Raw genomic sequence first — 70,931 nt, 5'->3', positions numbered from 1 at the left:
CTGCAGCATCCCAGAGTCATCCGATCCCCTTTTGTGACCTTCTAACAAAAACTCAATGGGGAAGCCCAATTCACTTAACAACCGTGTGATTAAAACTGCAGTGATTCACTTAACAACCGTGGCAAGAAAGGCAGCAAAATGGGGCCAAACTCACTCATACCAACCACCCTGCTTAGCAATGGAAATTCTGGGCTCAAATGTGGTCAAAAGTCAAGGATTACTATACTAGATTCCCACCCACAACAGAAAGGACACATCACGTTAACCTATGTCAAATAAATACAGGTAGTCCTCGACTTACGACTACAATTGAGCCCAACTTTTTTGTTGTTGAGTGAGACATTTGTTAAATGACTTTTGCCCCATTTTACAACTTTTCTTGCTATAGTTATTAAGTGAATTACTGCAGTTGATACGTTAGTAACCTGGCCTTTCAGTGAATCTGGCTAACCCATTGACTTTGCTAGTCAGAAGGTCACAAAGGGGCACCGCGTGTCCTTGGGACACAACAGCGGTCTTAAGTATGAACCAGTCACCAAGCATCTGAATTTTAATCCCATGATCATGGGCATGCTTCAAAGGTCGTAACTGGGAAAAATGGTCCTGAGTCACTTTTTTCAGTGCCGTTGTAACTTTAAAGAGTCCCTAAATGAACTGCTGTAAGTCGAGGACTACCAGTAACCACACACGCATGACACCCCCCCCCAAAAAAAAATCTCATTTGGAGTCCTTTCTATCTGCGGGGGGCAGAGAAGGTGGGGCAAAAAAGGTCCTCCCGGAGTCTCCATTTTGGGGGGGCAGGGCAGCCACCCGTCACATATCCATCCCCCACCTCTGGGGGAGGGGCGGTCTGAGAGGAGAAGCACCTCCCCATTCCGCCATCATCATCATCAATAATTATCATTATTATATTATTGTTAGTTATTATTGCAATTATGAAGGCTTATGAAGGCTGTTTACCTCAACACTATTGTTACAATATTATTGTTGTTGCAATTATGAAGGCTTATGAAGGCTGTTTACCTCAACACTATTGTTATTGTTGCAATTATGAAGACTTATGAAGGCTGTTTACCTCATTATTATTACTCTTTATCATTATTATTGCAATTATGAAGGCTTATGAAGGCTGTTTACCTCAACACTATTGTTACAATATTGTTATTATTGTTGTTGCAATTATGAAGGCTGTTTACCTCAATATTGTTACATTATTATTGTTATTGTTGTTACTATTATTATTATTATTATTATTATTATTATTATTATTATTATTATTATTATTATTGTCGCAGTTATAAAGGCTTATGAAGGCTGTTTACCTCAACATTATTACTACTATTATCATTATTGCAATTATGAAGGCTTATGAAGGCTGTTTGTTTACCTCAAGCCGCCCTGAGTCTTCGGAGAAGGGCGGGATATAAATGGAATAAAAATAAAAATAAATAAATAAATGTTACATTATTATTATTGTTATTATTATTGTCGCAATTATGAAGGCTTATGAAGGCTGTTTACCTCAACATTATTACTCTTATCGTTATTATCGCAATTATGAAGGCTGTTTACCTCAACACTATATTATTATTATCATTATCATCATTGTTACTGTTATTATTATTACCATCATCATCATCATCGCAATTATGAAGGCTTAGGACGGTTATTTACCTCAACACTTTGCTCGTCCATGACTGGAAACCGCCTCCCTCGAGGTGGGGGTCCCTTCGGGGTCGCTCCTTCTCCTCAGTTTCCTCTCCTGAGGAGAAACGATCAGCGTCTGAAGGCACCGGGGGGGGGGGGAGAAAAAAAAAGAGAGGGGGTCGAGCTTTTTATCCCTCCCCCCTCCCCGTTCTCAAAGGCTTCTCATCCCGCAGACTCCCCCGCCCCAGTCCCGGCCATTTCTCCCCCTTCCCGTGAGGAGAAACAGGGAAACCGAGTCATCAACGGCCCCGCCGGCTCGCGCCTTGCAGCTGTGGGGACGTGGGAGGGGAGCAGGAGGAGGGGGGGGGAAAGAAGCCCCTCTGCCGCCTTACTGCGCCTGCGCGGTCACGCTCGCCAACCGAGAACCGAAGGTGCCGCATTAAGTCGGCCGCGCGGTAGAGCGACCCGGTGCGCCTGCGCTGAACCGAGCGCCCGTTCGGATTTGCCGGAGCGCTTCGTTTCCCTCCGGATTTGTCGGAGGAGAAGGGAGCAATGTTGCGCATGCGTTAACTGTCGGGGGGGGGGGGGAAATAGTTTCGAGAACAGGTGAGCGGGAACAGGTTGCAACAGGTTGTGTTACTCTGCAACAGTGCTTTCCAAACTGGACAATTATCCATCAGGTTAGAGCTGGAAGGGACCTTAGAGGTCTTCTAGTCCAACCCCCTGCTCGAGCAGGAGACCCTATGCCAGGGGTCTGCAAACCTTGAGAACTTTTAAGACTTGTGGACTTCAGCTCCCAGAATTCCTCAGCCAGTGTGCCAGGCTGAGGAATTCTGGGAGCTGAAGTCCACAAGTCTAAAAGTTGTCTAGGTTGCAGACCCCTGCCCTATACCATTTCAATCAATCAGAATACAGCTGGAAGGGACCTTGGGGGGGTCTTCTATTCCAACCCCCCCCCCCTCAAGCAGGAGATCCTATACAATTTCAGACAGGTGGTGGTCCAATCTCAATCAATCAATCGATCAGAATAGAGCTGGGACCTTGGAGATCTTCTAATCCAACCCCTTGCTCGAACCATTTCGATCAATCAGAACAGCTGGAAGAGACCTTAAGAGGTCTTCTAGTCCAACCCCCTGCTCAAACAGGAGACCCTATACCATTTCAGTCAATCAGAACAGCTGGAAGGGACCTTGGAGATATTCTAGTTAGTAGTTCAAACCCTGCTCAGACAGGAGACCCCATACTATTTCAGACAGGTGTCTGTCTGGTCTTTTCTTAAAAACTTCCAGTGATGAAGCACCAACAAATTTTAGAGACAAGCTGTTCCACTAGTTAATTGTCCTCATTGTTAGGAAGTTTCTCCTTAATTCCAGGTTGCTTCTCTCCTTGATTAGTTTCCATCCTATCAAGGTTTAATGATTTAACAGCTAAACAGCTTATGTAAAGATGTAATGTAATGTAATTTTTTATAAAGCAGTACTAATACGTGATTTTGAGTCTGTGCCTCTGTTTATAAAACCAAGGATTGTATGAGCTTTTTTGGCTGCTGCCGCACATGGCTGGCTCACGGTTAAGGGATTGGCCACTAGGACTTCAAGGTTCCTCTCACTGTTTTTGAGCCAGGTTTCACCCAATCTGTACTTGTCCCATTGGTTTTTCCTGCCTAAATAGAGTTGAGATTCCAGCTGGCTGAGGGATTCTGGGAGTTGAAGTCCACCCATCTTCAAGTTGCCAAGTTGGAAAAAAACTGCTCTGTACCACAAAAAAATAAAAAAATCAGGAGGAAGCTGGTAGCAAAATAATCTCAGGTGTAAATCCCCAAATCAGGTATGAGGCTGGATGGATGGCTCTGCCTCCTTCCTGGAGGGATGACCTGTTTTGATTGTGGTTGTTGAATAAGTCAGTAAGGTGGCTCTTTTTAGAAGCACAGTTAGTCCTCAATGTACGATCACGAAGAGAACCCAAAATTTCCGTCGCTAAGTGAGACACTTGTGAAGAGAATTTTGCCCCATTGTACGATCTTGCTTGCCAGAGTTGCTAAGAGAATCCCTGCAGCTGTTAGTCACACGGTTGTTAAGTGAATCTGGTTCCTGTGTTGACTTTGCTTATCAGAAGGTCACCACAACCGTCATAAATATGAGGCAGTTGCCAAGTGTCTGAACTTCGATCAGGTGACTATGGGGATGCTGCAATGGTCATATGTGTGGAAAATGGACATCAGTTATATTTTTCAGTGCCATTGTAACTTCCAATAGTCACTAAATGAATTGTAGTGAGGACTACCTGTCTCCTGGTCCAGGAAGAAATTGGACTAGAAGATCTCCAAGATCCCTTCCAACTCTGTTATTCTGTTAAATCTTGTAAATCTTAGGGGACCGGAGGCTAAAACATATAAGGAACGGTTGCTGGAATTGGGGATGTCTAGTTTAATGAAGAGAAGGACTGTGGGGGGGGGTGTGACACAATAGCAGCCTTCCAGTATCTCAGGGGCTACCCCAAAGAAGAGGGAGTCAAGCTACTCTCCAAAGCGCCTGAAAGCAGGACAAGAAGCAACGGATGGAAACTTATCAAGGAGAGAAGCAACTTAGAACTAAGGAGAAACTTCCTGACAGTGTGGACAATTAACCAGTGGAACAGCCTGACCCCAGATGTTGTGGGTGCTTCATCACTGGAGGTTTTTAAGAAGAGATTGACTTTGTCTGAAATGGTATAGGTTCTTCCTGCCTGAGCGGGGGGGGGGGGGGTGTTGGACTAGATGACCTCCAAAGTCCCTTCCAACATTATTGTTGTTGTTATAACTTCAAACAGTCACTAAATGACTGTTAAGTCGAGGGTGAGCTGTATTCTTAAGCTGAGCTAAAGCGACTGCATTATGGCTTGTGTTGTTGCAATAGGTGTCCCCCAACGGGCATTCAAATTATGGGAGTGGGGTTCGCTCTCTATAGACAAGTGTCTTGCCTTGTCAGTGTTAGTGGGAGAGTTGTTTTCTGTTTGGGGGGGGTTCCTTAATTAGCCTGTTGTTGACTGTTGGTCTGAGCTGGTAGTTCCTTGATTAGTGTATTGCACTGACCGAGCAAGGCACTTGTATATAGAGAGCAAATCCCACTCCCTTCTAGCACTGATGATGTTTTGTTTTTTTTAAATCCCATTTATATCCCACCCTTCTCTGAAGACTCAGGGCGGCTTACAATCTAAGCACAAATCAATGTGCTTAGCAATAGCCTTCATTCTATGTATATGCCTGCTTAAGCGGCATTATTACAAAGTCAGCTTATTGCCCCCAACAATCTGGGTCCTCATTTTACCTACCTCAGAAGGATGGAAGGCTGAGTCAACCTTGAGCCTGGTGGGACTCGAACCTGCACTAATTGCAGGCAGCTGGTGTTACTTAAGGAGGCATTAGCCCACTGCTCCACCAAGGCTAGATGGGTAATGAAGCGTCTTCAAGAAAGCAACCAAGCTCAGAGAGCACCAAGGACCCCACAGTCCTCCTCCTTCTCATCCTTCACTCCTTCTCCTCCTCTCCTCAACCCCCCACTCCCATCTAGCACTGATGATGTTCCCTAGTTGGGTCATGAAACATCTGCAAGAAAACATCCAAGCTTAGAGAGCACCAAGGACCCCACAGTTCTCCTCCTCCTTTACTTCCTCCTCCTCTTCACTCCCTCTTCTCCTCCTCTCCTCAAACCCCCACTCCCTTCCAGCACTGATGATGTTACCTAGTTGGGTAATGAAGCATCTGTAAGAAAGCAACCAAACTCAGAACAGCAAGGACCCCCACACTTCAACCCTGAGCTACATATATTCTATCAGATGAATGTCAACAAGATGGATGGACTGTTATGACAATAAGTTCTTCACAGGAAGAATTGAAAGACCAGGATGGGAACAGACTGGCTTGAAGAAAATCTAAGTACCTACTTGATGGCATATAATGAGTCAATTAAATCAATCAATCAATCAGTCAATGGCATATGCTTAGGAACATGTCAAAAATCCTGTTTTTGCACAAAGGGAAATCTTTGTTTTTATCTTAAGATATCCCATCTATTCCTCTAGCACAGGGGTAGGCAACCTCGGCTCTTTTATGACTCATGGACTTCAAGTCCCAGAATTCCTGAGCCAGCTATCCTATGCTGGCTCAGGAATTCTGGGAGTTGAAGTCCATGAGACATAAAAGAGCCGAGGTTGCCTACCCCTCCTCTAGCACTACTACCTTACCCAGTTTAAGAAATATTTTAACACAGTATGTTTAAAATATGTTAAATATGCTAACATATGTTAAATATGTTTTTCCCTTTTTTTAAAAAAGGACCCTCTCCTTAATAATTATTCCATATCTTAAATGTTGATCAATAGTCTCTCTTATTGCTCAGTGTAATTTTTCCCCAGAATGAACATATGGAGAATTGGGCTATGTTCACCGTTGCTTTGGCTAAACCAGGGGTCTTCAAGCTTGGCCCTTTGATGACTTGTGGACTTCAACTCCCAGAATTCCTCAGCCAGGCACGCTGGCTGAGGAATTCTGGGAGTTGAAATTCACAAGTCATCAAAGGGCCAAGTTTGAAGACCCCAGCTTGTGGACTTCAACTCCCAGAATTCTTCAGCAAGGTACGCTGGCTGAGGAATTCTGGGAGTTGAAGTCCACAAGTCATAAAAGGGCCAAGTTTGAAGACCCCTGGGCTAAACATTTAGATTGTATACAGGTAGGCCTTGACTTAAAAACAGTTTGTTTAGTGACTGTTCGAAGTTACAACAGCGCAGCATCTCCCTGGTGATGTGGTCAAAATTCAGACACTTGGCAACTCTCTCGTACTTATGACAATTGCAGTGTCCTGGGTTCATGTGATCACGTTTTGCGACCTCACAAGCAAAGCCAATCAGGAAGCCGGATTTGTTTAACAACTGCAGTGATCCCCTTTACAACGGTAGCAAGGCAGGTCGCAAAATGGGGCAAAACTCAACCAATGTCTCACTTAGCAACAGAAATTTGGGCCTCAACTGTGGTGGTTAAACCAAGGGCTACCTGTACATTTTTCATTTAGCTTCAATGTTTGGATTTTATTTTTTTATAAGTTTTTTATTCATTTTTTCTATACATACGATAGTAATTTTTCAACCAACGCACTGAGTTTACATCTGCTAATACATATTTAATTCCTAATCCTTCCTTCTTTCCTCTAACCATTGGTAAAGTAAGTCCCAAGTTTGATAATATTCTGTTTCTGTCAGGGCCCACCCCAAACCACGTCTTAGGAAGACAAAATTCTTGGAGTCAAATCTATTCCAAAAAGAATCTTTACTATGACATGCTTGGTTGTAGGAATACGAGACAGGACTTAATATTATTCCACGAAGTAAACCCTTATAAAGAGTTCCCGGTTTAACCCCCTTTAACCCTATTTGGTCAGTCCCCCATCCTTTATCTCGTATCATCCATCTCGTGGGAAAAAGGAACTTAGGACCTTTCATGTTTATTGCTCTCTTCCGTGACACAAGCCAGATGCTAGCCCCCCCCCCTTTTGTTTCCCCAGTTCAAAAGGCTTCTCCTTTCCTTTGAAATGCCTAATACTGGTTCAATACACATCCATTCTCTTCTCTTCGGGAGATGGCAGAATCCATGGAATAATGTTTGAAACATTCCATTTATGAATATGATATAAATGGATTCTGACAGTTTCTTCCTTTTTCTTTCAACCTCATAGTCAATCTGTCCATCTCCGCGCATTCTAGTATTTTAATTATTTCTTCATCTGATGGTATTCCTTCATTTTCCCAGGGTTGCGCAAATATAATTCTTGCCGCTGTTGTGACGTGCAAAATCAAGTATAAGCTTTGTTTATTAGTCTTTTCTGGCATTATACCTAATAAAAAAAGTTCAGGTTTAAAATCAACACGTTCTCCTAACATCTTTTCTAGCCAGGTGTGTATCTTTTTCCAGTAATTCTTTGCTTTATCACATATCCACCAAACATGGTAATACGTGCCTGACTTGTGTTTACATTTCCAACATCTATCTGACATATTTTTCAACATTTTTGCTAATCTTGCTGCTGGCAAGTGCTATCTATAGAACATTTTATACAAGTTTTCTTTCTAGGAAGCCGACATTGTCAGTTTATACTTTCTTTCCCATACGTTTTGCCATTTTTCCAATTCTATGTTATATCCAAAAATTTTCGCCCATCTTTTCATTGTTTCTTTCACTTGTTCGCTTTCCATTCAATGTTTGGATTTTAACATACCGCTAACACAAATGAGTCCCAGAACTGAAATATTTTATTCCCCCTCCATTGAACAGCATTTTTTTCTTCTTAAATGCCTTGATTTTTGCTATGAATACAAACAGTTTTTTTAATGTTAGAATGATACCATACCTTCCCAAGGCGCTGAGATAGATCCAATGGTAGTTTTGGCTCAAAGGCACCCAGGTGAATTTAGCCTGATGCTTCCTTGAGCAGGGAAATATAATAAGTGATGCTTTTTTCCCTTCTCTGTGTTTGCAGCTTGGTTGTTCAGAGTTACCAGAAGCTCCCAGCAACAAACTCTGAGCATGTTCTCGCCCGCAAGCCAAGGTTTTCCCGTGCTTTTAAGGAGGAAGGATTTTGCAAAACTTCACTTACCTTTCTGGTGTGGACTTAAGTGGGATTCTTTGGGACTGACCTGAGCGTACATTGAGATCTGTGATGGTATTTTAGCCTTTCCCAGTGTTTGGCCAAGTTGTATGCATATTTCTTGAAGCGTAAGCTACACGGGGCTTGAACGATTCAACCTAGAAATTATGGTTCTCTTAATAGGATCTCCCAGACCTTTAGAGAGGTGATGTATTTAGGGTCTGTATCCTGCCTTTTATTATTTCTTAACAAATATCTCGAGGTGGCGGACGTACATAATGCAGGCAGTCCTCCACTTACAACAGTTCATTTAGAGACCGAAGTTACAATGGCACTGAAAAAAAAGTGACTTAGGACCGTTTTTCACACTGAAAAACCGTTGCAGCCTCCCCATGGTCGTGTGAAACTTAGCAACAAAAATGTTGGGCTCCGTTGTGGTCATAAGTCAAGGACCCATCTGTACTACTCCTTCCTTTCCCCGCCCCCCACTTACAACCTTATGAGGTGGCTTGGGCTGAGAGAGAGGGGGAGAGAGTGGGAGGGAGGGAGAGAGGAAGGGAGAAGAGAGGGATAGGGAGATGGAGAGTGGGAAAGGGAGATAGAGGGAGAATAGAATAGAGAATAGAACAAAACAGAATAGAATAGAATAGAACTAGAGAATATAGAAAATAGAACAGAACAGAACTGAGTATCATGCAGGCACTAGCCCTGCCCCATTTGCAGCACGTGCATGCTCATGGCCCCATGCGTGCACACACGCATGTAAAATGCTTCCCTCTCCCTTTTCTTCCAGTCCACCAATCGACAATGCTTGGTGACCTCTGCTCTACCACCTCTACTCGAGCTTGCTAGTCGGCCGTTTCGTCTCCTTTGTGCTGGGCGGGGCTCCTGCTCCGGGTGGCAGTGGCAGCCTGATGGACCTGCTGCTGGCGGTGGCACGCGTGCCAACAGAGGGCAATGAGTGCCGCCTCTGGCACGCGTGCCATAGGTTCGCCACCACTGACCTACACCATCTCAGACAGGTGAATGTCCAGTCTCTTCTTAAAAATCTCCAGTGATGGAGCGCCCACGATTTCTGGTGGCAAGCTGTTCCACTGGTCGATTGTCCTCACCATTAGGAAGTTTCTCCTTAATTCCAGGTTGCTTCTCTCCTTGATTAGTTTCCCACAGACTGGCTCAAACTCACCCAGCTGGCTTTGCTCTCCCTTTGACTGCATTCTTTTAAGCGCTGATCCTGGCGCTTCTACTGAGCCCCGACAGCCCTGCAGCTCCAGCCGTCTCTCGCTCAGGCTTGTGCGGTGCTGCCAGCGGTTCAGCTCATTCCCCTCCCCCGCTACCACAAATCTTAAAGTGGCAAAGTTTGAAGACCCCTGTTCTACGTGAAACAATAGTTCCAGTATTGTGCCTTTGGGAGCCCTGGTGGTTAGAATGCAGTATTGCAGATTAATTCTGCCTACTGCCAGCAGCTCGATTCTCACCAGCTCAAGGTTAACTCATCTTTCCATCCTTCCGAGATTGCTAAAACGAGGACCGCAAAGCACTGTGGAGCGGTATATAAGTGCTATGGCTATGGCTATGGCTATAACTATAACATGAATGCAAAGGAATGTGGAGTTTGCATCCTGTTCATATACATCAGGGGGTGTCAAATTGCCGGCCCGCTGGCCATTTGCATCATGCAGGGGCCGCGCCCACCCCAGCTCCAGCAATGCAAAAAAAGGTGTGATACGTTGCAACCTGTCCCGTGACTCAGCGGGTTTTGACAGCCGTGATATACATTGTTGAGTGAAAAAAAACTGGATATGCAGATAGAGGTAGTCCTTGACTTCTGACAATTGAGCCCCAAATTTATGTTCCCAAGTGAGACCGTTGCTGAGTTTTGCTCCATTTTACAGCTTTTCTTCCCACGCTCGTTACGTGAATCACTCCAGTTTGGACGTTAGTCAGTAACCTGGTTGTTAAGTAAATCTGGCTTCCCCACTAACTTTGCTACTCAGAAGATTGCGTGACCCCCTCCTGGGATACTGCACCCATCATAAATATGAGTCCGTTGCTAAGCGTCTGAATTTTGATCACGTGACCACAGGGATGCTGCCGCGGTCCTAAGTGTGAAAAAAGTCGTAAGTCGCTTTTATTTTATAATTTCAAATGGTTGTAAATCAAGAACTGCCTGCTCCACATTGATGCCTAGAAATGATGAGGATTATGATGATGATGATGACGATGATGATGATGATGGAAGTGATCTTGGAGTTCATCTATCTAGTCTGGATATCTATCTATCTATCTAGTCTGGATAGTGGACGTGGCAGTGCCTGGAGACAGCAGAACAGACTAGAAAGAACTGGAGAAGATAACAAAATACAAAGACCTACAAATAGAAATAGAACGACTGTGGCAAAGGCAAGCAAGGGTGGCACCAATAGTAATAGGCGCCTTGGGTGCAATCCCAAAACAACTGGAGCACCGCTTGAACACCATCATCGGCATTGACAAATTCGCCATGAGTCAATTGCAAAAGGCGGCCTTGCTAGGAACCGCTTTCATCCTGCGACAAGATTTGTAATACCATCAAACATCCATATCTGCCTATCCCAGGACCTTGGTAAGGACTCGATAGGTAGACAAAAATGCCAAATCCACGGAACATCTGGCTGACTGTGCAATGATTATTATTATTATTTTTAATAATAATAATAATAATAATAATAATAATGATGATGATGATGATGATGATGATGATGGAAGGGACCTTGGAGTTCATCTAGTCCAACCTCCTGCTCAGGCAGGAAACCCTACACCACTTCAGACAAATGGCTGTCCAGTCTCTGCTTAAAAACTTCCAGTGTTGGAGCATTCACCGCTTCTGGAGGCAGGTTGTTCCACCGATTAATTGTTCTAACTGTCAGGAAATTTCTCCTCAGTTCTAGGTTGCTTCTCTCCTTGATTACTTTCCATCCGTTGCTTCTTGATCTGCCTTCAGGTGCTTTGGAGAATAGCTTGACTCCCTCTTTTGGGGGGCAGTCCCTGAGAGATTGGAAGGCTGCTATCTTGTCCCCCCTCATCCTTCTCTTCATTAAAGTACGGTAGACATACCCAATTCCAGCAACTGTTCTTCGTATGTTTTAGCCTCCAGTCCTCTGATCATCTTTGTTGCTCTTCTCCGTACTCTTTCTAGAGCCTCAACATCTTTTTGACAGTGTGGTGACCAAAACTGGATGTAGTAAATAATCTCATGCTGAAGATTAAAGGTTGGACACCCATGATTTAGATCTTAAATATGCAGATGATCCCATCATTATTGCAGTGTAATTGTCTGGTTGAAGAAGGGAAGATCTCTAGACGGTTGTGCTAGATTAGATAACACTGCACAATTGGCTGTAACAAAACTGGAGTATATTTTTTTCTTAAAAGTAAGGCTAACTTGAGTTGAGTACAGGCAATAATTACACGGACTGGATATATCATTTAATGTATCCAGGTGTGCTGTTACGAAGTCTAGCCAGATTTCAGCAGCAAAGTGCTTTTTCCCCCCAGATCAGAGGAGATGCATTTACCAGCTGTTCAAATCTTTTGAGGCAAAAGCTCTCGCCCCGTTATGAAAAGTTCCAGTTTGGGTTTCAGGTTTTTTTTATCACCAAAAAAAAAAAAAGAGTTCAACTGAGATTTCCGCAGACATTTTTCGCAGCATTTTAAAAAAAATTGTGCTACAATACACATTCCCACAATACGGCTTTTCAGCCATTTGTTTTTTTTGGTCCGGCACATTTTATTTGAAGCTGGAACGTTTTGGTTTCTCTTATAGTCATTTCAAAACTTCATAGGTGAAGTTCACTGAGGTTCTTCTTAAAAGTAAGGAGAACCTAAGAACTTCAGGGAATGGGGTTTTGAAGCTGCTGAACGGCAACAAGGCTATCAGAACGTTAAGGGGTCCAGTAACATAACTGTGAAATAACTACAAGGACTTCCACCTTCATGTTACCAAAACCTGAACAGGGAATGTGCCTTTACGAATTATGAAGCAATGGGTGGAAAGTCATCCAAGGAGAGAAGCAACCTAGAAGTAAGGAATTTCCTGACAGTGAGAACAATTAACCAGTGGAACTCCTTGCCTCCAGAAGCGGTGGATGCTCCAACACTGGAGGTTTTTAAGAAGAGATTGGACAGCCATTTGTCTGAAATGGTATAGGGTTTCCTGCCTGAGCAGGGCGTTGGACTAGATGACCTCCAAGGTCCCTTCCAACCCTGTTATTCTGAATCTGGAGAAGGAGAGAAAATAATGCACGTCTTGCTCTTTGCAAGCTTGTAGAAATAAGAAAAGTTTACTGCGACACGTAGTCCTTGACTTACAACCCTTCATTTAGTGATGGTTCAAAATTACCGGGGCACTGAGAAAAGAAAAAAGTGACTTACAACCAGGCCCCTTTTGATCGTCACAGCGACCCGTTGGTCACATGATCAAAGTTCAGGCAGCGGGAAATCGACATGTATTTAGAACTAGTCACAGCATCCCGGACTCACGTGATCCCCTTTTGCAACCTTCTGACAAGCAAAGTCAGTGGGGAAGCCGGATTGAACAACCGTGTTGCTAACTTAACAACTGCAGTTGCTTCATTTAACAACTGTGGCAGGAAAGGTGGTAAAAGGAGGGCAAAACTCACTTAGCAAATGTCTCACTTAACAACATAAATGTTGGGCTCAATTGTGGTTGTAAGTCCTAGTGGACAATAGGAGCCAGCTGTGTGCTGCAGCTGCCAAAAAAGCCAACAAGGTGCTAGGCTGCATTAATAGAGGGATAGAATCAAGATCACGTGAAGTGCTAATACCACTTTACAAGGCCTTGGTAAGGCCACACTTGGAATCCTGCATCCAGTTTTGGTCACCACGATGTAAAAAAGATGTTGAGACTCTAGAAAGGGCACAGAGAAGGGCAACAAAGATGATCAGAGGACCGGGGACTAAAACATAAGGAACTTTTGCTGGAATTGGATCTGTCTAGTTTAATGAAGAGAAGGGCGAGGGGGGACAGGATAGCAGTCTTCCAATCTCTCAGGGGCTGCCCCAAAGAAGAGGGAGTCAAGCTATTCTCCAAAGCACCTGAAGGCAGGACAAGAAACAACAGATGGAAACTAATCAAGGAGAGAAGCAACCTAGAACTAAGGAGAAACATCCTGACAATTAGAACAATTAATCAGTGGAACAACCTGCCTCCAGAAACTGTCTTGCTAAGCAATGAAATTTTGGACTCAATTGATGGTCGTAAGTCGAGAACTACCTATATTATTCTTGAAGCATCGTGGTAGTTAAATGAAATTCTTAATAAAAATTTTTTAGAAAGAATATAGAATATTATCCGCAAGCAAGCAAGGCAGTTTTGACGCAAAGCATTACTTTGTATGTGCAACTTAGGAAAAAGGTCCTGAGCTTATTAATTTTCCGGGGGGAAAGTTATACTTTGAGTGATTGTTTTGTACATGTATTTTTTTGATTCAGTCTTTTTATCAGTTGAGGAATTATGGATTATTGTTACCTCTTTCATTGGTGCTGTACAGCCTCTGGCTAAGCAAAATAAAATCACCACCATTTTTTAAATTTTATTTTATTTCTCCAGAATGTTTAGGTTGGTCAGAAAATCATTTTACAGTTGCAAGAAAAAGTATGTGAACCCTTTGGGATTACGTGGAGTTTTGCATGAATTGGCCATAAAATGCGCTCTAAACGTCATGTAAGTCACAATAGAAAAACACAGTCTGCTTAAAATAATACTACACAAACATTAGCTGTTGAACATAACATGTAAACATTCACAGTGCAGGGTGGAAAAAGTATGTGAACCCCTCCTAATGACTTCTCCAAGAGCTAATTGGAGCCAGGAGTGAGCCAACCCTGACTCCAATCAGTGTGATGATATTGGATGTGTTGCTGACAGCTGTCCTGCCCTTTAAAAACACACACCTGTTTTGGGTTTACTGGCCTCAAGAAGCACTGTCTGATGTGAACCATGCCTCGCAGAAAAGAGCTCTCAGAAGACCTACGATCAAGAATTGTTGACTTGCATGAAGCTGGAAAGGGTTACAAAAGTATCTCCAAAAGCCTTGATGTTCATGTGTCCATGGTAAAGCAGACCGTCTACAAATGGAGAAAGTTTAGCACTGTTGCTACTCTCCCTAGGCGTGGTCGTCCTGTAAAAATGACTGCAAGAGCACAGCGCAGTGAGGTAAAGAAGAATCCTAGAGTGTCAGCTAAAGACCTACAGAAATCTCTGGCACATGCGAGCATTTTTGTTGACACATCTACAATAAGGAAAACATTAAACAAGAATAGAGGACATGGGAGGACACCACGGAGGAAGCCATTGCTGTCCAAAAAAAATATTGCAGCACGTTTGAAGTTTGCAAAAGAGCACCTGGATGTTCCACAGCACTACTGGCAAAATATACCGTGGACAGATGAAACCAAAATTGAGTTGTTTGGGAAAAACACACAACACTATGTGTGGAGAAAAAAAGGCACAGCACACCAACATCAAAACCTCATCCCCACTGTAAAACATGGCGGAGGGAGCATCATGGTTTGGGGCTGCTTTGCTGCCTCAGGGCCTGGATGGATTGTTGTCATTGATGGGAAAATGAATTCCAGAGTTTATCAGGACATTTTGCAGGAAAACGTACGACCATCTCTCCGCCAACTGAAGCTCCGCAGAGGATGGGTGATGCAACAGGACAATGACCCAAAGCATACAAGTAATTCAACAAAACAATGGCTTCAACAGAACAGAATACGCCTTCTGGAGTGGCCCAGTCAGAGTCCTGACCTCAACCCGATTGAAATGCTGCGGCATGACCTTAAGAGAGCGATTCACACCAGACATCCCAAGAATATTGCTACCCTGAAACAGTTTTGTGCAGAGGAGTGGTCCAAAATTACTCCAGATCGTTGTGCAGGTCTGATCTGCAACTACAGGAAACGTTTGGTTGAGGTTATTGCTGCCAAAGGAGGGTCAACCAGTTATTAAGTCCAAAGGTTCACATACTTTTTCCACCCTGAACTGTGAATGTTTCCATCTTCTGTTCAATTAAAACATGACAACAGCTAATGTTTGTGTAGCATTATTTTAAGCAGACTGTGTTTTTCTATTGTTGTGACTTACATGACGTTTAGAGCGCATTTTGTGGCCAATTCATGCAAAACTCCACGTAATCCCAAAGGGTTCACATACTTTTTCTTGCAACTGTAATTGCTCAAAGCTAACCTGAGTTAACGTGCAAATACTAACTAGAAGGGCAGGCTTGCTTGCACCAATAATACGAACGATTAAAACCTGCCCTTTGGGCAGAGGCATTCAGATCAGGTAACTGGCTGATCATTTTGTAAACTTTCTCACATTTTAATAAAGATACAAGATCAACACCGGCGCATAATTTTAAAACAGCATTGTTCACACACTGATATCTAATGGTATCTTGGCAACCTACGTACCAAACACAGGCACACTGTCCAAGTGGTTATATATATATATATATATATATATATATATACATGAAAAGGTATATGGCCTTGTTCATCATCTCCCACTGGGAAGTTGCTTTCTGGAATGTTCAGCAAGGAATCGGTGGATTTAATGTTCTTTTGGGCAATTCTATAGAAAAAGAACAGAGACTGTTTTAAGCAAACAACCCCCCCGTTTTCTCGCAAAAAGTAGCCTACTTTAATTTATAAGCACAATGGAGAAGTAATACAGGCAGTCCTCAACTTGCAATCAGCAACTTGAGCCCAAATCTGTATGTTGCTGAGTGAGGCGTTGCGAAGTGGCATTTTTGCCCCATTTCACAACCTTTTTTTTTTGCCACAGCTGTTAAGCGAATCACTGCAGTTGTTAAATCAGTAACACAGCTGGCATCCCCATTGACTTGGCTTGTTGCAAAAGGAGGATTGCGTGACGCTGGGACGCTGCAACGGTCACAAATGCGAGTCCGTTGCCAAGCGTTTGAATTTTGATCACGCGCCCCTGGGGATGCTGCCACAGTTGTGTGACGAACGGTCCTAGGTCACTTTTTTTTAGCACCGTCGTAACTTTGAACGGTCACTAAATGAACTGCCGTAAGTTGAGGACCACCTGTAAAGTGGACATAGAGCCCCACACCACCCCAGCTGAAAGTCTAACTATCTTTATGCCGGAAGTTAAGAGAGAGAAGAAACTAGGATCATTGGCTAATTTAAGACAAAGAGTTTAAAACTTTTTGTTCCAACAAGCGAGCCTGGACTGACTTTGGTTTTAAATTTGGCTTTTATTGGGTTAAATTGTCATTTATTTATTACATCCATTGTTTAATTCTTTTTTAAATTTTGTATTTTATGTTTCTTAATTTTTTATTGTTGTGAGCCGCCCTGAGTCCTTGGGGAGAAGGGCGGCATATAAATTTAATAAATCTAAATCTAAATCTAAATCTAAATCTAAAATCAGGTTGTGAAAAAGCCTTAGTTCTGTTTCAGGAGCAAAAAAAAAAAGCTGTACTTATACATAAGCAACAAACTTATAATGGCCAGGATTTTATTTTTAGCTATTCAGGACCGGACCTAAAAAAGCCAGATTCTTATGTTTAGATTTACCTGTTCTGTCAAACTTTCTCACTTCAGTAGAAAAATGACTAAAAAAACAAATAAGACTTTAAACCAGAATTATTTTTGTTAGGAATAATAGGAGCTGATTAGGAGAAAGATTGCAGATATCTAATACTACACATATTAACGGCAGCGAGAGTTGTACTTGCCCAACGTTGGAAAAAATGAAAACTTACCAACTGAAGAAGTACTAATTAAGAAAATTCTAAAGCGTGCAGAAATGGATAGATTGACTTTAAAGATTAAAGAGGAAAGAAGACTCCGTGCACTTTAGAACATGGGATAATTTCTATCAATGGCTGGAAAAACGAGTCAGAGAGGAAGGAACGCGATATGTAATTTTGAATATATACTAGCAAGAAGAAGACTATTGAGTGATTAATTAACACATTGTTTATGATAATTAACTATATCTATTGCTGTTAGTGAAACACATGTACCCAGACATTATGCTGTTTGCTAAATATTGAAAATGTAATTTGGATAAACCCCAACCCTAACCCTAACCCTAACCCCAACCCCATTTTATTCCTAACCCTTTAAAAACTAATAAAATCTATAAATAATAAAAAAAAACCTTTCTCACTTCAGGAGTCTGGTACATTAAGTGCTGCATGCACGCTGTTCTTCTTCAGACAGAGAAGAGATCTAGAAAAGAAAGAAAATGAGTCGGTTTCATTTATTTTATTTCTACCCTGCCTTTACTGTTTTTATAAATAACTCAAGGCAGCAAACATACAGGACACAATACTCCTCCTTCCTCCTCCCCCCCCCCCAGTAACACCAGTGAGGTGGTTTGGGCTGAGTGTGTGTGATTGACCCAAAATCACCCGGCCGGCTTTCATGCCTAAGGCAGGATTAGAACTGGCAGTCCTCTGGTGGTGGTTGTTGTTGTTAGCTGCTATGGACAACGTTCCTCCAGGCCTTCCTGTCCTCTACCATCTTCTGGAGTCCATTTAAGCTCACGCCTCCTGCTTCAGTGACTCCATCCAGCCACCTCATTCTCTGTCGTCCCCTTCTTCTCTTGCCCTCCACCTTTCCCAGCATGAGGCTCTTCTCCAGTGAGTCTTTCCTTCTCATTAGGTGGCCAAAGGATTTGAGCTTCAACTTCAGGATCTGGCCTTCTAAAGAGCAGTCAGGGTTGATCTCCTCTAGGACTGACCAGTTTGATTGCCTTGCAGTCCAAGGGACTCGCAGGAGTCTTCTCCACCACCGCAGTTCAAAGGCCTCAATTCTTTGGCGCTCAGCCTTTCTTATGGTCCAGCTTTCACTGCCATGCATTGCAACTGGGAAGACCATAGCCTTTACTATACGCACTTTTGTTGACAGGGTGATGTCTCTGCTTTTTAGTACGCTGTCCAGATTTGCCATGACTTTCCTCCCCAGGAGCAAGCGTCTTTTAATTTCTTGGCTGCAGTCCCCACCGCAGCTACTCCTGTTTGCAACCTTCTCATAAGCGAAGTCAATGGGGATGCATGCCAGAGTCACTCGAAAGTTTACTGCGTCACGTAGTCCTTGACTACCCTTCATTTAGTGATGGTTCAAAATTACAGGGGCACTGAGAAATAAATGACTTACAACCAAGTCCCTTTTGACCGTCACAGCATCCCCAATTGTGGTTGTAGGTCCTAGTGGGCAGACACTAAGCTATGAGCCAGCTATGTGCTGCAGCCACCAAAAAAGCCAACACAGTGCTAGGCTGCATTAACAGAGGGACGGAATCAAGATCAGGTGAAGTATTAATACCACTTTACAATGCCTTGGTAAGGCCACACTTGGAATACTGCATCCAGTTTTGGTCCCCATGATGTAAAAAAGATGTCGAGACTCTAGAAAGAGTACAGAGAAGAGCAACAGAGATGATCAGGGGACTGGAGGCTAAAACATACAAGGAACGGTTGCTGGAATTGGGTATGTCTAGTTTAATGAAGAGGAGGACGAGGGGTGACATGATAGCAGTCTTCTAATATCTCAGAGGCTGCCCCAAAGAAGAGGGAGTCAAGCTATTCTCCAAAGCATTTGAAGGCAGGACAAGAAGCAACGGATGGAAACTAACCGAGAGAAGCAACTTAGAACTAAGGAGGAATTTCCAGACAAGTGGGAACAATTAACCAGTGGAACAACCTGCCTCCAGAAGCAGTGAATGCTCCAACACTGGAAGTTTTTTAAGAAGAGATTGGATAACCATTTGTCTGAAATGGTATAGGGTTTCCTGCCTGAGCAGGGGGTTAGGCTAGAAGACCTCCAAGGTCCCTTCCAACAAATTATTGTTGTTGTTGTTATAAAACAAAGTGGTTGATTTCGATGAAACTTTGCAACAAACTGATAGGGGCTTTTAATTCCCAATGCAAGCTGGCTTTTTTCTTATTTTCATATGAACGTTCTTCGATGCTCTGAGGGCCATTTAGTAGAAAAGCAAGATATGCATTTAAGAAGTAAATGGGCAAAACTTTAAAACAGGAGATAATATATCTGCCAATGTTGGCCTTGGATAAATTGTTTCTGCCTTTCCTCACTTGATTCTAAATTGCAATTATAGTTCATAAAGTACAATTACTGTGTTCACACCGGTAAGGCAATTAAATCACGACAGTGAAATGGCTTGCTAAATCATAAATCGTCAATAAGCTGCAACAGCTAAGCCAAACAAGCCAGTTATGTCTTAAAGAGTAATGTGTTTCATTGTCACATTTGATTTGGCTGAGCTTGTATGAACGCAACAATTAACTCGAATGTATGGTTTAGGATACTGCCTTTAGGTTAATTGGATAAGCAGATTACTCAAAGGCAGTGTTAGAGTTGGTAGAATCCCTTGTAATAAAGAACTGCCCTCTGCCATCAAGCTCTTATTTGATACGTGAGGGTCCTTGGCGCTCTCTGAGCTTGGCTGTTTTCTTGCAGACGTTTCGTGACCCAACTAGGTAACATCATCAGTGCTAGAAGGGAGGAGGAGGAGGAGGAGGAGGAGGAGGAGGAGGAGGAGGAGGACTGTGGGGTCCTTGGTGCTCTCTGAGCTGGGTTGTTTTCTTGCAGACGTTTCGTGACCCAACTAGGTAACATCATCAGTGCTAGAAGGGAGGAGGAGGAGGAGGAGGAGGAGGAGGAGGACTGTGGGGTCCTTGGTGCTCTCTGAGCTGGGTTGTTTTCTTGCAGACATTTCATGACACAACTAGGTAACATCATCATTGCTAGAAGGGAGGAGGAGGAGGAAGAGGATGACTGTGGGGTCCTTGGTGCTCTCTGAGCTTGGCTGTTTTCTTGCCGACGTTTTGTGACCCAACTAGGTAACATCATCAGTGCTAGAAGAGAAGGAGGCGGAGGAGGAAGAGGATGACTGTGGGGTCCTGGGTGCTCTCTGAGCTTGGCTGTTTTCTTGCAGACGTTTCGTGACCCAACTAGGTAACATCATCAGTGCTAGAAGGGAGTGGGGTGTGCAGAGGAGAAGAGGAGGAGGAGGAGGATGGTGGGGTCCCTGGTGCTCTCTGAGCTTGGCTGTTTCCTTGCAGACGTTTTGTGATCCCACTAGCTAACATCATCAGGGCTAGAAAGGAGTGGGGTTTGCTCTTGTCTTATATATCATGGTTTGCCCTGTCAGAGTTGTTTTCTTCTTGGAGGCTCCTTGATTAAGCTGTTTTAGACAGACAGACAGACAGACAGACAGACAGACAGAGATGGATCGACTGACAGACGGACAGGTAGGCAGACTTAGCTTCCCTGGTGCTCTCCAAACTTGGCTGTTTTCTTGTAGACGTTTCATGACCCAACTAGGTAACATCATCAGTGCCAGAAGGGAGGGGGGTTTGGTTTCTCTTTGTATACAGTACAAGTGGCTTGCCCTGCCAGTGTTTGTGGGGAGTGCTTGTTAAGGATTGTTGTGCAGTGGTCTCCTTGTGCTACCAAGGAGTTACACAGACAAGGAAGGGTACTGAGAGCAGTAAGAGTCACACAGTAACCACAAGAGTACACTGAGTTGTGAAAGCAAAAAGTACTTTACTTTTGAGGTGGTGTAAAGAACAAAAATGCACGGTCAAAAATAAACAGTCCAGGGTATACACAATAGTAACAGTCCAAGGAGTATTCCAAATACAAAGTCTTCTTACCGGTCCAGAGGTCAATACACAGTTCAGGTTTATCACCAATAGTACAGCAAAACAGTAATAGTAGAGAGAGCAGTGAATTCAGAGAGAGAGAAGCTACGTTCCTAGCTCCCTCTTATGGCCATGAGAACACTTACACACCCATTGGCCAATTAACATCTTAAAGTCACAACATCATGGTTAATATATTTTCAACCCAACATTGTAGGCTATCACCATATGCCTAACAGTGCTCTTGGGGGTTCCTTGATTAAGGCTTTTGTTTATTGTTAGCTTGTTCGTCTGAGCTGGTAGTTCCTTGATTGGGGCATTGTTTTTTTCCCCACTAGATTGTTGGTCTAGTAGTTGGTGTTAACTTCTGCTTATCTGAGTGCTGATTGCTGGCGAGCTGGTCCTTTGCTCTTTTGCTTTCCTTTTTAGCTTGTTGATGTAGATGTGGTTTATCTCTTTGCATCTGTTGATCGCTGATTTGTCTAAGTGCCATTTTTCTGGGACTTTTCTAGTATTTTTGGATTTGGCTTGGTCTAAGTCTAGACCTCAGTTTCCCAGTTGAGCCTATGGTGAAGTCTGATCATGTGCAATTAAGGAGTTTTCATCATGTTTTCTGACTGCTGGTCAGTGTTCATGGGATGCATTCCAATCAAATCAGGTGTTGAGAGTTTGGGAAAAAAAATCAAAAGAAGAGCAACTCAGATGATCCAAGGCCTGGAGACTAAAACATACGAAGAACGGCTGTGGGACTTGGGTTTGGCTAATCTAAAGAAAAGAAGAAATAGGGGTGGCATGATAGCAGTATTCCAGTATTTGAGGGGCTGCCACAAAGAAGAGGGGATCAAATTATTCTCCAAAGCACCAGGGGGCAGGAGAAGAAACAATGGTTGGAAACTCATCAAGGAGAGAAGCAACCTGGAATTAAGGAGAAACTTCCTGACAGTGAGGACAATTAACCAGGGGAACAGCTTGCCTCCAGAAATCGTGGGCGCTCCATCACTGGAGATTTTTAAGAAGACACTGGACAGTCACTTGTCTGAGATGGTGTAGGTTCTCCTGCTTGAGTGGGGGCTGGACTAGAAGACCTCCAAGATCAGATCTGATGCGATCCTATCCTATTCTGTAATTTTATTCTATTCTGTAATTCTATTCTATTCTATTCCGTTCTTTCACTATACTATTCTCTTCTCTTCTCTATTCTATTCTATTCTCTTCTTTCACTATTCTATTCTATTCTATTCTATTCTATTCTATTCTATTCTATTCTATTCTATTCTATTCCTGTTCTGATTCTATTCTATTCTATTCTATTCTATTCTATTCTATTCCTGTTCTGATTCTATTCTATTCTATTCTATTCTATTCTATTCTATTCTATTCTATTCTATTCTATTCTATTCCTGTTCTGATTCTATTCTATTCTATTCTATTCTATTCTATTCTATTCTATTCTATTCTATTCTATTCTATTCTATTCCTGTTCTGATTCTATTCTATTCTATTCTATTCTATTCTATTCTATTCTATTCTATTCTATTCTATTCTATTCTATTCTATTCTATTCTATTCTATTCTATTCTATTCCATTCCATTCCATTCCACTCTAAATAGTAAATGACAGCCTAATCTAAGCATCATCAAACACTCCTACAAACAGAGAGGGAAAGCCACCAATAAAAACAGGGAGTAAACCTCACATTCTCTTCTGGCACTGATGATGTTACCTAGTTGGGTAATGAAACGTCTGCAAGAAAACGAGTTCTAATGGCACCAAGGACCCCACAAGTTCAACCCTGAGCTATTGGCATTCCTTGAGATGTGGTCCTATTTCACCAGACCTCTGGCTGGGTATAAACAATGCTGGCTTGAGGCATGCTGATCCCTAGAAACATTTCCTGGCGATTCAAATGGAGCTTCGTACACTCTGGCAAATATTCCAAAGGAAGAGGAGAAGGTAAAATCTTGAGGGCAGCACGCATTATAGTACCAATCGAGACCAAAGCATTACCTCCGTCCCAGTGTGCTGCTGTACTTCCTGGACCAGCTTCACGGTTTTAGCCAGGGTGGGGCGGATGACACGCATGGACTCTCGCCGCTCCGCAGAAATGTTCTCCAGCTCTTCGCACAAGCTTTTGTAACGGGATTTCATGACGGAGAGCTGCTTTACCAGGACCAGAGGATTTTCCTGTTTTCGGAGCAAGAAATCCGGAAAGACCAAAAGCGTCAAGCATGAAGAAGAGAAGGTCCACAAAAGCCGATTCAGAAGTCAATGTGAGAGAGAAGGTTCCATTCTGGTCCTAAGTCGAGGACTACCTGTCGAATTCTAAACAAGCCACAGTCAACCTGGAAGCCTTTGATGACAACAAATCTTAAGATGAGAATTCAATTAGCTATTCAATTAACAGAATTGGACTGGGTGTTGCGGAGGGGGTATGACCAGGGCAACAGAGAGGGGATCTGTGACTTTACCTTCAGGGTCTTCAAACTGGGCCCTCTCCTTAATAATTATTCCATCTCTGAAATGTTGATCAATAATTCTCTCTTATTGGTCAGTGTAATTTTTTTTCCAGAATGAACATATGGAGAATTCACCGTTGCTTTGGCTAAACCAGGGGTCTTCAAACTTGGCCCTTTGATGACTTGTGGACTTCAACTCCCAGAATTCCTCAGCCAGGCACGCTGGCTGAGGAATTCTGGGAGTTGAAGTTCACAAGTCATCAAAGGGCCAAGTTTGAAGACCCCAGCTTGTGGACTTCAACTCCCAGAATTCCTCAGCAAGGCACACTGGCTGAGAAATTCTGGGAGTTGAAGTCCACAAGTCATCAAAGGGCCAAGTTTGAAGACCCCAGCTTGTGGACTTCAACTCCCAGAATTCCTCAGCAAGGCACGCTGGCTGAGGAATTCTGGGAGTTGAAGTCCACAAGTCATCAAAGGGCCAAGTTTGTAGACCCCTGCCATAGGATCATCAAGAGCATGAAGAAACAGTTGGAAAAGAGAACAGGTGGCTTCTTCACAACTCTTTAAGCCAATTCCCAAAGCGGATACCAAAAAGGGTACACGGAAGAACTTCTTTTGGACCGCCCTATGCTGTTGTCCATCAATTTCACTGGACGCCTAAAATCGAATATTGGAATCAGGAATGGGGAATCGGGAACCTATCCTGAGTCTAACTGCGGGGTGCAGAAAGCTTCTTTCAATCCAAATATTATTATTTTTTTTGCAAACCTCAATGATGTTGGTTGGATCGAGGGGAAAAAAAAAAGAGTTTGGCCTTTCCATCTCCAGAATGTTAATAATCAATCTCTACGTTAATAAGTACTTCTGTAAGTTAGTTAGCCTGGGGAGGTCCTTGGTGTGGGGGCATTATAGCCTTAAAGGATAGCCTGGACAAAGGTGCTTTTTCCAAAGGCGACTGGACTTGTTTTGTTTTTCCTTGAAGGTATGTCGCTTCTCCTCCAAGAGGCTTCTTCAGTTCTGACCGAAGCTTCCTGGAGGAGCAAAAAATCTTCAGGAAAAAGAATGCCCAGTTGCTTTTTGAAAAAGCACCTTGGGGGCAGCCATGACCCGGATGTCGGAGCATCTCCACAGACAAATACTTTGAACAGTTTTCCAAGGGCAAAGGTGAGACAAACATTGAATCTGTATGCATATATGGGGTATCATTGTAAGCTCCCCAAAATGGCCTGTTTAAGAAAGAGGCAAAATTGTAATGGCTATGTGGTCCTTGGTGCTCTATGTGAGCTTGGTTGTTTCCCTACAAGACGTTTCATTACCAAACTTGGTAACATCGTCAATGCTACAGGGGAGTGGGGTCTGCTCTCTGTTTAAGTGACAAGAAGGAAACACTCCCAATAAAATTGACAAGGTTACCTAGTTTGGTAATGAAACATCTGCAAGAAAACAACCAATCTCCGGGAGCACCAAGGACTCCACAGCTGTTCTCTTCTTCCTCCTCCTCTGTGTAAACCCCTCCTTCTTTTACCTCTCTGTGTGTGTGTGTGTGTGTTGTCTTGGTTTACATTTTAAAAAGAGAATGATAATCAATTAACATCCATAATGATTGAATTTGATAATCCCCTAATGAATATATTAATAATATATTTGATCTTCCCTTCTCCCATTTATATATTCCTTTGTCAATCTTAAAACAAAATGTAATAATATTAATATTAATATTAATAATAAAGTTGGAAAGGACCTTGGAGGTCATCTAGTCCAACCCCCTGCTCAGGCAGGAAACCCTATATCATTTCAGACAAATGACTGTCCAGTCTCTTCTATGTAATACTTAATATTTTCAGTACATGAATGATTTATAGACATTTTTTATATTTGTACAAATAATAATATGTATAAGTTTTTCCAGCTTATATTATTCTTATAGTTATAATTATTCTTATTAGTTCACCATGCATCTTATTTTCGTGGTTTTTGTTTAACCTTAATTTCCCTTTTACATTCCATCCATTCCTTATCAGTCAGGATTTCTTCTTTTACCACTAATGATGTTACCTAGTTGTGTAACATCCAAGCTCAGCAAGCACGGACGACCCCACAGTTCAATCCTGAGCTACAAATATTCCATAGGTCACAATGGCTAGCATCATTCAAGTCCTCGGTTTGTTCTGGCTGAATAGGGTCAATCTGAAAACTGGAGTTTGTAAATCATGGCTTATGGGCTGTGCAACTCCAAACCCCGGTGCTAAAATATGGTCACACTAAGGAACCTTAAAGATAAGGTTTTAAAATATTTCTTAGAGGATTTCAGCAATGCTTTCAAGCTAAGGACGATACCTCTTCAGCGAGTCCATTAGGAAGCTGTTTCATCATTTCAAAGTCCAACGTTGTCTGGATGTAATCCAGATCAGATTCAGCCTTCTGGAACTAAAACATGAAAAACCATCACAACCCATTAACATGATGTACAGAGCGAGATAAAAGGTAAAGGTAAAGGTTCCCCCGCACATGTGTGCTAGTCGCTTCCGACTCTAGGGGCCGGTGCTCATCTCCGTTTCAAAGCCAAAGAGCCAGCGCTTGTCCGAGGACATCTCCGTGGTCATGTGGCCGGCATGATTAGACGCCAGAGGCGCACAGAACGCTGTTACCTTCCCACCGGAGTGGTCCCTATTTGTCTACTTGAATTTTTACGTGCTTTCGAACTGCTAGGTTGGCAGAAGCTGGGACGAGTAACAGGCGCTTACTCTGTTACGCGGCACTCGGGATTCGACCCGCCAAACTGCCGACTTTCTGATCGACAAGCTCAGCATCCTAACCCACTGAGCCACCGCGTCCCTTCTACAGAGCGAGAGGACCACCACAATTAATGCCCATGCTTAGTACAAATTGGGGCAGGAAAGATGGCATAAGCGTCATTTTGTAGGGGAGATGGATGGCATAAACATTTAATAAATGAAAGAACGTAGAGTAGAGCAGAGTAGAGCAGAATGGAATACAAATCTTTATTGAGAATGGAATGGAATGGAGCAGAAGGACCGTATCTTTCCATATTGATGGCATTTCACCCTCTCTTAACAGAATAACAAAGTTGGAAGGGAATCTGGAGGTCTTCTAGTCCAACCCCCCTATTCAAGCAGGAAGCCCTATCCCATTTCAGACAAATGGCTGTCCAGTCTCTTCTTAAAACTTTTCAGTGTTGGAGCATTCACAGCTTCTGGAGGCAAGTCGTTTCACTGATTAGCTGATTTCCTAAAGTTAAATTTGATTTATGATTGCTAAGGGAGTGTAACTGCATGTTCAGACACATGGGTCCTCTCGGCTGAGAGGCCTTTGCATTAAATAAGCAGGCATATACATAGAATGAAGGCTATTGCTAAGCACATTGGTTTGTGCTTAAATTGTAAGCCGCCCTGAGTCTTCGGAGAAGGGCGGGATATAAATGGGATTAAAATAAAATAAAAATTAAAAAAAAATAATCAGGGGTAGGCAACCTTGGCTCTTTTATGACTCGTGGACTTCAACTCCCAGAATTCCTGAGCCAGCATGGAAAGCTCTCCCTTTCCCCTCAGCATGGCTGGCTCAGGAATTCTGGGAGTTGAAGTCCACGAGTCATAAAAGAGCCAAGGTTGCCTACCCCTGGCCTAGGGCAGTGTTTTCTCAACCTAGGCCATTTTGAGAGGAGACTTCAACTCCTAGAATTTACCAGCCAGCTTTGCTGGCTGGGGAATTCTGGGAGTTGAAGTCCTTCCCTGTTAAAATGGCTAAGGTTGAGAAATTCTGGCTAGGCGAAACATCTGTGAAGTGAATTTTGCCCCACTTGACCTTTCTTGCCTCTGTTGTTAAATGAATCACTGCAATTGTTGTTAGCAACATGGTTGTTAAGAGATTCTGGCTACCCCTGGTACTAGGGCATTTAAAAACAAATAAACTGGGTTCTCTTTCCTGCCTCCGTTTCCCCCCCCCCCTTGTTTCAATTGACTCTGCACGCTCCCGTGCTTAATTTTTCCTTGATCGCAGGCTTCCATAAATAATTCTTATAAAAGCACGGGAGATTTTTATTTTTTTAGGTAATGCTTTTATGGCTCTTGCATTTACTTCAAGGCCCATACCTCACTTTAACGACACCGTGAGGACTTGGTTTCGATCAAATCTTCCAGCTACAATATGAATAAACGTTGTGGCGAACGGTGCCCAAATGGCATTCAGCAAACACTTGCATTCACCTGCCTCTGGAAGCTGTGAATGCTCCAACACTGGAAGTTTTTAAGAAGAGACTGGACAGCCATTTGTCTGAAATGGTAGGTATAGGGTCTCCTTCCAACAACATCATCATCATCATCATCATCACCATCATTATTATTACAAGGTAAGGATGCAGGATTCCCTGCGGCTATGCAGTCAGGCAGGTTTCGAAGAAGAGGAACTTTGTTCATTTGCCTGACCCACGGAATAATAAGTGGTACCTGCAGGAAATCAGGCAGGACAATTGGCAGCGGGATTGATCTTAATCACTTTCTGACATGTATTTGCAAGTCCCAGAAGTCCTTAATTAACCACATGGCATGACAGAATAACAGAGTTGGAAGGGACCTTGGAGGTCATCTAGTCCAACCCCCCTGCTCAGGCAGGAAACCTTATACCATTTCAGGCAAATGGCTGTCCAGTCTCTTCTTAAAAACTTCCAGTGTTGGAGCATTCACAGCTTCTGGAGGCAGGTTGTTCCACTGGTTAACTGTCCTCACTGTGAGGAAATTCCTCCTTAGTTCTAGGTTGCTTCTCTCCTTGATGAGTTTCCAACCGTTGCTTCTTGTCCTGCCTTCAGGTGCTTTGGAGAAGAGCTTGACTGCCTCTTCTTTGTGGCAGCCCCTCACATATTGGAAGGCTGCTATCATGTCACCCCCTAGTCCAGGGGTAGGCAACCTTGGCTCCTTTATGACTCGTGGACTTCAACTCCCAGAACTCCTGAGCCAGCATGGCTGAGCCTGGAATCTTCTCCCTTTCTCCTCAGCATGGCTGGCTCAGGAATTCTGGGAGTTGAAGTCCACAAAGTCATAAAAGAGCCAAGGTTGCCTACCCCTGGCCTAGTCCTTTTCATTAAATTAGATATACCCAGTTCCTGCAACCGTTCTTCACGCTTTAGCTGTCACTCCCCTAATCATCTCTGTTGCTCTTTGCTGCATTCTTGCTGTTAAGTGTCTCCTACAATTTGCCCCAATGCTAGGAGCTGCTATTTCAGGCCCTAATTCCTTGTTTCAAACCGCCAATCCCTTCTTCATAAAGGATAAAACAGTACAGGTAGCCCTTGACTTACGGTCATCCGTCCAGTGACTGAAAAAAGTAAGCGATCGCCATTTTTCACACTTACATGCCTTGTACCATCCCCATGGTTACGTGAGCAAAATTCCAAAGCTCGGCAAGCGATGCGGATTTATGACGGTTGCAGTTGTCCCGGGGTCATGCGGCCAGCTTTTGTGACTTTCTGACAAGCAAAATCAATGGGGGTACAACTGGCTCCCTAACTGAACTGCAGGGATTCAAGAACAACGGGGGGCAAGAAAGCTCGTAAAATGGGGCAAAACTCACTTCACTGCACCGCTCAGCGACAGAAATGTTGGCCTCGACTGTCGTAAGTCGAGGACTACCTGTATATAAAGCCATTGTGATTTCACCAGAGTTTGCAGGCTGGTTTCCATAGAACAGACAGACAGATTTCATATACCAACAGATTAGGGTTAGGAATAGAGTTAGGGTTAGACTAGATCAGGGGTAGCCAACTTTGGCTCTTTTATGACTCGTGGACTTCAACTCCCAGAATTCCTGAGCCAGCCATGCTGAGGGGAAAGGGAGAGCTTTCCAAGCTGAGCCATGCCGGCTCAGGAATTCTGGGAGTTGAAGTCCACGAGTCATAAAAGAGCCAGGGTTGCCTACTCCTGGACTAGATAGATCAACAGAAAGTGGAGACTGAGCATGTTAAAGAGAAACAAATTCTCTCCTTCACTCATTATGAAGGGAGAACCAATTTGATGTTTGGTGTTGAAGATATCAGGCTAGAATCCAGGCGACGAGTTCTAGTACCGCCTTAGGCGTGAAAAAGCCGGCTGGGTGATTTTATTATTTAAACTTTTGAACCAATTACCAGGAGACGGTGAGTTCTAGCACCGCCTTAGGCATGAAAAAGCCGGCTGGGTGACTTTGAGCCAATCACCAGGAGACGGTGAGTTCTAGTACCGCCTTAGACATGAAAAAGCCGGCTGGGTGACTTTGAGCCAATCAGCAGGAGACCGTGAGTTCTAGCACCGCCTGAGGCATGAAAAAGCCAGCTGGGTGACTTTGAGCCAATCACCAGAAGACCGTGAGTTCTAGCACCGCCTGAGACATGATAAAGCCGGCTGGGTGACTTTGAGCCAATCACCAGGAGACCGTGAGTTCTAGTATCACCTTAGGCATGAAAAAGCCGGCTGGGTGACTTTGAACCAATCACCAGGAGACCGTGAGTTCTAGCACCAACTGAGGCATGAAAAAGCCAGCTGGGTGACTTTGAGCCAATCACCAGGAGACCGTGAGTTCTAGCACCGCCTGAGATATGATAAAGCCGGCTGGGTGACTTTGAGCCAATCACCAGGAGACCGTGAGTTCTAGCACCACCTGAGGCATGAAAAAGCCAGCTGGGTGACTTTGAGCCAATCACCAGGGTGAGTTCTAGCACTGCCTTAGGCATGCAAGCCAGCTGGGTGACTTTGAGCCAATCACCAGGAGACGGTGAGTTCTAGTCCTACCTTTGACATGAAAGCCGGCTGGGTGACTTTGGGCCAGTCCTTTTTCCACCCAACCCACCTCCCAGGGTTGTTGTGCGGAAAACAGGAGAAGGAAGGAGCATTACGTATGTTCATCGCCGAGTTATTTATAAAACAAAGACAGGCAAGACACAAATCTAATACTGTCAATAGTAAATAAATTGTTGAATAAACTGCAGGGTCATTACAGGAATCATCAACTGGACCCAACCAACTGTGAAGCCGCGGAAGAAGCCTCGGTGAGGAGAACCTTTGGACCTCCACAGCCGGCATTTTCAGAAACCATTTCGCAGCTTCCTTTTCCCACCTGCCTTTCAGCAAATAGCAAGGGCACTTTGACTTATATACCGCTTCACGGTGCTTTACAGCCCTCTCTAAGCAGTTTACAAAGTCAGCCTGTTGCCACCCCAACAATCTGGGTCCTCATTTACCGACCTCAGAAGGATGGAAGGCTGAGTCAACCTTCAGCAGGTCAGGATTGAACTCCTGGCAGGGAAGAAAAAGGAATAGCATTGATATACCGCTCCATATTGCTTTACAGTCCTCTCTTAGTGACTTGCAGAGTCAGCCTATGGCCGCTAACAATCGGGGTCTTCATTTTACCAACCTCGGAAGGATGGAAAGCTGAGTCGACCTTGAGCCGGTCAGGATTGAACCTTCCTGGCTGTGGCCAAAGACAGCCTGCAATGCTGCATTTTAACCACTGTGAAGGGAAGGGAAGGGAAGGGGAGGGGAGGGGAGGGGGAGGGAAATGAAAGGAAAGGGAAAGGAAGTGAAAGGAAAGGAAAGGAAAGGAAAGGAAAGGAAAGGAAAGGAAAGGAAAGGAAAGAAGGAAGGGAAGGACAGGATAAGAAGATAGAAAGGGAAAAAGGAAAGGAGAGGAAAGGGAAAGGGAAAGGGAAAGGAAAGGAAAGGAAAGGAAAGGAAAGGGAAAGGAAAGGAAAGGAAAGGAAAGGGAAGGGAAGGAAAGGAAAGGAAAGGAAAGAAGGAAGGGAAGGGAAGAAGAGGGAAGAGAAGTACAGGATAAGAGGATAGAAAGGAAAAAAGGAAAGGAGAGGAAAGGGAAAGGAAAGGAAAGGAAAGGAAAGGAAAGGAAAGGAAAGGAAAGAAGGAAAGGGAAGTGAAAGGGAAGGAAGAAAGGAAAGGAGGAAAGGGAAGTGAAAGGAAAGGAGGAAAGGAAAGGCAAGGGAAGGAAAGGAGGGAAGGGAAGAGAAATGGAAGGGAAGGAAAGGAGAGGGAGGAAAGGGAAAGGAGGAAAGAGGAAGGAAAGGGAAAGGAATAGCATTGACATACCACCCCATATTGCTTTACACTCCTCTCTAAGCAGCTGATAAAAGAGCCAGCGTATTGCTCCCACCGTGGCTTCTAAAACTGACCTGCCGAGCAGAATCTTCCCTCTGTTCTTTGGCCCATTAAAGTTCATAGACCTCTTTGATCAACAAGTCACCTGAGAGCCCAGATTCTTCGGAGCCCCAAACGCTCCATCCGGCCAGAGAGAGTTGGGAGAAAATGCGTGGGCCCAGCAGGCCGCCGTTGCAGGATCTGCTCGCAAGTGCTTTGACAATACTATTGCACTGCTAGCCGTGAAGTACAGTAGTGCAATGAAGTCAGAGCTCCTGTCAGCAGGAAAACCCTTGGGGAACCGAGGGACAGAGTCGGAAGGGACCTTGGAGGTCTTCTAGTCCAGCCCACCCCCCACCCCCGGGCTCAAGAAGGAGACCTTACGCCAGGGGTCCTCAAACTTGACAAACACTTTTAAGACTGGTAGACTTCAACTCCCAGAATTCCCCAGCCAGCATGGCTGGCTGGGGAATTCTGGGAGTTGAAGTCCATCTGTCTTAAAAGTGGCCAGGTTTGAGGACCCCTGCCTTACACCATTCTGGAGAATTGGCGGTTAGGTCTCTTCTTAAAAAGCCTCCAGCGATGGAGCAGCCACAACTTCTGGAGGCGAGCTGTTCCACTGGTTGATTGTGCTCAATGTTCGGGTAATTCCTCCTTAGTTCTAGGTGGCTTCTCTCCTCGATGAGCTTCCATCCAAGGCAACTGTGGACACCATAAGCCACGTGAGGCTCGGAATTCAGCGGCCGGAGTTTTTCCTTGAGCAGAAAGCCAGCTTCCAAAAGGGAAGAATCCGTTCCGATCAAACCATGCAACCTGCAGCGACGCCTTATTCCAACGGTCGGACGATGCTCCTTACAGGTTTGGTCTCATCGAATAGTAATAATAATAATAACACTAATAATAATCAAGTTGGAAGGGATCTTGGAGGTCATCTAATCCAACCCACTGCTCAGGCAGGAAACCCTATACCATTTCAGACAAACGGCTGTCCGGTCTCTGCTTAAAAACTTCCAGGGTTGGAGCATCCACAGCTTCTGGAGGCAGGTTGTTAATAATAATAATAATAATAAAGTTGGAAGGGATCTTGGAGGACATCTAGTCCAACCCCCTGCTCAGGCAGGAAACCCTATACCATTTCAGACAAAATAAAATGGCTGTCCAGTCTCTTCTTAAAGACTTCCAGTGTTGGAGCATTCACCGCTTCTGGAGGCAAGGAGTTCCACTGGTTAATTGTTCTCACTGTCAGGAAGTTTCTCTTTAGTTCCTGGTTGCTTCTCTGCTTGATGAGTTTCCATCCAGTTGTTTCTTGTCCTGCCTTCAGGGGCTTTGGAGAACAGCTCGATTCCCTCTTCTTTGTGGCAACCCCATAATTCAGAGGACCGTCTCCATGCATAGCATCAGCCAGATTCCAGTGGTCTGACTCAAGAGAGTTATTTGTAAAAGTAGGAGATAAGCACAGTCCTCCATGGGGCTGGGGGGGGGGGCAGTGATGTGTGCAGAAACATGCAGGAGATGAAAAGAATGCAGGCCCTGCAAAGGGGGGAGTCGCATTCCTGCAGATCCCAACGCAACCATTTGCCTCCCAAAAGAAACAGCGCCGTCTCAATAATCAGGGAGTCTGCTTTTTTTGTTTTTAGGCAAAGCTGTTGGCAAAAATGGGCAAAGGATGCACAGACTAGCACACGGAAACTTTGGTGGACTTGTATCCAGCGGTGGGATTCAGCCGGCTCGCACCACTTCGGCAGAACCGGTAGCTTAATTTTTTTTTTGTTGCCCAGGCCCAGAACGGACTTCCAGAAGCAGCATACACACAGACACACACAGAGAGAACCGGCTGTTCGCATCTTTGAATCCTATCGCTGCTTGTATCATAATGCAAAAGCGCGCTCGTGCTTTTAATGCTTCTGCAGCAAAACTCAAAAGATAAATGAATTATTAAATGAATGAATAAATCAATCCACCCAGAGGGCAAGATGGGATTTCCCATTCCTGTTTTTAGGCAACCGCGCAGCTTCCCAAACCTTTACGATAACAGGATTTCCCTTTTACGTTGTGTTTTAGCTGACAAGAGCATTACTGGCCAATGCCCTTTTAACATTGCACTGCTTTTTGTGCATGTTCACTAGTAGTACAACATAAAAAGGGCAGTGGACAGACACTTCTCACCCTGCAGAAAACCGTGAGACAGAACAACAGAATGACGAGTTGAAAGGGACCTTGGAGGTCATCTAGTCCAACCCCCTGCTCGGGCAGGAGACTGTATAAATTTCAGACAAATGGCTGTGCAATCTCTTCTTAAAAACTTCCAGTGTTGGAGCATTCATAATTTCTGGAGGCAGGTGGTTCCGCTGGTTAATTGTCCTCACTGTCAGGACATTTCTCCTTAGTTCTAGGTTGCTTCTCTTTAACAAGCTTCCACCTCTTACAGCAAAAGAGTCCCATGGTCCATACTGGCAAAAATAGAAAGTCTTTGACTTCATTAAACAGAGTAACAAGAGTTGGAAGGGACCTTGGAGGTCATCTAGTCCAAACCCCTGCTCAGGCAGGAGAACCTATATCATTTCAGACAAATGGCTGTCCAACCTCTTTTTAAAAACTTCCAGTGTTGGAGCACCCACGACTTCTGGTGGCAAGCTGTTCCACTGGTTAATTGTCCTCACTGTTAGGAAGTTTCTCCTTAGTTCCAGCTTGCTTCTCTGCTTGATTAGTTTCCGTCTGTGGCTTCTTCTCCTGCCTTCTGGTGCTTTGGAGAATAATTTGACCCCCACTTCTTTGTGGCAGCCCCTCAAATACTGAAACACTGCTTTCATGTCACCCCTAGTCCTCCTTTTTCCACGGCACGCCAGACGCCGGGCCACGTAAACAAGCAAAGCCCCATCTGTGGGATGCAGGCAGCCCACGAAACCACAACCCCTCCGGTCCGTGGAACCCGGTCCCTGCTGCCCCAAAGGTTGGCGGGTGGGATCACTGCTCTAAACTAGCCATATCCAGTTCTTGCAATTGTCCTTCATAACAAGACAAGGCAAGCTCAAGAGGCCATCCTTAGCAAACAGAAAAAGGGGGAAAAATGCCAGCCAGCCATCAAGCCACCCAGTGTCCATTTTGTAGGGGGAGATGAATGGCCTAGAATTTTAATAAATAAATAACCAATAAATAAATCTTAAGAGGAGGACAGAAAAGCTTTGAGAGCGTTGTAATCCTGGGAAGAGGTTCCATAAGGAGCATGGAAATTAAAGCAAAAACCTATTTTGGGTCCCGTTGAGGAGTTCCAGCAAAAGTTCCTCATTTGCCGCTAGTCCTCGACTTTCAGCTCGGCATTTAGTGAACTTTCGAAGTTACGAGTGCTGGAAAAAGAGGCTTATGACCCTTTTTCACGCTTACGACCATTCCGGTATCCCCAGTCGTGTGATCAAAATTCGGACACTTGGCAACTGGCATATATTTATGAAGGTGGCAGTGTTCCCGGGCTGATGGGAACACCTTTTGCCACCTTCAGACAAACAAAAAGTCACGGGGAAGCCAGATTGTCTTCACAAGCACGTTACTAATTACAGAATAACAGAGTTGGGCGGGACCTTGTAGGTCATCTAGTCCAACGCCTCCCCTGTACCCTGTTCCCCAAATCCCACGTTTCTTCTGACTTTATAATGGAAAACCCAAGTTCCTCTTGTATAAGAAAACTTACACTGTGTGTTCTTTCGCCCTAACAAACAAAGCAGTCAAACACTGCTTGGGTTTTCCATTATATAATGAGAAGAAATGGAGGATTTGGGAAACAGGGTGCAGGCAATCCTCGACTTGCAACTACGAACTCAGCCAAAATTTCTGTTGCTAAGAAAGTCAGTCAAGCGAGGTTCGCACGATGTTATGACCTTTTTTCTTGCCACAGTTGTTAAGTAAATCGCTGCAGTTGTTAAGTCTCTTGGCTTGAGCGGGGCGTTGGACTAGATGACCTACAAGGTCCCTTCTTATACAAAAGTGTCAGTTCATAACTCCAGGGCAAAGAACAAGAGTAATTCCCACAGATCCGAAAACTATATACATATCTTTGTGTGTGTGTGAGAGAGAGAGACAGAGAGAGAGAGAGGAGAGAGAGAGAGAGGGAGAGACATATTAAATATTAAGTTTCCATTGCTGAACAATATTCATTGTTTAAATGGACACAATAACAAAACCATTCCAACCCAACCGCACACAAAAATTGAAATATTGAGCCTTGGTGGAGCAGTGGGCTAATGCCTCCTTAAGTAACACCAGCTGCCTGCAATTAGTGCAGGTTCGAGTCCCACCAGGCTCAAGGTTGACTCAGCCTTCCATCCTTCCAAGGTAGGTAAAATGAGGACCCAGATTGTTGGGGGCAATAAGATGATTTTGTAATAATGCCGCTTGGGGGGGGCGGGGCGAAAGCCCTAATAAGCAGGCATATACATAGAATGAAGGCTATTGCTAAGCACATTTGATTTGTGCTTAGATTGTAAGCCGCCCTGAGTCTTCGGAGAAGGGCGGGATATAAATGGGATTAAAATAAATAAAATAATAAATAAATTTATTGTTCCCTCACCTTTCTCAATTGTCTTCCAATCATCTATTTTTAAAATATATCTATTTGATATACTGGGGCTTCCTTCTGATCCAATACAGCAGGTTTTTTTTTACACCTACATTTCATTCCTTAAACAATGATTGCTTCATTTCCAAAAGATGCTCCAACAGCATTTAATATTTGTCTTCTGCCTTTATTATTTTTTATAAATAACTCAAGGCAGGGAAGATACTAATATTCCTTCCTCCTCCCATTTTCTCCACAATGACCCAGTCACCCAGCCAGCTTTTATGCCTGGGGGGGGGGGGACTAGAACTCACAGCCTCCTAGTAATTGGCCCACAATCACCCAGCTTAGCCTTTCATGCTGAAGGCAGGACTAGAACTCACCAAAGTCATCCAACAAGCTTGTTTGCCTAAGGTGGGACTAGAACTCACAGTCTCCTAGTGATTGGTCCAAAGTCACCCGATTCGACTTCACGCCTAAGGCAAGACTGGAATTCACTCTCCCCTGGTTTCTAGCCTGGTGCCTGAACCACTTGACCAAATTGGCTCTCATTGTTATTTAGTCTCACAATATTCTTGCAGTGCCAACTAGGCTGGGGGGAAAAAAGGTCCACGGCTGAACGTGGCACTGGGTATAGGTTGATGTACAATCTCGTGTACTTGCTTTTGTTGAAAGAAATTTTTTTCCTCAGGGTCCAGTCCAAGCTGGGAATAAACAAAATGGAGACTGCTTCAGAAAGAAGGTTGTAGTTTATTGAAGAGCACAGCCAGACAAAAGCATGGCTCTGGGAAAGCTGACCACATGGAGCTGGGAGTGGTGGGTTTTCATACCTTCTTCTTGAGCTTTTGTTTGGATGAACATGAAGTTTGACCTGACCTGAGCCTTTCATGCTGAAGGCAGGACTAGAACTCACCAAAGTCATCCAACAAGCTTGATTGCCTAAGGTGGGACTAGAACTCACAGTCTCCTAGTGATTGGTCCAAAGTCACCCGATTCGACTTCACTGCCTTTCTGGTATTCTGATGGTGCTGGGTTAATCCTATTATGTCCTAAAGGTCATATCCTGCTTCCCTGGGGCTGTGGCTGATGGCTATGACCTGTGTTGGTTTTTTGGGGGTGAGGGTTTGTTGATTCTAGGGATCTTTGTCTTTCGAATCCCATCATCTCTAACCTTCCAGGTTCTTTCTGAAAGAATTATGATATCTGCATTTCTACAGAGATGGTTTCTGCGTGGGGAAGGGAGACTTGCAGCTATTAAGAAAAACCTGGGCATGCTTTTCTGCCTTTTTAAGATCCTTTGAGGAAATATAATATTCTGCCCTTTTTAATATCTCCTTCTCTTGGTGGTGGTGGGGGTTGCTGACTTCCCACACTTTCAATTCGCTTATGGGTAAAAATGCGATAAATCTGCCTTTTCTTAATCTGGTGCTTCCCAGACCTGCTACACTGCAGGTAGAGTCAACCCCAGGTAGCATTTTGTATGGGCAGACGATAAGATGTAGGGTCCACTTAGCCCCCTCCAGAGGGCAACAGGATTGTTGTTGTTGTTAGCTGCGAAGCCGTGTCCGGCCCATCGCGACCCCATGGACAACGTTCCTCCAGGCCTTCCTGTTCTCTACCATCTTCTGGAGTCAATTTAGGCTCACGCCTACTGCTTCAGTGACTCCGTCCAGCCACCTCATTCTCTGTCGTCCCCTTCTTCTCTTGCCCTCAACCTTTCCCGGCATTAGGCTCTTCTCCAGTGAGTCCTTCCTTCTCATTAGGTGGCCAAAGGATTTGAGTTTTCACTTCAGGATCTGGCCTTCTAAAGAGCAGTCAGGGTTGATCTCCTCTAGGACTGACCAGTTTGATCGCCTTGCAGTCCAAGGGACTCGCAGGAGTCTTCTCCAGCACCATAGCTCAAAGGCCTCAATTCTTTGGTGCTCAGCCTTTCTTATGGTCCAACTTTCACTGCCATACATTGCAACTGGGAAGACCATAGCCTTGACTATACGCACTTTTGTTGACAGGCAACAGGATTAGGAAGTCCCTAAATAAGCTTTCAGAGGACAAAACAAATCCATACTTTACTACAAGTACAAGCGCAATGCAATCAGCCCTTGACTTACCACCACCAATTCGAGCCCAGCATTTCCGCGGCTTAAGAGCAAGATTCCTGAAGTGAGTTTGGTCCCATTTTAAGACCGCTCCTGCCACAGCTGTTCAGCAAATCCCAGCCGTTGTTAAGTTAGAAGCACGGCTGCTAAGTGAACCTGGCTTCCCTTCTTGAGTTTGCTCGTCAGAAGGTCGCCAAAGGGGATCTTGTGACCTCTCCCCAAACATTGCAACCGTCATACGTACGAGTCAGTTGCCAAGCCTCTGAATTTTGATCACGTGAGCACGGGAACGCATCCCTAAGTTTGAAAAATGCTTTTTTTCAGTGCTGTTGTAACTTCGGTCCCTAAACGAACCGTTGTAAGTGGAGGACAACCTGTGAGTAAGGGAAGGTTATATATTTTTTTTTCCTTTTCAACGGATCTGATCCCATTTTTCCTATGCAACCAGCCACAGAAACATCCCAGCACACAAGCCCCGCCTACACGCAGTATTGGCCACGCCTACACGCAGTATTGGCCACGCCCCCCGGGAATCGGGGAGAATGGATCAGCCCAAGAGGCCACGCCCACCGACGGACCACGCCCACCCTCGAGCAAGACGGCAGAAAGAAACGGAGCGAGCCCACAAACCCCCTTTCGGGGTGAATAATGGGCACGCCCACATACACTCTCAGCCTTTCCCCCCCCCTCCTGGCGTGAGGAATGGTTGGATCCGGCGGGGGGAGGGGGAGAGGTTTTCTTACATTCCTGCCCTCCTCCGCGGCTTTTCCACCCCTTTTGTTCCTTCCGTTCGTTTAGGCCGCTCTTCAGGGGGCCACTTCGGTCCTCAAGGGAACGGCGGCTCCGTTCTGCGCGGTGGCGGCCCGCCAGCAGTCCCGCGACTTACCATGGTCTCGAGCGTAGTAACCGCCGTCTCCATGTTGAATAGTTGACATTCCTCAGGCGGTGGCATTCTCCCCTCCCCTCGCGGGACCGCCCCTTTCTTGGCTGACTGGAAGAGACGACGCTCCCTATTGGGCATTTGTCATTCGATCCTCCGCCTCATTGGCTGCTCCCGAGGACGTCCTTACATCTATTGGATCATGACTGAGATGACGCCCCACGATGAGACGAGAGCTCTAATTGGGTGCCTTAGAAGCTACGCCCTTTCCCATTGGTTCGTTAATAGCGAAGCGAGGTGAGAGAAAAATCAGACAGAGAGGCCGGATTGGCTGGCCGGCCTCAGCATGCGGCGCTTCATTCGCCCTTCGCGTAGCTTTTAATTTTCAAAGGCGGGCCGGCTCGTCGATGCCCTCCTTCCTCCCGCCTCGCCGACTTTGACTCCGATTGGCTCCCGTTTGAAAGCCGAAAAGCTGATTGGCTGAGCCGCCCGTCAATCAGAGGGACTGTAAGGCCTTTGAAGTTCGAGGCGGATGGAACGTTGGATCTCGCTGCTGCGCTCTGATTGGCTCCGGCGGAGTTTGAATGTTTGGCGAGGCGACGCAGCTGGCGCGTTCAGACGTGGCTCTTCGCATCCAGGGCGGCAGCTCAGCCCGGGTGGTTTGAGCTGGATCGTCCCGGAGAAAGGCCAGAAGAGTCGGCTCACGGGGACTGGTTCGCGCGACACGTGAGCAACGGATTCAGTACGTCGTGGGAATCCCGTCGTTGGTCCACGGGATGGGCCAATCGGACCGCCACGCGAACCTGGGCTGGGTTTTATTCGTTTGGGAGCTTCCTGTGCCGTAAACGGATCCCTTGTGTTCGGTGAATGGGGATTTAATGTGTCGTGTGAATGGATGCTTCAGTGCCTTCTGCCTTTTTATCACTCTTGCACTCACCTAGTCGAGAGAGAGAGCTAGACCTATTCTGGTCTGTCTTCTCAATCCCCTTGCTTGCTGTATGTCTGAAAAGGCTAGATCAGGGGTCTTCGAACTTGGCCCTTTTATGACTCGTGGACTTCAACTCCCAGAATTCCTTAGCCAGGCACGCTGGCTGAGGAATTCTGGGAGTTGAAGTCCACGAGTCATGAAGACCCCTGGGCTAGATTAACGAAGAAAAAAACGTAACTCAGATGCTTGACGCTTCTTGTAACAGAAACCTCAGCCAGGGTCCAGCAAAACAGACTACAGGTAGTCCTCATCTTACAACAACAGAACCTAACATTGCCATTGCTAAGCAAGACTGTTCTTAAGTGATTTTTGCCCCATGCTATGACCTTTCTCGTTACAGTTGCTAAGTAAATCCTTGCAGTTGTTAAGGTTGTCACACTGTTGTGAACTGAAGCTAGCTTCCCCATTGAATTTGTCGGTCAGAGGGTCGCAAAAGGGGATCACCTGACCCCAGGGACACTGCAACAGTCATAAATATGAACCAGTTGTCAGGCAGCCAAAGGTACATCACGTGACCATGGGGATGCTGCAACGGTCATAAGGGTGAAAAAGTGTCATAACTTTTTTCAGTGGCATAACTTCAAACGACTAAGTTGAGGACTACCTGTAATTAGATATGTCATTTAATTATCCTATTTTTTCCCATAATGCTGTCGTTCCCAACCTTTTCTTCACCACAAACCACCTTTAAATGCCTTTTGTGCCCACGGCCATCACGGACCCCCAAGACTTAAGATTTAAATCATAACATTTCTTCAAGCCTTTGCGGAACCCATTGTGACAACAACACACACACAAACACACCCTGTTATGGCAGATTGAGAACCACTGCCATAACAAATTGCTGCATCAAACCAATTCTCTCTTTTTTTTTTACTATAAAGACTCATCAGACACAGCAATAAAGATATCTGATTTCATTGTAGGTGATTTCCGGATCTGTTTTGTCTTTCTCAAACAATACAGGCGAATAACACAAACAAAGCTATAGTTTAGCCTGGAATTGCAGAAAATGGCTAGAGTTAAGCGACGGTGCCAAAAATGGAGGCCCAGAACAAAATCCTCATCGAAGGAAAAAAAACATACGGAGTTTCCATCTTCATCTATTCTTCCTTCAAAAGCTTTCCGTCCAAAGTAAGTGTTTCTCATTTTGCTTTGACCTTTCCGAGTAATGTTTCGCAACTTGCAAAAAATATATTATTTTTGTTAAACCTGCATGCAGGAAGTCCTTGACTTACAACCACAGCTGAGCTCAAAATATCTGTTGTTAAGTGAGACATTTGTTAAGTGAGTTTTGTTTCGTTCTACGACTTCTCTTGCCTCAGTTGTTAAGTGAATCACTGCAGAGGATAGGTTAGCAACTTGGTTGTTAAGTGTATCTGCCTCCCTCGTTGACTTTGCTTATCAGAAGGTCGCAAAAAAATAAAAGTGATCACATGACCCCGGGACACAGCAATGGTCCTAAATAGGAACCAGTTGTCAAGCATCTGAATTTTGATCACATGATCACAGGCCTGCTGCATTGGTCGTAAGTTTGAAAAATGGTCATAAGTCACTTTTTCTGCACCGTTATAACTTTGAACGGTCAATAAATGAACTGTTGTAAGTCAAGGACTACCTATATTGCTTGATTAAAGCTTGTGGTTAATGCTCGTTTGCTTTAAGACGGGTCTGTAAAATTGGCCTTTTTATGACGTGTGGACTTCAACTCCCAGAATTCCTCAGCCAGACACGCTGGCTGAGGAATTCTGGGAGTTGAAGTCCAGACGTCATAAAAGGGCCAAGTTGGAAGACCCCTGCTTTAAGAGCATATGTCGTCCCTCGACATTTGGGACCTAAATTTCCATCTCTAAGCGATGCAGTCATTATATATGTCGCCGAGTGTCCTCACCCAATTTTACAACTTTTTTTTTACCCCGGTGTTTATTTATTTATTAGATTTATATACCGCCCTTCTCCCGAGGGACTCAGGGCAGTGTACAGGGCAATTAAAATATAACATACAAAAGCATAACCGGCTTGCCCCGTTGACTTTGCTTATTGGAAACTGGCTGGGAAAGTCACAAATGACAATCACAATTTTGCAAAGAAAATGATAATTTATAGTTGTTTTCAGCAGGTCTCCAGTTACTCTCCGTAGCCAAAGACGGCCTTTCTGTTCCAGGTTTTTAGCTTTTGAGGACATACTAGAAACCCTCAAGCGTGTTCTGGCTGCGGCGGTTAGTTGGTGTTGGTGGTGCCAGAGACACGTTGCACACGTAAGTTTGTTTGATATCGAGGGTACCCTACAGGGAGAGGAATCGTTTAGTGTCCATTCGGCACTGGAAAAAAGTGCTTTATGACCATTGTTCGCACTCACAATCATTGCAGCATCCCCGTGGTCATGTGATCTGTCAGAGCATGCACAGTCTTATTGTGTTGAGGTTACCCAGGAGTAAATACAGTAAACAGTGGTTTGTAATTAAATGTGGTTCATCATACAATATCTGCAAATATACACTAGAAATAAGATATACGTGGTGAAACGGCAAACTCCAATATGCAGCAATTATAGCAGTGTCAGAATCCATTTATATCATATTCATAAATGTATGTTTAAAACATTATTCCATGGATTCTGCCATCTCCCGAAGAGGAGGAAATGGATGTGCATTGAACCGGTATTAGGCATTTCAAAGGAAAAGAGAAGCCTTTTGAACTGGGGAAACAAAAGGGGGGGCTAGCATCTGGCTTGTGTCACGGAAGAGAGCAATATATGAGGACTGACAGGGATTTTAATTAGGTTTTTAATTTTTAACTCTAATTTTTAATTTATTTTAATTTTAATTTTTATTTATTCTACAGGGGCCTTTAATTTTAATTTTAACTTCTGTATTTATTGTACGTTATTGTTGTTAGCCGCCCTGAGTCCTTCGGGAGATAGGGCGGCATATAAGTCCCAAAAATAAATAAATAAATAAACAAAAGGTCCTAAGTTCCTTTTTCCCACAAGAGGGATGATACGTGGTAAATGATGGGGGACTGACCAAATGGGGTTAAGGGGGGTTAAACCGGGAACTCTTTATAAGGGTTTAGTTCGTGGAATAATAATAAGTCCTGTCTTGTATTTCTACAACCAAGCATGTCATAGTAAAGATTCTTTTTGGACTAGATTTGGCTCCAAGAGTTTTGTCTTCCTAAGACGTGGTTTGGGGTGGGTCCTGACAAGCAGTCAAATGGATGAGAAAGACTCTAGCAAAAAAACCTTCCCTTTTATACTCAGACTCTTAAAGGCACAGTCACAGACCCTGCTGTGTCATTCCCATTCTTGCATCATGCACCTTACATTACATCATTACATAAGCTGTTTAGCCTTTAAATCATTATCCTGACATAATCAAAATGCAGAGGCTTGGCAACTGGCATGTATTTACAATGGTTGCAGCGTCCCAGAGTCATGTGATCACCTTTGGCCACCTTCTGACAAGCAAAATTGTCAGAATTGTCAGCCTTGGTGGAGCAGTGGGCTAATGCCTCCTTAAGTAACACCAGCTGCCTGCAATTAGTGCAGGTTCGCATCCCACCAGGCTCAAGGTTGACTCAGCCTTCCATCCTTCCGAGGTAGGTAAAATGAGGACCCAGATTGTTGGGGGCAATTAAGCTGACTTTGTAATAATGCCGCTTGGGGTGTGTGTGAAAGCCCTAATAAGCAGGCATATACATAGAATGAAGGCTACTGCTAAGCTTGTAAGCCGCCCTGAGTCTTCAGAGAAGGGCGGGATGTAAATGGAATTAAAATAAAAATAGGGATTTCAGAGCAACCAGGTTTCCTTTGAATCAACTTTGGTTCTTGCCCAACAAGATTTCCTTTGCAGGACTTAAAATGCAACCTGGATGTATTTATGAGTTGGTTATCCTGTCTTTATTAATTTATCAGTCTTACAGCAAAAGGCAAACAGGCATAAAATTGTGGGGCATTACTATACTACTCTAAGGTACAAATATTCCCTTCTATCAATAGTTATACATAATATTTGTCCTCTTTTTTCATCACAATAACAGCCCTGTGAGATGGGTTGAACTGAGGGAGAGAGATCAGCCCAAAAATCACCCAGCTAGCTTTCATATCTAAGACAGGACTAGAATTCACTGTCTCCTAATAATTGGCCCAAAGTCACCCAGCTGACTTTCATGTCAAAGACGGCACTAGAACTCACCATCTCCTGGTGATTGGCCCAAAGTCACCCAGCTGGCTTTCATGGCTAAGGCAGGATTATTTATTTTTATTTTAATTCCATTTTATATCCCGCCCTTCTCCGAAGACTCAGGGCGGCTTACAAACTTAGCAGTGGCCTTCATTCTATGTATATGCCTGCTTATTAGGGCTTTCACACACACCCCAAGTGGCATTATTACAAAGTCAGCTTAATTGCCCCCAACAATCTGGGTCCTCATTTTACCTACCTGGGAAGGATGGAAGGCTGAGTCAACCTTGAGCCTGGTGGGATGCGAACCTGCACTAATTGCAGGCAGCTGGTGTTACTTAAGGAGGCATTAGCCCACTGCTCCACCAAGGATCTTAGAACTCACCGCCTCCAAAGTCCTTGGGCCAAAGTCACCTAGTCTGCTTTAATGCCTAAGGTGAGACTAGAACTCATTGTCTCCTGGTGATTGGCCCACAATCATCCAGCTAGCTTTCATGGCAAAGGCGGGACTAGAACTCACCGCCTCCAAAGTCCTTGGGCCAAAGTCACCTAGTTTGCTTTTATGCCTAAAGCGGGACTAGAACTCATCGTCTTCTGGTGATTGGTCCAAAGTCAGCCAGCTGGCTTTCATGGCTAAGGAGGGACTAGAACTCATTGTCTCCTGGTGATTGGCCCAAAGTCACCCAGCCAGCTTTCATAGCTAAGGCAGGATTAGAACTCACCGCCTCTAAAGTCCTTGGGCCAAAGTCGCCTAGTGTCTGCTTTCGTGGCTAAGGCGGGAGTAGAATTCACCATCTCCAAAGTCACCTACTCGGCTTTCATGCCTATGGTGGGACTAGGCCCAATGTCTAAGCCAGCATCTTGTCCACTACTCCAAAAATAAAACAGTTCTTCAATTGGCACCCATTTCCTTCATCTCTCCACAAATCCTGTCGAAATGTTATTTTTTTCCCTTTCCAGATTTTTCGCATCTTTGTGAATGCAGCCTTTCTTTCGCACACATACCGGGAGGAGCTGAAGACGCTCGGGGCCGAAGTCAAAAACCTGGAAAGGGAGGTGGCTAAGCTGAGGTCAATTCTCCAAGTTAGTTACACCTCACTACAGTTGAAGCTTCTCCACTCCGCCCATTAAATTCTGTCCTTCATCTTTACGATTAGAAAGACCAGGAAATACCATGTATTGTTAAGCAAAGTTAGTTCGCTAAAGGGCAGGGGGTCCTCAACCTTGGCAACTTTAAGACTTGTGGACTTCAACTCCCAGAATTCCTCAGCCAGCATGCCTGGCTGAGGAATTCTGGGAGTTGAAGTCCACAAGCTGGGTGGGGGTTGTCTTCAAACTTGGTCATGTATGTAGTTACGTAGTTTAACTTAGATGTTTTAATGCTTTTCAAGTTTTCTGCTTTAATACTGTAAGATGCTTTTTAAACTTTAATCGATATATATATGTTTTGAACACTGAGCTTCCCAGGGATGGGCGACTATAGAAATCAATCACTTAATGCGTGAACCCAGATAGTGAATTGTTAATGGATGTCTGAGTCCTTCTGGATCAGATGTAATAAGGAATAGCTGAGAGCTGTCCCGGTTCAATTGAGACGGTGGTCTGCCTTTGGTGATTTTTCTTCTCTGGATTTGTGCCAGCAGGGAGGGCCTACTCCAGATCCTGTCAGTCAAAGAACTCTGACTATCGGGATCCTGAAGAAAGGCCTTCTCTGCTGCATCACACTCGCCCCCCTCCCTTGGAAACATCTTGCCCCAAGGCAGGGGTCTTCAAACATGGTGACTTTAAGACTTGTGGACTTCCACTCCCTTTTGCACTAGGCCAGGGGTCGGCAACCTCGGCTCTTTTATGACTCGTGGACTTCAACTCCCAGAATTCCTGAGCCAGCTACGCTGGCTCAGGAATTCTGGGAGTTGAAGTCCACGAGTCATAAAAGAGCCGAGGTTGCCGACCCCTGCACTAGGCCAAGGATAGGCAACCTTGACTCTTTTATGACTCGTGGACTTCAACTCCCAGAATTCCTGAGCCAGCTTGGAAACCTCTCCCCTTTCCCCTCAGCGTGGCCGGCTCAGGAATTCTGGGAGTTGAAGTCCACGAGTCATCAAAAGAGCCGAGGTTGCCGACCCCTGCACTAGGCCAAGGATAGGCAACCTTGACTCTTTTATGACTCGTGGACTTCAACTCCCAGAATTCCTGAGCCAGCTTGGAAACCTCTCCCCTTTCCCCTCAGCGTGGCCGGCTCAGGAATTCTGGGAGTTGAAGTCCACGAGTCATCAAAAGAGCCAAGGTTGCCTACCGCTGCACTAGGCCAAATCCCCCCTCTTTAAAAATTAGGAGAATAAAAAGATTATAAATAATTAGAAGTAGATAAGCAAAGGAAACCTTTATAAACTATGCAAAGGAATGCAGAGATGACCTTGGGGAGGTATGATAGAGGTATTAAAAAAGGACAGAAGGAGGAGAGGGGAGGGATGGAGGGAACGAAAGAGAGGAAAGAGAGAGAGAGAGAGAGAGAGGGAAGCAAAATGGCAAGCTGGGCAGCAAACGAATTTAACAACTAACAGTAAATATATATTTTTTTTCTTCCTCAAGCAGAATAAAAGTACGGCAGCGTCTGTGCGAAGCCCGCCCTGCCAGCTCTCTCCAAACCTATTGTCAGCTTCTCCCGCACATACACAGCTCAGTGTCACACAACCCACACCGTTGCCTTCGCAGAAGCTAGAGATTCCCCCGCCACCCCCGCTGCCTCCCCCACTGCCGCCCCCACCGCCACCAGTATCCCTCGGTTTCAAAAGACGGAGTGACCCAAAGGTAAGACGGAACTTAACACCTCACAGGGAGAAAGTTTCAAACTTCTTTTGCAAAGGAAAGGCTTTGTGAGGCGTGGAAAGGCTAGCCTGCACAAAATCCGGCGGGCTACAATTGACTTCATGAGAGACACAGGTAGTCCTCGCTTAACGACTGCTCCTTCAGCCACCATTCAGAGTTAAGGTGGCACAAAAGAAATCTTTCTTACAAGCTATCCCCACAAGTTACAACTCTTGCAGCTTCCTTGAGGTTACGCCAACAATATAGGGGTGTTTGACAACCTGCCTGTATTACAACCGCAGGGACATTTCAATGATTAAGGGACTAGGCTGGTAACCAGGAGACGTGAATTCTAGTCCCACCTTAGGCATGAAAGCCGGCTGGGTAACTCTGGGCCAATCATCAGGAGATGGTGAGTTCTAGCCCTGCCTTAATCATGAAAGCTAGCTGGGTGACTTTGGGCCAATCACCAGGGAGATGGTGAGTTCTAGTCCTGCCTCACGCACAAAAGCTAGCTGGGTGACTTTGGGCCAATCACCAGGAAACGGTGAGTTCTAGTCTCGCCTTAAGCATAAAAGCCGGCTGTCTTTGTTGAAGTGAGGAAATTCTACTGCAATTGTACAGTTTTGTGCTCACCTCTGAGGCCTACCCAACCCTCTGAGGTCCCAGCCAACTTGGGAGCTACAGGAATCTGCTCTCATATATTTAAATTATGACAGAAACGGCAATGTAGATGGGAAGAAGCTTTTGTTGTTAGTTGCAAAGTCGTGTCTGGCCCCTCGCGACCCCATGGACAATGTTCCTCCAGGCCTTCCTGTCCTCTACCATCTTCTGGAGTCCATTTAGGCTCACGCCTCCTGCTTCAGTGACTCCATCCAGCCACCTCATTCTCTGTCGTCCCCTTCTTCTCTTGCCCTCAATCTTTCCCAGCATTAGGTCCTTCCTTCTCATTAGTTGGCCAAAGTATTTGAGTTTCCACTTCAGGATCTGGCCTTCTAAAGAGCAGTCAGGGTTGGTCTCCTGTAGGACCAACCAGTTTGATTGCCTTGCAGTCCAAGAGACTCGCAGGAGTCTTCTCCAGCACCAGAGTTCAAAGGCTTCAATTCTTTGGCGCTCAGCCTTTCTTATAGTCCAACTTTCACTGCCATACATTGCAACTGGGAAGACCACAGCCTTGACCATACGCACTTTTGTTGGCAGGGTGACGTCTCTGCTTTTTTAGTGTGCTATTAAAATTTGCCATGGCTTTCCTCCCCAGGAGCAAGCGTCTTTTAATTTCTTGGCTGCAGTCCCCGTCTGCAGTGAAGCATTTAAAACCACCTAAAATCCAACCCTTTGCTGAAGGCAGCCAATCAAACAGCTCCAAACAAATCCCTAATAAATGTTTTGTTTTCATAGTTGAGTGACTCATGGATTCTGACCTCCCTTTTCAATTTATTTTCTTCAAATTTAGCCCGTCCTGTTAAAAAAGGACATCCCACTACAAATAACACCCCAGGATCTTCTGAACGTTAAACTGAAGAAGACCAAGAGTGAACCAGCAGTGGATAAGGTAATCCTGAAACGAGCAACTTGCAGCTCAGTTAAGCTGTTTTCCACATGCAGGGAATCCTCAACGTATGGCCCCAAATTTCTGTGGCTAAGCAAGACGGTTCTCAAGTGAGTTTGGTCCCATTTTACGACCTTTCTTGCCACCGTTGTTAAGTGAATGATTGCAGTTGTTGATTTAGTAGCCGGGTTGTGAAGGGAATCAGGTTTCCCCCTCAATTTGGTCGGAAGGTCGCAAAAAGGTTGACTCAGCCTTCCATCCTTCCGAGGTAGGTAAAATGAGGACCCAGATTGTTGGGGGCAATTAAGCTGACTTTGTAATAATGCCGCTTGGGGGGGGCGAAAGCCCTAATAAGCAGGCATATACATAGAATGAAGGCTATTGCTAAGCACATTGATTTGTGCTTCTTAGATTGTAAGCCGCCCTGAGACTTCGGAGAAGGGTGGGATATAAATGGGATTTTTTTTAAAAAAGGGGGGGTCACATGACCCCGGCACTCTGCAACCGTCATAAATATTTATTTATTTTATTTATTTATTTTAATTCCATTTATATCCCGCCCTTCTCCGAAGACTCAGGGCGGCTTACAAGCTTAGCAGTAGCCTTCATTCTATGTATATGCCTGCTTATTAGGGCTTTTACACACACACCCAAGCGGCATTATTACAAAGTCAGCTTAATTGCCCCCAACAATCTGGGTCCTCATTTTACCTACCTCGGAAGGATGGAAGGCTGAGTCAACGTTGAGCCTGGTGGGACTCGAACCTGCACTAATTGCAGGTTATGAATCGAGCGTCCGAATTTTGATCACATGACCTCAGGAATGCTGGAACGGTTGTAAGGGTGAAAAACAGTCCTAAGTCACTTTTTCCAGCGCTGTTTTAACTTTAAATGGTCACTAAATGAACTGCTGTCCCAAAGGTGGCTTTTTCAAGAGGCAACTGGACTTCCTTGTTTTTCTTTGAAGATGTTTCGCTTGTCCTCCAAGAAGCTTCTTCAGCTCTGACTGGATGGTGGGGAATGGAAGGATTTATACTCCTTGCAGACAGCCGGTCATTTGCATCCTTTAGAGCAGGGGTGTCAAACTGCTGGCCCGTGGGCCGGACGCGTCACGACGAAACCGTGCTCACCCCATTGCCGGCAATGGGGAAAAAGCTCCGATACGTCGCGCGACATCACGTAATGTCGCGAGGTTGACATACCTGCTTTGAAGAGTCCTTGAGGCCACCTGGAGTTTTACCTGTGCCCTCAGGGTCACTTGAGTGGTGTATATGGGTGGGGAACCTTCTTGAACCTGCTGAAAGGACTGTGTTGTACAAAAAGAGGTTGTTTGGGGAACAGAAGAACCACTTCATCAACACGTGTCACAACACAGGAGAATAAACCCATCAGGACAAGATTCAGCAGTCCATCTGCATTGAAAAGACAAAGACCGCACTTTCGAAGACAGCAAAGTCCACATTTTGGACAGGGAGGACCGCTGGCTTGAAAGAGGGGTCAAAGAGGCCATCTGTGTCAAAACTGAACAGACATCTGTCAACAGAGGGGGAGGGATACACATCATCTATCTCCAGTCTACCACACAGTCCTTTCAGCGATTTCAAGAAGGCTCCACACCCATTTGCACCACTCAGGTGACGCAGACAAACCTCCAAATGGCCTCAACGACTCTTCTAAAAGAAGGCAAATGACCAGATGTCTGCGATCCTCCCTGTCCAAAATGTGGACTTTGCTGTCTTTGAAAGAGCGGCCTTTGTCTTTTAAATGCAGACGGGCTGCTGACTCTTGTCCTGATGGGTTTGTTCTCCTATATCACAGACAAACCTCCAAGCGGCCTCAACGACCCTCATAAAAGAATGCAAATGACCAGTTTTTCTGCAAGGCGTATAAATCCTTCCATTCCCCGCCGTCCCAGTCAGAGCTGAAGAAGCTTCTCGGATGAGAAGTGAAACATCTTCAAAGAAAGTCCAGTTGGCCTCCTGACAAAGGCACCTTTGGGACAACCCTAACCTGGATCTCTGCAGACAATGACACGAACGGTTATAAGTCGAGGACTGCCTGTAGGTTATGAACAACGGTCTTGGCAGGCTTTCCTTGCAAGTCTCTGTGTGAAGAAACAATACAGGTAGTTCTCAAGTTACAATCACAACAGCGAGCAGCTCGTTCACGTTTAAGTAAGGTGGTCGCGATGTGACCACACCTGATTTTATCGTGGTTTTTTTTTTACCCTGGTCGTTAAGTCAGGCCTCACATTATTACATGGCCCCATGGCGTGTCGTACTTTAGCACTGATCCCAAGGGCTGCAGAGGGCGCTGGCGACAGCCTGGGGAAATTTCAGAATTGAATTATTTATTAAATTTATTTTGCCACCCATCTCTCAACGAGGAGTCTGTGGGCGAATTAGAATCTTGTTTGAATAGACAAGACAGCATGGGTAACGTTTGACTTAACAGCCATTCATTTAGGGACCGTGGTGGCTTTTAAGAAGAGACTGGACAACCAGTTGCCTGAAATGGCACGGGGTCTCCTGCCTGAGCAGGGGGTCGGACTAGAGCAGGGCTTTTCAACCTTTTCACCCATTGTACCACTTTTAGGATATGGCAACATCCGAGTCGCCTAGCAAGGTGTCAAAAACTTGATGACCAAAAAAAGGAAAAAAGTGATGAAGTACAGGTAGTCCTCGACTTACAACAGTTCGGTTAGTGACTGTTCGGAGTTACAATGGCACTGAAAAAAGTGCCCCCCAAGCCACAGCCGAGCAAGACACCCGCCTGCCCGCCCGGCGGCGCTCTTCCTCTTGTCCGAGGTTTTCATTGTTGTGAGCATTTCTGTTGAGGATTGGCAGCAGGGGTGGGGTAGGGAGGGTGTTTGATTTTTATTTCCCCCCCCCATCTGCTGGGTGGTTGCAGCAGGTTTTGGTCACTTCACATGACCCTGGGACACTGTGACCGTCATAAGTATGAATCAGCTGCCAAGCATCTGAATGTAAATCACAAGACCCTGGAGAGGCTGCAACATTCCAGCTGATCGGCGCTTCTTCTGGGCTCAGCAGATGCACTGGATCAGCGCTGTGCTCCAGCTGGAGCCTGGCGCTGATCCTGGCGCTTCCGCTGAGCCCTGACAGCCCTGCAGCTCCAGCCGTCTCTCGCTCAGGCTTGTACGGTGCTGCCACCGGTTCAGCTCATTCCCCTTCCCCGCTGTCACTTTTCTAGGATGGTCGCGTACCACCTGCCGGGTGCCAATGTACCACAGGTGGTACCCGTGCCACTGGTTGAAAAGCCCTGGACTAGATGACCTCCAGGGTCCCTTCCAATTTTGTGATTCCGTGATTCTATTATTCTGAGATGAGAAAGTACCGTGTTTTTTTCCCCACCCCTTCCTCTTTCAGAAAATGTCCCCATTCCAGGGAGGCAAGGCCGTAATTTCTCTCCAGGTCCTGCAGAGCGTCCGTCTCCAGTCCAAACCTCCCCAGCCACTTCCTCGGCTTACAAATCTTCTCAAGTAAGAAGTTCACCCTGCTGCGAAATTGACGGAGACGTCTTTATGATTTGTGCTTGAACTTGGTCCACTGAGCGATTTCTTAGTGCTAAACCCTGCCCTTTTTTTTTTCTTCTTCCTCCTTCAGCACTCCCTGCAAAGACGGCTTAGATTTCCGAAAACACTTGAAAAAAGTGGCTATTAAAAGGTAAAGAAAAAAGAAGAAAAAAACATTTTGCCGTCTACCAATAATTGAGTTTGGGGATAGGATGGGTGCCCAGTTGGCCTGGGGACGCGAATGGCAACATTCATAATAACTCATAACTTTTAACTTTATTGTCCCTTCGAATGCACACTAAAAGGAAATTTCGTTGCCCTCAGCTCTGCGAGGGTCCCCACCTCTGATATAGACTACATAAATAGGACGAAAATAAGTAAATAAAGGCAGAATTATGCATAGAGCCACATATGGAAACTAATCAAGGAGAGAAGCAACCTGGAACTAAGGAGAAACTTCTTGACAGTGAGAACAATTAATCAGTGGAACAACCTGCCTCCAGAAGCTGTGAATGCTCCAACACTGGAAGTTTTTAAGAAGAGACTGGACAGCCATTTGTCCAAAATATAGTATAGGGTTTCCTGCCTGAGCAGGGGGTTGGATTAGATGAACTCCAAGATCCCTTCCAATTTTTCATTATTATTATTATTATTATTATTATTATTATTATTATTATTATTATTATTATTAAAAAAGGTAAAGGTTCCCCCGCACACAAGTGCTAGTCGTTTCCGACTCTAGGGGGCGGTGCTCATCTCCGTTTCAAAGCCGAAGAGCCAGCGCTTGTCCGAGGACGTCTCCGTGGTCATGTGGCCGGCATGACTAGACGCCAAAGGCGCACGGAACGCTGTTACCTTCCCACCGTAGTGGTCCCTATTTTTCTACTTGCATTTTTACGTGCTTTCGAACTGCTAGGTTGGCAGAAATTATTATTATTATTATATTATTATTATTATTATTATTATTATTATTATTATTATTATTATTATTATTATTATTATTATTATTATTATTATTATATATCCTATGACACAGAGAAACAACACAGTCCAGTTCGGTTTATATATATATATGTGCATGGCGAGAAAAACGGGAGTTTACCAGATGGAGGGCAAGTGGGAAATGACCCAAAGTTCTAGATAGATAGTCCTCGATTATGATCACAATTGGATCCGGTTGCTAAGGGATACGGTCACTGAGTGAGCCGTCATGCCACTGAACCCGATTTTACAACTTTTTTTTTTTTTCAAAAGTGCATAACTGCCTCCCCAGGGATACCTGATCAAAAATTAGGCACTTAGGAACCGGCATGTATTTATGACGGTCGTGTGATCGCCATTTCTCCCAGCCGGTTTCTGGCAAGCAAAGCCAATAGGGGAAGCCTGATTTGCTTAAAGTCCAGATGATTCGTTTAACAACTGCAAGTGATTTGCTGAACAACCGTGGCAAAACAGGTTGTAAAATTTAACGCAATTAGCAATTGCGTCACAAGAGAAATTCTGGTCCTACGGCCACAATGGAGCCTAAAATTTCCCTTGCTCAGCGAGACACATTTGTTAAGCGAATTTTGCCCCGTTTTATGACCTTCCTTGGAACGGTTGCTAAGTGAATCGCTGCAGTTGTTAAAAGTTACTAATACGGTTGGCTGTTAAAACGGATCTGGCTTCCCCTATTGTCTTTGCTTGTCGGAAGGTCACCAAACAGGACCGCCTGACACTGGGACGTTGTAACCATCGTAAATATGAGTCAATTGCCAAGCGTCTGAATTTTGATCAGGTGACCCTGGGGATGTTGCAAGAGGTGTAAATGAAAAATGGTCCTAAGTCACTTTTTTCCGTGCCGGTGCAACTGTCATGGAAAAACACCAAAGGAAAAGACGAGACAGCAACACAAAACAATAATTCTTACTTTAAGATTCAGAGGTTTATTTTTCTAATAATTTGTAACATAGCACAATAACATAACTTCACTTACATTAACAACCCATTGCAATGAGGACCATATGGCAATAGGTAAAGGTTCCCACACACATGCGTGCTAGTCGTTTCCGACTCTAGGGGCCGGTGCTCATCTCCGTTTCAAAGCCGAAGAGCCAGCGCTTGTCCGAGGACGTCTCCGTGGTCATGTGGCCGGCATGACTAGACGCCAAAGGCGCACGGAACGCTGTTACCTTCCCACCCTAGTGGTCCCTATTTTTCTACTTGCATTTTTACGTGCTTTCGAACTGCTAGGTTGGCAGAAGCTGGGACGAGTAACAGGCGCTCACTCTGCTACGCGGCACTCGGGATTCGACCCGCCAAACTGCCGACCTTCTGATCGACAAGCTCAGCGTCCTAACCCACTGAGCCAAAAGGACAGCTATAGGCCAATGGCAAATCAATCAGCTCCAGTCCCAACCTTTTATATCCTTTCTCGTTCTAAGACTGTAGTCAGATGATCCGCTGACTTCTGCTGACGTTTGCTGATTTTTTACTGACCTCCTGCTGACCTTCTGCTGAACGTTCCACGTATACCCGTGAACACTGGAACCCGTATCCATCAGCTACTTTCAGTTCTGCTTTTTCCCACGGTTACAATACTCATGTTCCAAATATACATAGAACTATCTACTTTGCAATTTATATTGCACAAAGCTCAGCAGATTACAAATAGTACATTTTTTTATTGCGAAACAGCATAAAGTTCAAGTTAAAGCTTTGAATGACTACTGTGGGGGGCCTTGTCCCGAAGGCCGGACAAGAAGCAACGGATGGAAACTAACCAAGGAGAGAAGCAACCTAGAACTAAGGAAAAATTTCCTGACAGTTAAAACAATTAACCAGTGGAACTACCTGCCTCCAGAAGTGGTGATTGCTCCAACACTGGAAATTTTTAAGAAGAGACTGGACAGCCACTTGCCTGAAATGGTATAGGGTCTCCTGCCTGAACTAGATGACCTCCAAAGTCCCTTTCAACTGTTATTCTGTTACTCAAACAAAGGGAAAGATTGGAGAGACGTTAGCAGTCTTCCAATATCTCAGGGGCTGCCCCAAAGAAGAGGGAGTCAAGCTGTTCTCCAAAGCCCCAGAAGGCCGGACAAGAAGCAACGGATGGAAACTAATCAAGAAGAGAAGCAACCTAGAACTAAGGAGAAACTTCCTGACAGTTAGAACAAATAACCAGTGGAACAACCTGCCTGCAGACGCTGTGAATGCTCCAACACTGGAAGTTTTTAAGAAGAGACTGGACAGCCATTTGATCTGAAATGGGATAGGGTTTCCTGTCTGAGCAGGGGGTTGGACTAGATGACCTCCAAGGTCCCTTCCAACTTTATTATTATTATTATTATTATTATTATTATTATTATTATTATTATTATTAAACAACCTGCCTCCAGAAGCGGTGAATGCTCCAACACTGGAAGTTTTTAAGAAGAGACTGGACAGCCATTTGATCTGAAATGGGATAGGGTTTCCTGTCTGAGCAGGGGGTTGGACTAGATGACCTCCAAGGTCCCTTCCAACTTTATTATTATTATTATTATTATTATTATTATTATTATTATTATTATTATTATTATTATTATTATTATTATTATTATTAAACAACCTGCCTCCAGAAGCTGTGAATGCTCCAACACTGGAAGTTTTTAAGAAGAGACTGTGCAGCCATTTGTCTGAAATGGTATTGGGTTTCCTGTCTGAGCATGGGGTTGGACTAGATGACCTCCAAGGTTGCTTCCAACTTTATTATTATTATTATTGTTGTTGTTGTTGTTGTTTGTTCCAGCTCTATCTTACTATATGAGGAGGGGACTATATTTTCATCTCCCACAGTGCCGTTCTAACTTTGAACGGTCACTAAATGAGCCGTTATAGGTCAAGGACTGTCTGTAACGTGGTGCTATTATTTTTCTTTTCTTAACCAGGAGTCCAGGGGGGACACCAATGAACAACAAAGAAAACATTGAGACAGGCACAGGGCTAACGCCACTCATGACCCAGGCTCTCCGGCGGAAATTCCAGGCAAGACTGTCTCGAAATGTATATTGGTGTCCCTGCTTATCTTCATTTCCAGGGAAAATTGGACTCGTGGAGAGTAGAAAAACGTCTTTGTAGGAAGTCCTTGACTTAGGACCACACTGAAGCCCCAAACTCCCTTTGTTAAGTTACCGTATTTTCCGGTGTATGATGACTTTTTAACCCATGAAAATCATCTCAAAAGTTGGGGGGTCGTCTTATACGCCCAGTCGTCTTATACGCCAGAAAATCAGCGAGCCCGGGAAGGCACGCCCTCCCCTCTCACTGTGGAGGAAGCAGGGCAGGCTGGCATCTGGTAGGAGCCGGCAGGGCAGTCCTGCGCACACGCGCGCTCCCCAGCTGTTAAGGAGCACTCCTTAGCAGCCGGGGAGTGCGCGCATGTGCAGGACTGCCCTGCTGCCTCCCGCCCGACGCTCTTCCCTCTTCAGGCAGCATCGCTCTCCGGCTCCTAAGGAGTCCTCGGGGATGCTGCCTCAAGAGGGAAGAGCGTCGGGCGGGAGCCGGCAGGGCAGTCCTGCACACGCGCGCACTCCCCGGCTGCGCGTGTGCAGGACTGCCCTGCCGGTTCCCGCCAGACGCCAGCCTGCCCTGCTTCCTCCACAGTGAGAGGGGAGGGCGTGCCTTCCCGGGCTCGCTGATTTTCCGGTGTATAAGACGAAAAATCTTGAAAATCATCTCAAAAGTTGGGGGGTCGTCTTATACGCCCAGTCGTCTTATACGCCGGAAAATACGATATGTTGGCTGAGTTTTGTTTCGCCCCATATTGAGACCTTTCTTGCCACCGTTCTTTAGTGAATCTCTGCAGTTGTTCTGCTAGTCACACGGTCGCTAAAGTGCATCTGGCTTCCCCCATTGGTTTTGCTCGTCAAAAGGTCGCAAAAGGGGAGCACGTGATCCCGGGACACTGCGACCATCATAAATGTGAGTCATTTGCCACGTTTCTAAACTTTGATCCCGTGGAACACGCGGATGCTGCCACGGCAGTAAGTGTGAAAAATGCTCAGCTTTTGCTTTCTTCAGGGCCGTTTGAACAGTCACTAAGCGAACAGTTGTAAGTCAAGAACTACTTGTACTGCTCTTTTAAAAAAAATTTTTTAGATTTTTAGAAAAAGAAGCAAGGTGGTAATTTAAGCAGCCTCTGATCAAACCAAGCAGCCCGCCCTTATCAGTGGCCTCATGCAGCATCAGTACAAAATTACAATGTCTGGGGGGGGGATTTTTTTTTTCTGGAATCAATCGTCACCTTTGCAGATCCCACAGTCACTTGACTGCTATTTGGGCATTCTTACAACCAGTTTGTAAGAAGCAGAGTTACTGGACAAGGCAGAAGTACAATCAGAAGTCAAAATCGTGTGCTTTTTTCCCCCCACTTAGCAACCAAGTTGCTAGTCCCTAAGTGAGGACTGTTGGTATCTTCTTGGTACGTTGACCTTAATAAAATAAGTTACAGGAGCTTGTAAGACAGCCAAGATTTTTACACAAAAGGAGTACAGTTGGACACAAGAGAGTCGGTTTAGTCATGTGGTTAAGGCACCAAGCTAGAAAGTGGGAGATGGCGAGTTCTACTCCTGCCTTACCCATGAGATCCAGTTGGGTGACTTTGGGCCAATCATCAGGTGCATGTGAGTTCTAGTCCCGCCTTAGGCATGAAAGCCAGCTGGGTGACTGGACCAATCACCAGGAGACAGTGAGTTCTAGTCCTGCCTTAGGCATGAAAGCCAGCAAGGTGACTTTGGGCCAATGAGCAGGAGACGGGGAGTTCTAGTCCCGCCTTAGGCACGAAAGCCAGCAAGGTGACTTTTGGCCAGTCCCTCTCTCTCAGCCCAATCCACCTCACAAGGTTGTTGTATGGAAAAGAGGAGGAGGAAGGCGCATAGGATAGGTCTGCCTCCTTGAGTTATTTGTAAAAATAATAAACCTGGGCTACAAATCAAGACATAAAGTGCCCAATTGGAAGCTGTTTTATTTTATTTTTTTTCACAGCTGGCTCACCCAAAGAGTCCCTCTCCTTCACGCCTTCCTACAAGAAACAGTTTCGACGAACAGAACTAGAAGATTTCCTGGTGGTCTCCACAAATGTCTACGATGGATACATCACGCTGCCTGGGGGAACAGTATGGTCGGAGAAAGGAAGGGTTTGCTTGGCAAAGTTTTTCACATGCTGGAACATGTCTTTTTTTTCCCTCCCTCCAGTTTTTTAAAAAAATATTCTGCAACAATACACTGCCGAAAAAGACTCTCTAAAACACATCCACTTCCTACCTTCTCAAGCATCTGGGCATTCAAAACCTCCTTTAAATGAAGCAGTTTTGACTTTAAAGCAGGGGTCTTCCAACTTGGCCCTTTTATGACTTGTGGACTTCAACTCCCAGAATTCCTCAGCCAGCGTGCCTGGCCAAGAAATTCTGGGAGTTGAAGTCCACCAGCTGGGGTCTTCCAACTTGGCTCTTTTATGACTTGTGGACTTCAGCTCCCAGAATTCCTCAGCCAGGCACGTGCCTGGCTGAGGAATTCTGGGAGCTGAAGTCCACAAGTCATAAAAGGGGCCAACTTTGAAAACTCCTGCTTTAATTTAAAGCTTTGCAATTTTAGATAACTGAACCGCTCTTTTAAAAGTTTACACACCCTCTCATTATATTTTTAAAAGAATGTGGTGGGGTTTTTTTGGGGGGGGGGAATGACAGATGTTAATCGAAAGAAATCGCACTGTTTTTCCAGAGCTTGGAAGAATTCTATTTATTCTTGGCTTGTTGTGTTTGTAACTAAGCTGGGCACACACAGATTTGTATACATGTTACACACAAGAGGACAGTTTTTCTGTCCTTTTCCTTAGAAGACGGAGAGAAGAGAAATGTGTGGCATTTGAGCATGAACAATCAATTTATGGGTACCATAAATTCAAGGTTCTGTTACTGAGGTCTCAATGGATGTTTGAAGGCTTCTACCTCCAATTTTGGAGAGAGTTTGTGAAGGGAAAGGAGAGGATAAATCCAGAATTAACCCATAATAGGTCAGGTTGCACCTAGCTTGATTACACAATGGATTGTTATACAGAAAAGGTGTAAAAGGCTCACGTTGAATGTGCTGTGGTAGACCAACTGCTTTATACTGCAAGTGATATTTCGTGTGTCTGTTCAATTTCGGATCGGAAAGGCCAAAGAACTGTAAGCAAAACGGATGGTAGAAAAGAATAAATTCTAAGAAGTTTGGAAAAAAAGCAAGAGTCGCTTATAATTGGGTCAGCTCATTGTCTCCAAGAAAATAGTAGAAAATAGGCATTATTTCATAACAATTCTTCTAGATCAGGAGTGTCCAAGCTTGGCAACTTTAAGATCTATGGATTTCAGCTCCCAGAATTATAATAATGATGATGATGATGTTGTTGGAAGGGACCTTGGAGGTCATCTAGTCCAACCCCCTGCTCAGGCAGGAAACCCTATACCATTTCAGACAAGTGGCTTTCTAGTCTCTTCTTAAAAACTTCCAGTGTTGGAGCATTCACAGCTTCTGGAGGCAGGTTGTTCCACTGGTTAATTCAGGAAGTTTCTCCTTAGTTCCAGGTTGCTTCTCTCCTTGATGAGTTTCCATCTGTTGCTTCTTTTCCTGCCTTCAGGTTCTTTGGAGAACAGCTTGACTCCCTCTTCTTTGGGGCAGCCCCTGAGACACTGGAAGGCTTCTATCATGTACCCCCTCGTCCTTCTCTTCATTAAACTACTAGACATACCCAATTCCAGCAACCGTTCCCTATATGTTTTAGCCTCCAGTCTCCTGATCATCTTTGTTGCTCTTCTCTGCACTCTTTCCAGAGTCTCAACATCTTTTTTACATCGCGGTGACCGAAACTGGATGCCGTATTCCAAGTGTGGCCTTACCAAGGCCTTGTAAAGTGTTATTAACACTTCACATTATCTTGATTCTCTGCCTCTGTTAATGGAGCCTAGCACTGTGTTGGCTTTTTTGGCAGCGTTGTTTCATAACAATTCTTCTAGATCATGAGTGTCCCAGCTTAGCAACTTTAAGATCTATGGATTTCAACTCCCAGAATTCAAGAAGTTCTTGAGCAGGATGGTGCGGTAATGCTGGGAATCACCCGCCAACTTCATAGAGAAGGCTGACATCTTCGCCCAGCTGAAAGTCCCACGCGCCACACCTTGGGGAGTTCAAACTGCATTAACTTCAGTATCGAGAATCTTCAGCAATGATCTAGGCTGGCTGGGGGATTGTGGGAAATGGGTTCTCCACCTGAAAGTTGCCATGGCCGGAGAACAGTGATTCTGCATGATACAAGATAATTTGTAGGATGCTTGGTGCTCTCTGAGCTGGGTTGTGTTTTTTGCAGACGTTTCATGACCCAACTAGGTCAGATCATCAATGCTGGAAGAGTGTGGGATTTGCTCTCTGTTGATATACAAGTGGCTTGCCCTGTCAGCATTGGTGGGAGTGTTCCCGGAGGTTCCTTGATTAGGCTGGAGAGAGAGGGATGGATGGATTGGATAATAATATAAATGATATAATTTATATGATATAAATGGATGGATGGATGGATGGATGATAGAGATGGATGGATTAGATAATGATATAAATGGATAGATGATAAATATAGATGGATGGATGATAGAGATGGATGGAGATAGATAGATAACCAAAGAAGGAGATGGATGGATGATAGATATGAATGGATGGATTAGATAATATAAATGGATGGATAGATGATAGAGATGGATGGATGGATAGATAGATACCAATGAAGGAGACGGATGACAAATATGGATGGATGAATAAGATGATATAAATGGACGGATGGATGGATGGATGATAGAGATGGATGGATGGATTAGATAATGATATAAATGGATGGATGATAAATATAGATGGATGGATGATAGAGATGGATGGAGATAGATAGATAACCAATGAAGGAGATGGATGGATGATAGATATGAATGGATGGATTAGATGATATAAATGGATGGATAGATGATAGAGATGGATGGATGGATAGATAGATACCAATGAAGGAGACAGATGGATGACAAATATGGATGGATGAATAAGTTGATATAAATGGATGGATAGAGGATAAATATAGATGGATGATAGGATGGATGGATAGATAGAAAGACATGGATGGATGGATGATAGATAGATACCAATGAAGGAGATGGATGGATGATAGATATGAATGGATGGATTAGATGATATAAATGGATGGATAGATGATAGAGATGGATGGATGGATAGATAGATACCAATGAAGGAGACAGATGGATGACAAATATGGATGGATGAATAAGATGATATAAATGGATGGATAGAGGATAAATATAGAGGGATGATAGGATGGATGGATGGATAGATAGACAGACAGAAAGACATGGGTGGATGATAGATAGATAGTCCTCTACACAGACAATATAGGGCAGACATGTCAAACAGAAGGCCCGGGGGCCAGATCAGGCCCACGAAGTGTTTTCATGTGGCCCGTGAAGCCATCCTGGAAACAGTGAGGGAATGGCCCCCGCAATGGCCTCCACTGCCTTGGCCCTGAGACCCTCCTGCCAGAGACCCTCAGATCTGTCCCACTCCTGCCGAGGCCCCCATAGGCACCCTTGATGCGAATGATGTAGAGCTGGCCATGCCCACCCAGTAGGCCATATGCACTCTAGCCACGCCCACCCAGTAGGCCAAGCCCACCCTGGCCATACCTACCCGGCCCCCTGAGGGCAACCACAATGCTGATGTGGCCCTCAATGAAATTGAGTTTGACACCCCTGATATAGGGGAAACATTGGAAGATATGAAGGACAAGCCTGAGGACAGATCTCCCTGGAAAAGCATCTATCTAGGTCAGGGATGTCCAACCATGGCAGGTTTAAGACCTGTGGACTTCAACTCCCAGAATTCCCTGGCCAGCCATGTTGCAATTCTGAGAGTTCACAAGTTGACAAAGTTGGACACCCGTGCAGCGATAAGAAGGGCATATGCACACTTTTAACCAGCTTCGTGGGTTCAAATGCGCATGTGGGTCAAAGCATTTCCCTGATTGATTAATGTTTCATAGATAATCTGCAGAGAAGACTTCCGGTTTGCATTTCATACTAATGGAACAGGAACGAGTAAAGAAAGACGGGATTGTAGCGTGACTGCTATGGAACCGAGGTTTTTAAGCCGAATTTTAAACATTTCTCCAACACACACGCTCCTTGGCAACCCCCCCCTCCGTCTAAGCCAGGGGTCCCCAACCTTGGCAACTTTAAGACCTGTGGACTTCAACTCCCAGAATCCCCCAGTCAGCCATGCTTGCCAAGGTTGGGGACCCCTGGTCTAAGCAATATGTACCCTTGGTTGGGATGGAAGATTGTCTTCTTGTAATACAGGACTGCTTTGGGCTAACTCCCAAGCAGGTTTACTCAGAAGTAAACCCGGCTAAAGCCACCCTTTCCCTCTCTGATCCCCTTAAAGAGGTCTAACCACCTGATCACCTTAAAGAGGACTAATACCTTTTCTATAAAGCCTTAGTAAGGCGACATCTGGGATGCATACAGGTTTGATCACGATATTACAAAAAAAATGCAGTTTGGAAAAAGTGCAGAGAAGAGCAACTAAGATGACGAAGGGCTTGGAGACTAAAACATACAAAGAACGGCTGTGGGACCTGGGTTTAGCTAGTCTAAAGAAAAGAAATAGGGGAGACATGATAGCAGTGTTCCAATATCTCAGGGGCTGCCCCAAAGAAGAGGGAGTCAAGCTATTCTCCAAAGCACCAGAAGGCAGGACAAGAAACAACGGATGGAAACTAATCAAGGAGAGAATCAACCTGGATTTAAGGAAAAACTTCCTAACAGGGAGGACAATTAACCCGTGGAACAGCTTGCTTCAGACATTGTGGAGACTGGACAGCCACTTGAATGACTGAACCTTTATTGTCAAAGTACAACCATGTATACATTGAGATTGGCTGAGCCTCCCTTCGTGCCCCCACCCCCAACTTACAGTGACACAAACCCTCCATCTTATTACACCCTTTGAGCTAATTGCACAACATACCGGCCTCACAAGTCAATCATGCATAAAGTTTATAAAATTATTTCCCTTTCAAGAGCCTGACAGCCCATGGATAAAAGCTGTTCTTCAGCCTGTTGGTGCGGCTGGCTATACTCCTGTATCTCCTACCCGACGGTAGGAGAGTAAAGAGTGTGAGTCCAGGGTGTGAGTCCAGGGTGTGAGTCGTCTCTGAGAATTTTCCTCACCCTTCCAAGACAGAGGGTCCTGGCGAGGTCATCCAGTGGTGTCAGGGGACAGCCCACGAAGTCTTGTGCTGTGCTTACCACCCTCTGTAATGCCTTCCTATCCACGGCTGACAGACCAGCATACCAAACCACAATACCATACGAGAGGACGCTCTCTATAAAGGTAAAGGTTCCTCCGAACATGCGTGCTATGAGTTTCTGACTCTAGGGGCCGGTGCTCATCTCCATTTCAAAGCCGAAGAGCCAGCGCTTGTCCGAGGACGTCTCCTTGGTCATGTGGCCGGCATGACTAGACGCCAAAGGCGCATGGAACGCTGTTACCTTCCCACCATAGTGGTCCCTATTTTTCTATTTGCATTTTTTACGTGCTTTCGAACTGCTAGGTTGGCAGAAGCTGGGACGAGTAACAGGCGCTCACTCTGTTATGTGGCACTCGGGATTTGACCCGCCAAACTGCCGACCATCTGATCGACAAGCTCAGCGTCCTAACCCACTGAGCCACCGCGTCCCTGATGCTCTCTATAGTAGACCGGTAAAAGAGGGTCATTAGCCGTTGTTCTACCCTGTTCTTCCGCAAGACCCCGAGGAAGTGAAGTCTCCGTTGGGCCTTTCTGGCCACCTGGGTTGTATTAACTTTCCAGGTCAGATCTTCGCAGAGGTAGACTCCCAGAAATTTAAAGGAGGAAACTCTCTCCACAGAGTCCGAAATGTCTGAAATGGTATAGGGTAGAGGGTCTTCAAATCTGGCCCTTTTATGACTTGTGGACTTCAACTCCCAGAATTCCTCAGCCAGGCATGCCTGGCTGAGGAATTCTGGGAGCTGAAGTCCACAAGTCATAAAAGGGGCCAACTTTGAAAACTCCTGCTTTAATTTAAAGCTTTGCAATTTTAGATAACTGAACCGCTCTTTTAAAAGTTTACACACCCTCTCATTATATTTTTAAAAGAATGTGGTGGGGGTTTTTTTTTGCGGTGGGGGGGTGGGAATGATAGATGTTAATCCAAAGAAATCGCACTGTTTTTCCAGAGCTTGGAAGAATTCTATTTATTCTTGGCCTGTTGTGTTTGTAACTAAGCTGGGTGCACGCAGATTTGTATACATGTTACACACAAGAGGACAGTTTTTCTGTCCTTTTCCTTAGAAGACGGAGAGAAGAGAAATATGTGGCATTGGAGCATGAACAATCAATTTATGGGTACCATAAATTCAAGGTTCTGTTACTGAGGTCTCAATGGATGTTTGAAGGCTTCTACTTCCAATCTTGCCTGGCTGAGGAATTCTGGGAGTTATTTATTATTTATTTATTTTATTAGATTTATATACCGCCCTTTCCCGAAGGACTCAGGGCGGTTTACAGGGTATTCAAAACAAGAAATACAAAAGTTAAAAACAATTTTTAAAAAAATGAAATAAGCACACTTACACAGAGAGACATGCCTCAAATATCTAGCAAATTAAGAATTAAGTTGGAAAATCGTTAAGAAAGATCACAATATTTTACAATGCCAAACTGTTTTTCTTTAACCATCATTTCCTCACTTTCACTTTTCTTTTCAGCTATAGCTGAGATAACATCAATTAAGGGAAAAACAGTTCCTTTTGGAACTTTCAGTATCGTTTATTTTGATAAAATATAAAACAGCGTCCACAAGTCATAAAAAGGGCCAAGTTGGAAGACCCCCCCCCCTGAGATAGGAGATCCTGCTTGAGCAGGGAGCTAGACTAGATGACCTCCGAGGTCCCTTCCAGCGGATTCCGATTCTAAATGCAAACTAACCCCGCCCCTGTTCTCACGGGAGCCCGGAAGTCTATCCCGCAACCTGGCGCATGCCCCCTCTTCACTAGTCTTAAATCTACCGTCGTGGAACGCCAAGTATCCAGTCCTCCCCGAAGGCGAGCTCGGATTGGCTGCCGCCGCTGAAAAAAAATCGCCGGACGTTCTATCTTCCCCGCGCCTGCGCCCTGACGCCTCTCCCGGGTGCGGCTTCTGCTGCCGGTCGCGGGACGGAGCTGAAATCGCCGGTCCGACGGCAGCCCCGTTGCAAAGCCGGAGGATGGTGGGCGCCGCCGGCGCCGCCGCCGTCGTGCAAGGCCCGGTGAGCTTGCATGAGCTGCTGCTGGCCGGGGCACCCGCCGCCGCCGCTGCTGCTGCTCCTCCGGCCGCTGCTCCTCCGGCCGCTGCTCCTGCTCCGTCGGCGGCCCCGGTTGCTGCTGCTGCTGCTCCCCCGGAGGAAGAGGAGGAGATCTGCGTGGTAGGCATCTTCGGCAAGACGGCGCTGCAGCTGGGCTCGGAGAAGGCGGCGCTGGTCAACACGGTCTGCGATCGGCAGGTCTTCCCTCTCTTCCAGCGGGAGGGCGGCGCGGGGGGAGTCAGGTCTCCCGCCGGGGAAGCCGCTGGAGCAAGCCCGGACCCGCTGGCTGACTCCCCCCCTCGCCCTTCCTCTTCTTCCTCTTCTTCCTCCTCCTCCTCCTCCTCTTCCTCCTCTTCTTCCTCCTCGGCCGGCCCCTTCCAAGGCGACTACAACCACCTGCAGGCCTTCTACAGCCAGGAGAGCAAGGTGCTCTACCTGGTGCTGACGGCCATCAGTGACAGCCACCAGCTCTTGCAAGCTTGCAAGGATCTGGAAGCCATGGGGGGCTCGATCCGGGCTTCTGCCGGCTTGGGGGCCCCGGCGGGCTCTCCGCTGCCCCACGCCGAAGCCCACGAGTTCTGGAAGCAGCAGGAGAAGATGCACTGCCTCAGCCTGCTCTACCTCTTCTCCGTCTGTCACATCCTGCTGATGGTGCATCCCACCTCCTCCTTCGACATCACCTACGACCGGGTCTTCCGGGCTCTGGACGGCTTGCGCCAGAAGGTGCTGCCCACCCTCAAAGCCGCCATCAAGGACTGCCCCGTCGGCAAGGACTGGAAGCTCTTCTGCCGGCCTTGCCCACCTCGCTTGCTCTTCCTCTTCCAGCTCAACCGGGCCCTGAAGGTGGAGCCTCCCCCGGGCCGAGGGCAGGAGCTGGGGGGCCCGCTGGAGAAGCCGCCCCCCAAGAAGCACTCGCCCAAACGCCGGCTGCAGCACGCCTTGGAGGACCAGATTTACCGCATCTTCCGCAAGAGCCGGGTGCTGACCAACCAGAGCATCAACTGCCTCTTCACCGTGCCGGCGAACCAAGCGTTTGTCTACATCGTGGCCGGCGGGGCCCAGGAGGGCGAGGACCCCATTGCTGTCTTGCTGGAGCAGCTGAGAAACAACTGCACTGCTCGGGAGACCGAGACCTCGCTGGGCCCGGCCTTGGCGGGGCCGCGACGCTACCACATGATGCGCCACGGGAGACAACAACTGTCGTTCCACGCCGAAAGTAGCGTTGGCGCCGGCGGGAGCAGCAGTTCCAGCTGCTCGGGGCAGTTGGTGGATTGCACCTTAAAGGAATTCTTGTTCCAGCACGTGGAGCTGGTCCTTTGCAAAAAGGGCTTTGACGACAGCGTGGGAAGGAACCCCCAGCCTTCTCACTTTGAGCTGCCCACCTACCAGAAATGGGTCACCACGGCCCTGAAGCTTTACGAGGTGGCGATTGAAGGGAAGGAGAATGAATCCTGTCCCGGTGGAGAGCTGACCTCCAAGATCATGGGCAGCATCAAGGTCCTGGAGGGTTACTTGGACATTGACACCAAGTTTTCCGAAAACCGCTGTCAGAAAGCTCTTCCCATGGCTCACAGTGCCTATCAGTCCAACCTGCCCCATAACTACACCATGACCATCCACAAGAGCCAGCTGGCCCAGGCCTTGAGGGTCTACAGCCAGCACGCCCGGGGTCCGGCCTTCCACAAGTACGCCTTGCAGTTGCACGAAGACTGCTACAAATTTTGGAGCAATGGGCACCAGTTGTGTGAAGAGCGGAGTCTGACGGACCAGCACTGCATGCATAAATTTCATTTGCTGCCCAAATCGGGTGAGTTCAGGACCTTTTGAAGTTGTTTTTTTTTAAAAAAAAAAACATCAAAGAACATTGTGGTGCTCTCAGTTGTCAGAAGCAAATATCTGAGAGAATAGAATAGAATAACAGAGTTGGAAGGGACCTTGGAGGTCTTCTAGTCCAACCCCCTGCTCAGGCAGGAAACCCTATACCATTTCAGACAATTGGCTGTCCAATCTCTTCTTAAAAACTTTCAGGGTTGGAGCATCCACAGCTTCCGGAGGCAGGTTGTTCCACTGGTTAATTGTTCTAACTGTCAGGAAGTTTCTCCTTAGTTCTAGGTTGCTTCTCTCTTTGGTGAGTTTCCACCTGTTGCTTCTTGTCCTGCCTTCTGGTGCTTTGGAGAAGAGCTTGACTGCCTCTTCTTTGGGGCAGCCCCTGAGAGATTGGTACACGGCTATCATGTCCCCCTCGTCCTTCTCTTCATTAAACTAGACATATCCAATTCCAGCAACTGTTCTTCATATGTTTTAGCCTTCAGTCCCCTGTTCATCTTTGTTGTTCTTCTCTGCACTCTTTCTAGAGTCTCAGCATTTTTTTTACAGTTCTGTGTCTATGCATGTATATATGATTTCCTTCTGGGTTGGGGAGTTTGTTGATCAACAGGTTTTCCAAAAGCACACAAAGCTCAAAACACAGCTTTGCATTTCCTTTTCAGGTTTCTAGTCCTCTTTGTTCTTCAGAATACAATATAATATTGATGTAAAGACAGTTCACAGGAAAGGAGAGTCTGTTATTCCCAAATGTTATTGCCCATTAATCCTGAAAGTACAGAGATTTATAACATATCTGTAATTATGTCCTTATGTAAAAAATGTAAATACTTGGTTTTTTTATCTCACCTTTATTGTTTTTGTAAATAATTCAGTGTGGTGAACATACCTAACACTCCTTCCTCCTCCTATTTTTCCTACAATAACAACAACCCTTTGAGGTGGGTTGAACTGACAGGGAGAGTGACTGTCCCAAAGTCACCCAGCCAGCTTTCGTGCCTAAGGCAGAACTAGACCTCTCAGTCTCCTGGAGATTGGCCCAAAGTCACCCAGCCAGCTTTCATAGCTAAGGCAGGACTAGAATTCACTGTCTCCTGGTGACTGGCCCAAAGCCACCCAGCCAGCTTTCATAGCTAAGGCAGGACTAGAATTCTCCATCTCCTGGTGATTTACCCACCCAACAAGCTTTTATGCATAAGGCGGGTCTAAAACTCCCTGTTTCCTCCTGATTGGCCCAAAGTCAGCCAGCTGGCTTTTGTGCCTAACCCAGGACTAGAACTCGCCATCGCCTGGTTTGTAGCCTGGTGCCTTAACCACTAGACCAAACTGGGTCTCTAATAATCCAATAATCAAAGACCATGCCGTGATCAGCCATCTGACGGATTAATCATGAGGTGACGGCATTTTTGTAAAGGATAAAAAGGGCGGATTTCACATCCAGGAAATTCTATTTTTTCCCCTCTTTTTTTTATGGACTTAACTGGAAGCTGGAATATTCCAGTTGTTGTTTTATGGCTGCTAAAACATGGTAGGTTGACAAGTTTTGTGTGGAAAAGGTACATCACCTGACCACACAAAAATGCCAACAATGCGTCTAAGAAGCAAAACCATCCAACAGAACGGTTGCAGAGGAATGAAAATGATGCAATTTGACTCTCTGCCACTTTTTTAAAGTATGTTTTATTAATTTATTAATATAATCACCTTAATATTCAGTAGACAATGCGTTCATTGTCTGGGTTTACATTTAAGAAACATTCGCTAACAAATTCTACAATCTATATAATCCATATGATAACTTTACATGATTTCCACTTTTCCCCATAGTGTTCTTTTACCAACCTTAAGTTAATACAATTCTTATTATTTTAATAAACAATAATTAAGTATAAACATTTTCTAATAGTTCTATAAATAATCACATCAATATAGTACTCCTTTTCTATCTAGTCATTCTGGTTGTCTCATCATATAGCCTGATTACACCTTGTTTACATTTGTTTTTCCCACAATGTTCTAAACATTTTTTAAGATTTTTCTCAGAGTTAATTACATTTAAATATTTAAATCTATTTTTTCTCATGTAAACCAACCCATTACCTTTGTTAAGGAACAAAATAAAACTAAAACGAGAAAGAAGAAGAATGAAATTTTTTTAAAAAAAGGATAAAATCAAAAGATAGTGTACTACCGTATTTTCCGGTGTATGACTGGGCGTATAAGACGACCCCCTACATTTCCTCTTAAATTATAGGGTTTGGGCTATACTCGCCGTATAAGACTACCCCTCTTCCAACGCACACCAAATAAAAATTAAAAAACATCAGATTTGATTTTAATACGGTAATTTTAATTCAAATGCTTATGACATGCAGGTACTTAGTAGGAAAACTGTCACTTATAAACATAAGGCTGTTTGTCATCAAACATGTAAACATAAAACAGTGCAAGTGGATTAAACTTTTCCTAATTCACTCTAAAGCTTTCCCTGCGCAGACCAAATGGGAGATCCGCTCCAGGTTTTCCAGCCAGCCCGCCCAGTTCCTGAGTCAAATGTGTCCTTAGAGCTAAGCAGCTGCTCTGGCTGCTGCATTCCCTACCTGCCTTTCAAGTTGGGATACACTGCAGCTGCTCTTCAACTTTAGAAGGAAAGACGCCCAGACCCCAGCCTGTAAAAAATCACAGACTGCAGCTTCTTCTCCAATTGGTCCCGCTTTCCCTGCGCAGACCAAATGGGAGATCTGCTCCAGGTTTTCCAGCCAGCCCTGTCCCTAAAGTTTCAGCACCCGGCGTATAAGACGACCCCTGACTTTTGAGAAGATTTTCATGGTTTAAAAAGTCGTCTTATACACCAGAAAATACGGTACTTAAAATCCTTATTTCCTACTATAAGCTAACACATATTTATTTCCAATTTTTTTTCCTTCTTTCTCACCATAACTGAAAATGTATTTAATCTTAAAATAATTTCATTTAACAAATGGCATTTCTGCCACTTTTCTGTGTAGGGGAAAAAACGGAACCGGATCGGAATCCGCCCGTGTTGTACCATAACAGCCGGGCCCGGTCTACAGGTGCCTGCAACTGCGGGAGAAAACAAGCACCACGGGACGATCCCTTTGACATCAAAGCTGCAAATTATGATTTCTATCAGGTAATCCCTTTCTCTCCAGGAAAGAGAGATCCATAACTGACCTGTCAACTTTTCAGGTTTGAAATGGATAAGAAGGCTTGTGTCTTAACATTCACACAGCAAGCTAAGGTCACATTCACACAGCAAGCTAAGGCATCTGGGTTGTTATCAAAGTTGGCTTTAAACCCGCCAAGCGACCCCCACCCACCCACCCCCAGTAACACCCTTCTTATTTTTATTTTATATTTCATTTATTTACCTGGATCCCCACCTTTATTATTTTTACAAATAAGGTGGCGAATGTATACACCCCAACTTCTTCATTTTCCCCACCAACAATAATCCTGCGAAGTGGGTTGGGAGAGAGAGTCTGGTCCACAGTCACCCTGCCGGCAGGACTAGAACTCACCGTCTCCTGG

At 45.1% G+C, this 70,931-nt stretch overlaps 4 protein-coding genes across 12 annotated transcripts in view; 2 read left to right on the top strand and 2 right to left on the bottom strand.

Moving 5' to 3' along the window:
• TRIM37 (tripartite motif containing 37) overlaps positions 1 to 2,115 on the bottom strand; it is a 66,484-nt gene extending 64,369 nt beyond the window's left edge. For 3 of the 8 annotated variants that reach the window (XR_014028784.1, XM_081346679.1, XM_081346683.1), the window contains exon 1: positions 1,675 to 1,949. Coding sequence is in view for 7 of the 8 variants with exons in the window: in XM_081346679.1 (XP_081202805.1) it covers positions 1,675 to 1,695 (21 nt within the window). In the remaining variant the exon portion in view is untranslated. Of the gene's footprint in view, positions 1 to 1,674; positions 1,954 to 2,039 lie in introns of those variants that run through there. The other 5 variants (XM_081346680.1, XM_081346685.1, XM_081346682.1 and 2 more) reach the window with 4 other exon arrangements.
• Positions 2,116 to 13,705: 11,590 nt separating this feature from the next.
• Positions 13,706 to 39,148, bottom strand: SKA2 (spindle and kinetochore associated complex subunit 2). 2 transcript variants are annotated; one of them, XM_081327775.1, is made up of 6 exons: positions 39,095 to 39,148; positions 36,772 to 36,816; positions 25,766 to 25,855; positions 22,980 to 23,156; positions 17,470 to 17,531; positions 13,706 to 15,900 (listed from the first exon to the last, which is right to left on the bottom strand). In XM_081327775.1, the coding sequence occupies exons 1-5, from the start codon at positions 39,125 to 39,127 to the stop codon at positions 17,487 to 17,489; spliced, it is 390 nt and encodes a 129-aa protein (XP_081183901.1). In that variant the 5' UTR covers positions 39,128 to 39,148; the 3' UTR covers positions 13,706 to 15,900; positions 17,470 to 17,486. The 2 variants fall into 2 exon arrangements, with proteins under 2 accessions (XP_081183901.1, XP_081183902.1); XM_081327776.1 differs by lacking the exons at positions 36,772 to 36,816; positions 39,095 to 39,148 and adding an exon at positions 28,740 to 29,234.
• A 1,907-nt stretch (positions 39,149 to 41,055) lies between these two features.
• PRR11 (proline rich 11) lies at positions 41,056 to 56,624 on the top strand (the record flags this gene model as incomplete). Its single annotated transcript, XM_081313250.1, has 9 exons — positions 41,056 to 41,210; positions 42,196 to 42,334; positions 45,221 to 45,343; positions 46,856 to 47,071; positions 48,522 to 48,620; positions 52,007 to 52,119; positions 52,244 to 52,303; positions 56,061 to 56,157; positions 56,601 to 56,624. Exons 1-9 carry the CDS (start codon positions 41,089 to 41,091, stop codon positions 56,622 to 56,624), a joined length of 993 nt encoding a protein of 330 aa, XP_081169376.1. The 5' UTR covers positions 41,056 to 41,088.
• An 8,796-nt stretch (positions 56,625 to 65,420) lies between these two features.
• SMG8 (SMG8 nonsense mediated mRNA decay factor) overlaps positions 65,421 to 70,931 on the top strand; it is a 10,688-nt gene continuing 5,177 nt past the window's right edge. Inside the window, exons 1-2 of the mRNA XM_081346678.1 lie at positions 65,421 to 67,362; positions 70,388 to 70,533. Coding sequence (XP_081202804.1) covers positions 65,478 to 67,362; positions 70,388 to 70,533 — 2,031 coding nt within the window. The 5' untranslated portion in view covers positions 65,421 to 65,477. The remainder of the gene's footprint in view (positions 67,363 to 70,387; positions 70,534 to 70,931) is intronic.

Source organism: Vipera berus, assembly GCF_964194415.1.
Source record: "Vipera berus genome assembly, chromosome: 1".
Lineage (NCBI taxonomy): Eukaryota > Metazoa > Chordata > Lepidosauria > Squamata > Viperidae > Vipera > Vipera berus.
This window is presented reverse-complemented; position numbering and strand designations above follow the sequence as displayed.

Coding starts and splice junctions, on each gene's coding strand:
- SKA2 (XM_081327775.1), bottom strand. CDS start 39,127: ATGGAGACGGCGGTTACTACGCTCGAGACCATG. Junction 25,856..36,771: donor ATTTCTTTCAACAAAAGCAA/GTACACGAGATT, acceptor TTCATGTTTTAG/TTCCAGAAGGCTGAATCTGA. Junction 17,532..22,979: donor AGCAGCACACTGGGACGGAG/GTAATGCTTTGG, acceptor TTTCTTTTCTAG/ATCTCTTCTCTGTCTGAAGA.